The 59,515-nt window shown below is 42.1% G+C and overlaps 5 protein-coding genes across 6 annotated transcripts; 2 read left to right on the top strand and 3 right to left on the bottom strand.

The window, feature by feature from the left end:
* Nucleotides 1-7,469: 7,469 nt before the first annotated feature.
* gtf2e1 (general transcription factor IIE, polypeptide 1, alpha) lies at nucleotides 7,470-15,865 on the bottom strand. 2 transcript variants are annotated; one of them, XM_080037690.1, is made up of 6 exons: nucleotides 15,726-15,865; nucleotides 14,754-15,049; nucleotides 14,299-14,456; nucleotides 10,826-11,021; nucleotides 9,942-10,174; nucleotides 7,470-8,525 (listed from the first exon to the last, which is right to left on the bottom strand). In XM_080037690.1, the coding sequence occupies exons 2-6, from the start codon at nucleotides 15,041-15,043 to the stop codon at nucleotides 8,101-8,103; spliced, it is 1,302 nt and encodes a 433-aa protein (XP_079893816.1). In that variant the 5' UTR covers nucleotides 15,044-15,049; nucleotides 15,726-15,865; the 3' UTR covers nucleotides 7,470-8,100. The 2 variants fall into 2 exon arrangements, with proteins under 2 accessions (XP_079893816.1, XP_079893815.1); XM_080037689.1 differs by having other exon boundaries at nucleotides 14,754-15,046.
* A 172-nt stretch (nucleotides 15,866-16,037) lies between these two features.
* rabl3 (RAB, member of RAS oncogene family-like 3) lies at nucleotides 16,038-19,984 on the top strand. The gene is made up of 8 exons (XM_080038572.1): nucleotides 16,038-16,112; nucleotides 16,638-16,729; nucleotides 17,400-17,529; nucleotides 17,833-17,947; nucleotides 18,106-18,256; nucleotides 18,832-18,903; nucleotides 19,277-19,315; nucleotides 19,483-19,984. Exons 1-8 carry the CDS (start codon nucleotides 16,067-16,069, stop codon nucleotides 19,537-19,539), a joined length of 702 nt encoding a protein of 233 aa, XP_079894698.1. The 5' UTR covers nucleotides 16,038-16,066; the 3' UTR covers nucleotides 19,540-19,984.
* LOC307258900 (granzyme B-like) lies at nucleotides 19,984-27,833 on the bottom strand. Its single transcript, XM_080038571.1, has 5 exons — nucleotides 27,760-27,833; nucleotides 27,391-27,538; nucleotides 20,855-20,993; nucleotides 20,300-20,560; nucleotides 19,984-20,141 (listed from the first exon to the last, which is right to left on the bottom strand). Exons 1-5 carry the CDS (start codon nucleotides 27,809-27,811, stop codon nucleotides 19,989-19,991), a joined length of 753 nt encoding a protein of 250 aa, XP_079894697.1. The 5' UTR covers nucleotides 27,812-27,833; the 3' UTR covers nucleotides 19,984-19,988.
* A 1,668-nt stretch (nucleotides 27,834-29,501) lies between these two features.
* On the bottom strand, nucleotides 29,502-34,614 carry LOC307258953 (UDP-glucuronosyltransferase-like). The gene is made up of 5 exons (XM_080038645.1): nucleotides 33,719-34,614; nucleotides 32,829-32,960; nucleotides 32,463-32,550; nucleotides 32,100-32,319; nucleotides 29,502-31,028 (listed from the first exon to the last, which is right to left on the bottom strand). Exons 1-5 carry the CDS (start codon nucleotides 34,577-34,579, stop codon nucleotides 30,746-30,748), a joined length of 1,584 nt encoding a protein of 527 aa, XP_079894771.1. The 5' UTR covers nucleotides 34,580-34,614; the 3' UTR covers nucleotides 29,502-30,745.
* A 6,687-nt stretch (nucleotides 34,615-41,301) lies between these two features.
* On the top strand, nucleotides 41,302-58,697 carry nxph2a (neurexophilin 2a; the record flags this gene model as incomplete). Its single annotated transcript, XM_080037503.1, has 2 exons — nucleotides 41,302-41,346; nucleotides 57,945-58,697. 2 exons carry the CDS (start codon nucleotides 41,302-41,304, stop codon nucleotides 58,695-58,697), a joined length of 798 nt encoding a protein of 265 aa, XP_079893629.1.
* Between the last annotated feature and the right edge of the window lie 818 nt (nucleotides 58,698-59,515).

The raw sequence follows: 59,515 nt of genomic DNA, 5'->3' as shown, positions 1-59,515 counted from the left end.
GGTGATTTGGGAAAATCAATTATGTAAATATCAATTATATTGGCATGTTGTATGTGGATACATACTATACACTATTCAATATATTGTAGGCCTATAATTCAAATAAAAGGTTTCTGTTGTCATCCGTCTTCATGAGGAGGAGTTGTTTGTCAAAACAACAACAAAGCATTAAGCTCCTGTTTCAATGAGATGGTATGGTCAATTATCTTTGTTTGTCCTCTACACTGATGATAAGGAGGAGAGTGCATTTTCATTCAGATACTAACAACACATAAATCCAGTCCAATTATCAGGACAAAGACTGGCCCCTGCTGGGCCCGCAGGGACTAATGTTTGTAAATTCAAACGCTCCTCATTTAATGGGCATGTCTGGTCAACCTTGATACAAGAGGGAAGCAGGTACGCTGAAAATAAAAGGTCTGCTTTTATGGACACAGGATGTGATTTTTAATTCTGCTTGCAAAACGAGCTGTGGACAGTGCTAGCAATACTATTTAGGTGATGACACATGAAATGTTTTAACTTATAGATGTCATGAAACTTTGCCTGTTTTATGTTAAAACATAAACGTCATACAATTTAGTTTGTATTAAACATTTTCAGAAACTTTTGAATAAATATACTAATTTGCCAATATCTAACTAATTATATGCAAATGTGCATCTCTTTAAAAAAACAAAAATCGAAATGTTGGATAAAGCCAGAGTTTAAATCTTTTTGTTCATTTTCACGACATATTAGAGTCCAACGTAGACTATTATGTACACGAGTGTTGAAAAAAAAAACAATGTTGAGATAATGGCCGTTAAAGATGTTTGTATACTCTGAACTCTGAGCGATGAGAGCGAGCTTAGTGATAGTTCTCAGTTCCCCATGGAGGATGGAATGATCAAAGGTCCTGGAAGGTCATCATGCTATTGGTCTTTCTGCCAATAGTCCACTCAGATCAACTCTCAGGGGTCTCAGCTTTTTCATCACTGCTCATCGATTACGCTCCTCCATACTCCTCTCAGCCTGCAAGGACTTCTGGGATATCATCAGAGTGGTAAAGTAACCATATTATTTAACCTATTGGTTGGAGTAGCAGTATATGTATCCGTTGTCCTGTTGACACCTCTACGTGTACACACTGAAAGCTTGGTGGCGGCCTTTGACTTTGTCTTGTTTTAATGTGTCTCTGAGTGTGTTTTTGTACAATGTTCTGTATATCTGCACTATTTTTCACAAGATAATCCTTTTCCCAAGTGGTCAGAGTTCTTTGTGTTCAGTCAGATGAGCCTTATATGTAGTTGTTGCACATTTTTCCTATATAGAGTACGTGCCAGGGGCTGACCCCATACAACACATTTTGTGGAATATTTTGCTACTGTTTAGATTTATGAATGGCAGTAAATTCGTATGTATGCTATCACTGCCATAAGCTCACCCCTCATATTCACTTACAAACAGAGACTAAATAAAAAGGTTTTGAAGCCTGGAAAAAAAGAAGGAAGATTCATCTAACACTTAAAGCTATAGTGGGTAACTTCTGTTGCCTCCATGACGAATTCTGAGATATTACAATAACGCTGTCGGTGCATCTACATGACTTAAGCCTTTGGTGTTCGCGCATTTCATTCCTTCTGCTGCACGTCCAGGTTTTTCTGGGGGTAATTGGAATCAACAACTGAAACATTTCTTTGGTGCTTCTTGGGATTTTTCTGAGGCCCTGTGCCAGTGTCGACACCATTTTGTAAACGCTGTCTGAGAAATACAGAGAGAGTTTTGTTGAGCCTGTAGGCCTAAATACATTTGTGTCAACTCATTTGGCGATGGCGTGAATGTTACCAACATTAATTCATATGATAAGGTTATACGCACTATAGATTTAACTGTTGCTATACCACGGTACAGTGAAGCTATGATGTAGTTGCATTAGAAATACATGATGCCTGTTAATACCATGTGTACAAAGGCCCATAGTGTGAGCCAATCCGAGGCCAAAGTAGACACACCTCCATGCATTACTGTCATTTTGCTGGTTATAGATGAGTGTGGGGACTCTCATAAATAAATAAGGCGAATAATGGTTATTCTTCTCAAAATGGATGTGAAATGCTTCCACAAAAGGTTAACAGCTGTTTGTCATGGTGACTGGGACAGGAGCCCACATTACCGACAGCAGCGGGACAACCACTCAGTCCCAGTCTCGCTTTCGACGTAAACCACAATCTGTTGCCAGTGTTGAGTGCTTTGAGTGCTATAGTTAGGTTGTTTTTCTTATTATTCCATTTTCTCTTTACTCACTATGCCATGCAGATCCAACAGTCCTGTAAGTGTTCTAATAAAGTGGTCCCTAGAAATCTATAGTGTTTAAAAGATCATTCATTTTGCACATTTTGAAACTAGGCTACTCATTTGATCCTTCTTTAAATTGCGGGCCCTCCCAACACATTAAGATGAATGCAATGTTAGATGGCTTAGCTTTCTTACGAGCGCCCAGATTTCACAGTGGGCGTTTTAAAGGGGAATTGCGGGCGGAATGACAGACAGACAAACAAGAGTCGATCATTAAATCGTTAATCTTCTGGCTTTATTGGATGAAGAGTGACAGAGACATCTCGCGGCAATCAATCCTTATGTAATCTCCCCGGGCCAACCTTGTGGAGCTTCAGTCCTTACAATTTACTTTTGTGAGTCTCTCTACCCACACGTACTCACACGCAAAAATACAAACGAAAAAACAAAACAGCTGTACACACAGCACCCTTCCAAATCCCGCCGTTCACTCCCTGTATGTCAACCTTCATTCCCTTTCTGTTCAATTATTCTCTTTCTTTAACACACTTATGAGCTCTCACATTAATGAATATGTGTGCAGTTATACATTCATATCAATACGGTAAGGAAAAGCATAATAGTAAAAAGAGGGCTGACTATGTGAGCTAACTCCTTTTAGAGGTCCCCATATATTTTTATTTTGTTGCTTTGTGGATTCCCTACTGAGTTCTGCTCGCCCTCCCTGTAACCCGGCCTATATCTCCTCACACTAAAGCTTGCCTTGGCAGATCAATGGCACAGTGTGAGGTTAGATTTTTAATTGAGCTGTCCTGAAGGGTGGGAGGGTGTTTTAATGAGCCCAGGTCCTGTTTTCATCCTGACCTTTGAGGCTATGCCCTACAGGTGTTCATCCTCTCTAGCCTAAAAAGGGAATGTATGTATGCTTGTAGGGCTACCCCAGAGGTGTCCCACCTCACAGAGCTCCTCTGTAGAGCTTGACATTTTCACCTCAATCAAATATGCCCAGTAGATTTTCTTCGTAGCCATTACACAGGATCTGGTGCCTCCATCACTGGTGCTATCGTCCGCAAGGTAAACAGTTCTGTCAAAATGTGTGTGTTAAATGATGTTTACCAAGCACAGCAGCCACACTGAGCATCCACGGTTTCTGGTGCACCAAATGCAAGCTAAGCCATCTTTTAATGTCAAGTCTCACTTGTTGTCTTGTTGCTTGGTGCTACACCTAAGCATGCTATGCGTGTCGGTGTTATATAGGAACAAGAAGCCTAACAAAATGACAAAGAAGGCCTATTGGTCAGCCCAGAAAAGAGGAGGCATCATCTGATTGCGAAATAATAGCTAACAAAACCCATTTAAGGAACAACACATATGTAGTAGGGGTGGGAAAGATTTTCCGATTAATCGCGATTCTCCCTCGAACGATTCCGAATCGATTTATAAAAAAATAAATAAAAAAAATTACTTGTATTTAATAGTATAAAAGTGGCGACAAAAGGGCAGAGAGCAGCAAACCCATATGACCTGCACTGGCTTTGTGTCTGTTTACGTTTTTGTATGAGAGCTGAATTCCAAGCCATACTTTTTGCACAATGTGTTGAAATGACATAGAAAATAATAGAATAGAAATCCTATAGAAACATGATTCACAAGAGTAGAAAGAACATTAAACTGAATCGGTGTAGTTTTTACATACTCCCATATTGTGTTGAAAGCTGCATTGATTATTGCACTGGTCATAGAAAGTCATATTTGTGACAAGAAAAGCTTTTTCTCTAATACAATATTAGAGAAGGTAATTCATCTGTTGATTGTATTTAATGATCATCACAAAAGTAGGAAGTGGTTAGCAAACTCTGAGTAGCAAACTCAGATGTGTATATAAATATATTTTTGAAAATCACACATAGGTATGTACGTAAAAAAAAATTGCATCGAGATGCATTGAGAATCGATTTTGAATCGAATCGTTGACCTCGGAATCGGAATCGAATCGTGAAGTGCCAAGAGATTCCCACCCCTAATATGTAGATCAGTGGTGAAATTCAAAGGTAAAAAGCAAAGGTATAACATAACCAAAGTGATGGCATAATACCACACACACACACACCACATACTGTATATATATATAATTATTTAGATTGATATATGTATAGAGGGAGAGAGAGAGGACATAGAGAGAGAGAGTGATCGATAGATAGAGATAACCAGCCTATGAAGCTAAAGAGTTCACCAGCAGGTGTTCCTACAGTGGCACTCTCCTTGAAGCTGCTTTTAATTAGTCTGTGGCCTCTAGAGCTTTTGCCTACACAGCACACACTACTTACACAGCAGACATGGAGCAACATTAGCATTCATTTGGAATCACTGCTGCTGCACTCAGGTCACCCGCAGTAAAGGGGGGAGCAAGCACTCAAACATTTCCATACATTTGTCTTCATTATAAAACCATTTGCAACACATTTGTTCCAGTAGCCGTGTTGCTGTCTATGGTTTTGAACCCACAATGGTTGTAGGTGTGCTCAAGTGGACTGTTGCTAAACGTTTTAGAAATATATATATATTTTTTTAAATGGCTTTGTGTGATTCATATATGCTCAGCCTGTACGGGAAATGTATTATAATCTGCTAGGCATTTTTTAAGGAACATTTCCATTGCACTAAGATTTGAATCAAATCTTCAGCACAGTGTTTCATGGCAGGAATAATACCAGCAGTGTTAATCGTGCTATTAGTATTCAAACCCTAACCATAAGCCTAATGGGAGGCTTAAGTGTGCATTAAAAAAATTATTATTTTTAGATTATTTTGTTTTAGATAACTCATCAATCTGAATAGACCTACTTCTTCAGAAAAATTATCACTGAACTTTAATAGGGACAGGATCTAAGCATAAGTCATATCTGTGGCGACTTCTAAGGCCTTAAAGGTACAGTGTGTAGAATGTATTGGCATTATTCAGAACAGACCTGGTAGAAATGGAATATAATATTCACAAGTATGCTCTAATTAGTGAATAATTTTGTGGAAATAAAAGTTGTTACCTTAGAATGAGCCTTGTATATCTACATAGGAGCGGGGTGCGCCGCCATGTTGCACCACCATGTTTCTACAGTTGCACCGAATGGACAAACTAATTGGCCTTGCACATTTTTATATATTGTGGGTGTTCGCCGGAAATGCACCCGTTGGAAGACGAAGAAGAAGTGCTATAGAATAAATAACTAAAATACATCTTCTGCTCTTCTGATATTGTGAAAAGCCTTGAGGCAATGGTGGATGATGCCATCTTTAGTAAAAACTAGCTTCTTTTCCTTGAAGGCCACCGTAGCTTCTGTACAATTCTCAGAAGGAGATTGTTGCAATCTAGAATCTCACCTCTATATGCTACAAAATACTTGGATATTACACACTGTACCTTTAAGTACCATATCACAGACTGTTCCATCCCCTCACAGCCAGGCACCGGTGCAGACTTGATTTGATAGCGGTAAGCACATCAGGCACGTCATAGTTCCTGTGACTGATGTTAGCATGTCCACAAAGCCAGAGGGCTGACATTCAGGTTCACGAAAAGCCATTTAATGGACACTCGATTAGCTTTCCTCTAGTGAAAACCCATTTGCCAAAATGTGAACTTTACAGACAAGATACTGTTGATCTAATGAAAATGTTTTTTTTCTTTAAAACTGCTGTCCTCATTCATGAACCATTTTTGGATTAATGAGTGAGTGACTTGAGTGCAATCCTCAGGACAAACTCCAAAATATTAAAAGCTTTGAGACGAGCGAAGTGGCAACACACGGAACACAATGAAAGCAGCATGTAGCTAGTCTACAGCTTTTAGATTTGTGTCTCATTCGAGATTTCTAAATGTTGGGAACATTGCTAAGAGTATTCTTATTCTCCAATGGATCACACTTTGATTTTAGAACAACTGAAGGGAAATCTCTCTGTCACGTGAAAATGTAAAGGGATGTTAAGGTAAAAGTAGAATAAATAAGTCAAATATTTCTTTTCATCTGGTAAATATTGTTGAAAAGGCAAGCAGATGAAGGAAAAATCTCCAGCCGTTTCCACCATGACCAATTTTACCATGACCCCCCCCCCCCATCAGGAGTAGGTGACACAGAGCCGTGGGTTATTGTGGTTACATCAAAGCAGTCATTATACCTTATATGTTGTGTTGGAGCACATCTGGAGGAGTACTGGCTTGGTTTTTACCACGTCGGAAGTGCCTCAATACATAACTGTCACCTGGACGACGTGACGTGACATGACAAGACAAGTCTGGAAAGGTACGACCATGGAAAGGAATGTGTGAAATACGTCAGGTTTTTTTCTTACCATGGGTTTTTTTCTCCTCCATTTCTCTTGGATTTTAGCATTTACACATCTATTTTCATAGTAAGCTGCACCATCCTTGATCAGCGCGTAAACTAATACACTCACAAATCTTACTGGAAAGCCAAGAGGGTCTATGCATTAGTAGCAATGCATGGCAATTTATGCAACATTCATAACACATTTTAATTAATCCACCTCCAATCCACTGAACTGGGAAATATGCGTGAGTTACAGGCGCAGCTCTATCAAGGTGGAATTTTTTCAAATTTGATTTGATTAAATATAACTTTTATTCTATTATATAAGAAAGCTTTCGTAAAAGCATTTGACTTGGAAGACAGTTATAGCACAACAAAGCCAAGTGGGTATAAAACAATCTTTCACAGTACTACACATAAGTGGATTTGATGATAGACTGTAATGAGAGCATCAGATCGGCTCGACTCGTGCATTAGAGTGAGTACCGTGGCCTGTTAGAAGGAGGCATTATATTAAACCGATATGTCATGGATTGTAAAAAAGAAAACAAATATTAAAAAATGAATTTTCATGAAGTTAATACAATTACGATGAGCGAAAAAAACAATAGAACAAAAAAACTGAATCTAATATTTATATACACCCATTTTTCAACTGTCAGTGAGACATACTTCATTCAATTATAGTTTTGGGGTATGATCTATTATAGGTAAGATTGAGCGCACTCTCCCCAGAGTCTGTCTTATTTATCATTGAGAAGACGAGATGTCACAGTGCCCCCTTTCTTTTATGTTGGGAATGTCTTGTGAGTGTAAATGTTTTCATTCACTCCACATGAATCATACGTCCATGCAAACAGCTGTACTGCAGTATCTTTTTATTAGAGATTGTTCAGAAAAAAAAAACATTTTGTTGTTGCGGTAAACCATACACAGTTGAATCACATCTTAGCGTTCCTCTTGTATTCAACATCTGCCTGAGTTGATCCGTCAAATCCATTCCCATCTTGTATCAGAAAAACACTCTTTTTTTTTAGTTGTCGTTTACACAGGCCGCAGCTTCAGTTCTCTCTCAGTGTCACTCACACTGCTTACACTTGAAGATCAATGTAGTTATACACATCAGTGGAAATAAAACATATGCTTGTGGGTAGACGGCTGTATTTCAATAAAACTAGAGTGTATGTGCTCAGTCATATGCATGGGAGGTGCGACTGGATTAACCAAAGCTAACACCTAACTGGTGTTTCACTGAAATGAAAACAGTAACAGGAAACCCATTGGCACTCTGTAAACAAACTGCAGTGGGCTATCTCCCTTCTGGTTTGGTGACTGAAAATGTAAAAAAATAAAACACTGTAGGCCAGAATACTACAGGCGTGATCACTAAGGCAACACTGTCAAAATCATTTCCTTGGTTGTAATAAATTCTTTCATTGTGTGTGTGTGTATATATATGTTTGTGAACATATTGCGCACCTTAAATGTAACTGGTGTTTCAGAAATACATGTCCTGGAAGAGGCTGCGTCCCATTTCGATGTAGGCCTCCTTCTCCTGCGCGGACATCTTCTCCACCAGCTCTGGCCTCTGGCTGACCTCTCGGTATGTGAACGAGCGGCCTCCCACCATCACCGTCGGCTCGTCACCCACCTCCTCAAACTCGTCATCGTCCTCCTCCTCCTCCTCATTGGCCCGGTGCAGGGCGGGGGGAGGGGCCGAGGGAGCGTCGTCCTCCGATTCGCTGGTGTCGCTGTCAGAGTCGCTGGCGTTGGCTTTGGATTTGCGGGTGGAGGCTTTAGCTCCTCCCCCTCCCGCCGTCGCCCTCTTCTCATGGATGAGCAGCGCGCGCATCACTTCCTCGTTCTCGTCAGCCTGATCAGCCTGACCAGCTGCTGCATCCTGGGCCCCGGATAAGTCTCCACCTTTAGAACAACAGTCACTTATTTACATTGGATTTTAATTTTTTTCTTCTGACATAATTGCTTTTAGAAACTTCTTCTGGAACACTAGCTTGTGCTGCTCAAAACCTCCTACAATTCACTTTTTAAATGTTTGTGAAACAGTCCTAATTTTTCCTCTGATGATCAATAATCACCTGCAACAGCTAATGAGACCATTAATAAAAAAGAATGCTATTTTTATATAATTATTATTAATGCCTCTGCACGGGCACGATCTCCCGGGAAGGCAGGCAAGCCAGAACATCCTGTGGATATGAACAGTACTAAATCAAAGTTAAATCTGCTTGACCATCGTCACATTGGCATCATTAATCTCACATAGTCACCTATAAATATATAACCTCATCACAATGCATCCTGCGGTCTCTCTCTGTCTTTAACTCGCTCCCTAAACTAATGCACATGCTGCCGGTGTTGCAAAAATACTGCTGCTTTTGTCCAAAGGTGCCGTAGAATCAACAAAAACTGAATGTTCCTACTGAATGTAGCCACTTTAAGAACATTTACAAACAGTTTTAAGTAGTTTAAAATTGTGCCTGGAACAATGCCTACGATTGTCTAGGCTCCAATCTCAAAACAGAAAACCACAGAGACAGGACGTTTCGAAGGCGTAATTCATGCAATTTCCGCAGGAATGAATGTTATTAATATGCAATCCTTGCTCGCTCATGCACTAATCAAGCCTCTAATTATTTCATTTAGCAATTATGGTTCAATGGGCGTCGGGCCAGGCCTGATTGCTGACTGCCCTTGAGTGTGAAAACAATGTCAGAATAAGATTCAGAGCTTAGTGAAGGCTAATGATAACCTTTAGGTGACCTGCAATAGCCTGTTTTGTATATGGAGAAAACAGGGATTCAAATCTGTGGACATACATTATAGAGATATGGTGGATGAGGGTTGACTCCCGTCTGTCCCAACCACCATCTTACCATTTACTGAAAAACCAGATCAGGAAATAGCATGCATGATAAAGGACAATCAAATCAGCATCTTTGTGTGGGAGGGAAGAGTTGCTTTCAATGTCTTGTGATTCTTGAAATGGAAAAAGCAACTGCACCAATGGGCATCATTTTGGTTCAGCATAAATCCAGCATTTTCACAAGTACAAATTATTATCATTTAAATTTATGGAGGACATTTATAGTTTTCTGATACGCTTTCTATCTAATGAAAATGAAAAGTAATACTTTGGAAGCCGAGACGGTGGTAGGTGTATGCAAAAGTGTACAATTCTTCATATTCCAATTTTACAAAATTAGATTGTCCTCCCTTAACAATGTGCCCACCAAACTATCATTTTTCCCCATCAGAATTGTGTGAAAGATATAATATATGTTGTCTAGAGTGCTTAAACGAGAAGAAAAGCTGACTTACTGTTCTTGAGACTGTCAGGCTCACTGTAAGCCCCCTGCACGGTGCTGTGAGTCAACCAGACGGGCCTCTCCTTGGGCGCCTTGCCCTCACTGGCCTGCTTCTGCTGCTCCTCCTGCTCTCCCATGTTGATCACCACGTTCTGCGTGTACAGGTCGGCGTAGGACGAGCCTTTGTTGGACCAGGCCTCACGGTGCGGGCCTGAGTTCATTCCGGCTGCTAAGTTGCGTTCACGGCTGGTGGAAAAAAAAAAATCAGAAGATATAATTTGTAAGAGGATCCTCCTCAACAGCAGATATGATATACGTCTAAATTCAGTGTGTAATACAATCAAACTACAATCAGATCTGGAAAATGGTTGTTGACAAAACATTTTTTTTGTTAAAATCAGCGAATATCTCTTCACTAACCGCTACCTGGCTGGTTGAATAAAACAAACAGTGTTTATACACAGCCAAGGCTCTGTAAACGGGCATATTGCTAGCTACAGTGGGCCTACTTTATTTATATATGATCATACTTTTTTTTTTAAGATATTTTTTGGGGCATTTTTATGCTTTATTGACAGTTCAGAGAGACAGAGGTGAAATGGGGCAGAGAGGGGAGTGACATGCAGAGAACGACCGCGGGCGGGAATCGAACCCGGGTCTGCTGCTGGGCCCGGACGGGGACGCCCTACCAACTGAGCTAAGGGCGCCCCCACTGACTCCACTTTCAATAGAATAGAAATACATTGGGGCACAAACAGCTATGATGAATAATATCACCGAGGCTATTGTTGCTATAAACTGAGGAGAATCCACTAGCTGCAGAATTGTGTGACTCTAAATAGAATGATGTAATAGTAGTGACTAAGGGGTTGAGTGGTGCATTTGTCTGAGACTGACCTCTGTTTGAGAGACGGAATCTCACAAGGCTCCGGCTCCAGCAGGTCATGGGACAAGTTGACGTCCTCGGTCTCCCGTAGCAACACATAGATGGGTTCGATCTGCTCGTTGAAGCGGGCCACTTGCGTCCTGGCGTCGGGGCACACCGACTCGTCCTCCTCTACCTCCGTCTGGCAAAAGGTGCATCGAAATGTGCCTGTGGGGTTAACAAAAGGACTTTACTCCAGCTGTTTGAGTGGAGAGTTGAGGGGGGGGTGTTCAGATACAGTAAAAAAAAACAAAAAAAAAAACAGACACTTTTACTGTTGTGAAAAGTAAATGGCAGTGCAATGACATGCAGCATAGGCTTATATAGTATAGACTCCTGAGTAGCCTTAGTTAATAGTTGTTCATGGAATCTCAGCCCAATAAACTATGACACGGATTGAACTTTGTTTAATAGTATAAAACATTAATCATATGTGTTATAAAGCACTGACAGGGCTGGAAAACATCTCTTAGTTGGTCTTTGAGAAAATGCACTTCTTTGTCTTGTTGCGCACTCCTCGATCACGACGAGTAAGGGAAGGGCAAGTGAGGCCATCTGCTCACCGGCTGACTTCAGTCTCAATGAAGGGAACTGTTCCAACATTACACAGACCTCATGTCTGCCTCCTGTCTATGTGTGTGTGTGTGTGTGTGTGTGTGTGTGTGTGTGTGTGTGTGTGTGTGTGTGTGTGTGTGTGTGTAGGGGGGACAGATCGAGCCTACACTGTTAAGCAAACGCATTCCATCATTTATGAATAAAGCAAATTAAAAAAAAAATTAAAAGGTTCCTGATGTTGGACTGAACGTTGATAACAAAAAAGCAATCATTGATCACTTTGAAGCAAGTCTTAGCAATCTAATCTTTTTCAGTAACACCGTCAGCACTAAAAGCATCAGGCATGCAGTGCAAACCAACTGTGATTGTTGCTCCACATCACAATAAATAAAAGAACGTAAACACAATTACTCTACCTCTGAATGAGGGCATTGCAGTAGTCTCCTGTTCAGTAATGAGAGAGGTAATATGTTCCACCATTAATAAGCTGATACTTCTATTCTTACAAGTCTGAAACCAACCTCAGAAAGCACCAGCTGTGCTTTTGTGGTAAAATAAAGTAACAAACAGTCAGCTACTTTTCAGCCAAAAGCTTTTGGTCCAACACATCAGGTTAATGTGACTTCCAAAGACAGGAGGGTACATTGACATAGAAAAGTGTGAAAATTCAGAGCTGGAGGGTTTCCCGCTCTGCTTTGTGGGTCAGAATGAACTGGAACACCATAATGTGGTTCCCCATCATTTTGAGGACAAACTAAGTGTAGCTGGCCCTGAAGAGGCAGACTACCATTATATGATTGAGAGCTCCAGGTTTTTCTTTTTGTAGGCCTCTGTCAGCATACAGGGTTACTGCCCCAACAGCAAGATTTAATTACGGTACTATTCTATTCTCCGTCTTCTGCTATAAAACCAGGCTTTAGCTAAATGGCTGTAGTGTATAATGGTTTAACATCTATTGGTTTTGGTTTATTAAAAACATATCTGATAAGATGTTTATTTGCAGCTAAAGCAGTGCTTTATTCAGCTGACGGCATATCACATTGAATTCTGCTTCTTTTTTGTTGCTGCAGCTTAATCTTAGCCTACCAGCACACTTTTTTTTTTGTCTTTTATGATAGTAAAAAAATCAAATTGAAAAAATACTTTCCACCCAGATGCAGAGCATATTTCACACAAATTCTACTTCAATGACATAATTCAAAAATTGTATGCAGTAATATGGTAAGAAAAAAGAACTCAAGCTTTCAGATTCCCAAACAACACTGAAAATCTTATCTTTGCTGACCTCCAGTGGTTTGAATGTTCATCTTGATAGGTAGCTAAGTAGAGATGGACTCAATAAACAATTGACATCATTGTTGGGTGTGGTTACACCGGTACACACACTCAACAGAGCACATTTCTGACTACACACATTACACACATATGGGTGATTCAGCAAACACTGCTCTTCAGCTTTAAGTCACTCTTATGAACACTTGGTCAAAGGCAAGCAAGATTATATTTTGAACGCGTCTGAATGAACACCGTTAAATGGGAGAGCTCTCCTTAAAGTATTTAACACGCACAATACTATTTATAATATTTAATTATTTCAATGATGAATGCCATAGCAGTTTACCTGAATCTGTATACTTTGAGTGTAAATTACCATTCGCAAATGATGTTCCACAAGCCTTTAAACTTCAAACCACATTTTCTATGACGAGATGTATACTGCATGCTGCTAAAGATGTGAATGCTTACACTGTAGCCTTGCAGAGTTCAGTGGACCTACCACAATATCTTTTAACTGAGTAAGCAATGCTGACCCGATTGAGCTGGTCATACCTTGGTTGGGTCAATCAACTAATGATTTCAAAACCAAGTGTGAGTATATATACCCTAATGCCATGTTTATTTAGATTCATCTTCCGAGCAAGGTTCTGGAGATAGGCCAGAACAAATTGAGGCAGGATGAAAATCAGAAAATCAGATTTTAAAGCAAGTTACTTTCGACCTTTTGTTTTGAGAAAGTAATAAATGTGAATGTAATTTTCAGCCTGGGAGGCACTCGATTGTACCTAAGACAACAGAAAATCTAAGAAATGTACACTGAACTGACAAAAGGTTTGCCTCCCTTATCCAGACCATAATGGTGCTCCATTTAAACTTAGTGAGTTTAAATACTGAGATCTATATCGAAGAGTTGCAAGAAACCACAACCTGCATGACAAAGAACACAAAATGCTAGGTCTTGAGCAACCATTCTCCTCTGGTTTCTAAAGCCCAGTTCAGACCAAAGATTCGCCTTGCAACAAGACGCAACTGCAACTGCTCGCAACGAGCTGGCCTGGACGTTCTAAAACTGGACCTTGCGATTTGACATGTTGAATCTTCTGCGACTCCTTGCAACGCGCTGTAACGAGCAGTTCACACTGCTGCGATTTCTCCCCCGCGACGTTCTAAAACTGTTTTGTCGCAAGCAGTTGCAAGGCGAATCTTTGGTCTGAACTGGGCTTAACAAACACCTGTATCTTAGGGCACCCTCACACTGGGCCATCTGTACCGTGCCCAAGTACGTTTGCCCCCCTGAGGCTAGATCGTTTGACCAGTGTGAGTGCTTATACTTCATCTTGATGTGATGTTGGTGTCAGAATACTTGCCAGGTCTAGAGAACACATTTCAATGCATTTTGACTCATCTCCAATCTTCCTAGAACAGACAGCTGCACAGTGCAATCACTGGCCTGTGCCTCCTTTATTAGAGAATGTTTTTTCAAGACAGCCTCGGCATATTATATCAAACCATATTGTAACTAGGATACTTTCTCATATTCAACCATATCAAAGAACAAAACAGCCAATGTGTTCCACAACTGTAGATAATTCCTATTTTTCTTAATGTTTACCTGTCATGGGTTCAAACAGCTGGTTGGCCTCTAGATCGGTGAAGGTGGAAAAGCAGCAGGGGCACCGGAAGGAGGCACGGTTAGTGGAGTCTCGCTCATCCGTCTCAATGCGCCGCCGCATGTGATCCAGTTTATATTTGACCACATTGACCAGTACCCTAAAACAACAGGATGGTAAAGATGTATAGTATGCACTATGTTGACATGGAAATGTCTGGGCAGAAAAGCAAAGATCGTATTACTTCCCAAACTGTTCAAGCTAAACTTATTCAAGAGAAGCATCGCTGATACGAGACCTTCACAATGAATGCCAATACGTAGAGGGTGAGTGCCTGGTGTCATTCACCTACGTACCATCCCTTTAAACTAACTGGAACATTACAATTCTACCTGGAAAGCTATTGTGTGTTAATGTGTAGACGCCGTCAGATGGAAACCAAAAATAAAATAACCACCTGTAGTTGATGAAGTAGTAGTTGTGTCGCGTTGTCTTGCCATCGGGGGCCGTCTCCACTCTCATGCGGCACTTGACACACTTGTCTGCCTTCAGGGTGTTGAGCACTGAGCGCAGCTGTTTGCGGTCAAACTTGAGCAGCTCCAGCATGTCCTCCTCGCGTACACATTTGTTGCGGATCAGCACATCCAGGGCCAGGGCATGTTCCACTCCATAGAAACCCCTCACGACCTGCTTGGCCAGCCGCTTCAGTGCTGGAGGCACCTCAGTCAGGAGCTCCGGTTCTATCATTTTCTGCTGGGAAGACAGACATTTTGTGTCAGCAGGCAGTCGACTTGAGGGGGGGAAATGGGCAGGGGAGGAGAGCCAGACATTTTGAATTATGAATATAAAGTAGGTAGGTAACAGTAACTACTTAAAGCTTTGGACGGCAATTAGGTTGTTTTTCTCAGATAATTAAATGAAAGAGCTGTTGAGCAGAATGAAAACACACAGAGGAGGGACTATTATATTTGATTTATTGTGTTGCTTAAACGCAATCCTTCTGCTAAAGTGGTGAAGAACTTTTAAATGACCACAAGTGCTGTTGCTTTGTGCACACATATTATAGGCTACCAAGCAAGTTGTGGTTATTAAATAATTGACGACACTGCAAGCTGGCTGATGTGGCAGTAGGATAGAGGAGACTTAACCAGCTAAGTGTGAGCTAACTCGTCTCGAACAAAAACGAAAGTGGTTATGCAGCACGTTGAAGCTACAACTACAGGTGTTGACATAGATATCTACTAGTAACGTTATATTCGCTTTGCCAGTTAGCCATTATGTTAAGTTGTATTTGATTTTGGCTTACCAATGTAACATAACTTGACATTACAGTCAACATCTAACTGTAGTTTGGTCTGGCTGTGCGAGACTACAGTCAACATGAAGTTAGTTTAGCAGAACATCATTAGCCGCCTAAAGCCAACCTTACCCGATACACTGTATATTCCACCAATACGCTGCTGCCAACTCTTCTTTAACTCATTTCGGAGTACCAAAAGTACTAAACCACACACTTCTGAGTCTTTGAGCTGCTAGGTTAGCTAACGCGCTTTGTGAAAGTTGGAGAAGAAGACCCCGGAAAGAAAACTAAAGCCTCAACAAAGGCTTCCTGCGGTTTTGCACTTGATGACCAACAGAAGCGAAGATATTTTGATTGATGTCCTTTCTGACAAATGGCTTTGCTTCCTGTCTGACCCAATCAGATAGGCCCATATTATGTGTAGGCGGGATTTATATTGTTTTCTTCCGGGACGCCGCTGTCACCGAAAAATGGCTTCTCTTGACAGGGTGAAAGTATTAGTATTAGGAGATTCTGGTAAGTAAAGAACAAAGCTGTCTGCTCATATGTAAAGATATTTCTATATTCGTTTATTCTGGGCAAATATCACACGGTTTCCAACCCTAACAGTTAAGCAAGGGTCTCCAAACTCGTTTAAAAGTCTGGTGCAATGACTGACGCAGCATCGTTGATATACATGTTTGACTGCCTAAGTAACATCAAAAGTTGATATTTTACTCTAACATGTTTGCCGAATTAAACAGTGGCACCTAGCAGCGCGTTTAGGACATTTACCGATATTCTACTGGATACATGGTTTGATAGAAATGAGGGATATGTTAAACTGGCATGTTTTTTGAATTACGTCTTGTTAGGATACATATTTGTAACATATTAATTGTCTTGCGATCACAGTTGCCTTATAGTATTGTCAAGACTGAAAGACACTTTTTATGATTAATAATCACTGAGTGTTTTCTTGTGCCTGGGAGTCGATGCATGAGTTTGGATTGATCCCATGTAAATTGTCAGTCATTCACACACATTTCTTGTCCTTTGCAGGGGTGGGTAAGTCTTCCTTGGTCCACCTACTATGTCAGAACCAAGTTTTAGGAAATCCATCATGGACTGTTGGTTGCTCTCTGGATGTACGGGTAAGCAGTTTGAACACCTCCTAATTTAGAAAATGTCATTGAGATAACATAAGCCTTTTAAAATGATCCTCACATAAACTGTGTTCTTTATGCAGCAATTTTTTTAAATAAAAAAACCTGTGAAGGCTTAAATGTTGGAAGTGGAACCATTAATGGTCCCAGAAATTAGGTTTGATATATCAAATGTATGTAATAGCAACACCACAATGCAGATATTCTCTAGAAGTCAAGGTCACACTTTCAAAAACTTAACTCAGTATAAGTATTTGCATCAACATGTACATGAAAAAATAAAATAACTCACTTTTGCTAAATGGCCGATTTGAAAAAATGCATATTTTATTAGTGGATTACAGTTATTGAAGACTTATATTGTTTCAGCTGGTAAAAAAAGGGGCAGCACATTCTAATAACTTTATATATTGCTACACATTTAAATATAGTTGTTTGTATTTTGTATTGTTAATCTGCATCTGAAGTACAACATTTGCCTCAGAGTTGTAGTGGAGTATGAAGTTTCAGAAATAAAAATGGAAAATCTTAAGTAAAATAAATACTTCGGATTTGGGGTCAAGCACGGTAATTGAGTAAATGTATACTGTGTAGCAATCGCATGTTACAGATGATTAAAAAATAAGTGAAGGGGTCAAAATAAATTCTTCAACTACAGGTCCAAGACTATAAGGAGGGAACCCCGGAGGAGAAAACCTACTACATTGAACTCTGGGATGTCGGAGGATCTCTCGGCAGTGCTAGCAGTATCAAAACCACCAGAGCGGTTTTCTACAACTCAGTTAACGGTAAAGACATTGTTATACTATTATTTTAATTTTTTTAAAGATATTCTTTTGGCATTTTTATGCTTTATTGATAGTGTAGAGACAGAGTTAAAATGGGGCAGAGAGGGGAGTGACATGCAGAGCACGACCGCGGGCTGGAATCGAACCCGGGTCCGCTGCTGGCCGAGGCCCATGGGGGGGACGCCCTACCAACTGAGCTAAGGGCGCCCCCTTGTTATACTATTATTGATAGAAATCTGAAATCATTAACTTGATATTAATTAGTTATGTCATTTTCTTCTTCTTTTTTTTTTGTTTGTTTAGGAATCATGTTGGTGCACGATTTAACAAACAAGAAGTCCTCTCAGAACCTCTACCGCTGGTCATTGGAAGCTTTAAACAGGGATTCTTCACCAACAGGAGTGATTGTCTCAAATGGGTAAGAGGACTATGTGACTTTGTATTGTTTGTTTTCACAGGGTGGAATATTTATTTTTAAAACACACTTTCACTGGTCTCATAAATGAAAGTTAAAGAGGCTACATATTGACTGACAATGTTTGCCACTCACTGACCCATATTCTATTCTCCCTGCAGTGACTACGATAGAGAGCAGTTTGCTGAGAACCTGGTGCCTTTGCTGCTGATAGGCACAAAGTTTGACCAGATCCCAGAGAACAAGCGCAGTGAAGTCCTCAACCGGACAGCCTTCCTGTCTGAAGACTTCAACGCAGAGGAGATCAATCTCGTAAGTCGACTTTTTCCTTCCAAAAAGATCTTAACCCCCTTTTACAACGTGGAATGGATAAGGATATTTTCTTTAAATCCATTGCTTTTATGAATGGCGTGGTTGACTTCATAACCCTTATATGACAAACTTTCAAAGTTTCCATTTCATACAATATTTGAGGATATGAGACACAATTTAGGTTATTTGAATGGCTGTTCTTTAATACCTGCTTGTGACATAGTTGTCATGTAACAGCTTATTGGTGTAGCGAAACATTTGAAATGTCTTTTTGGGTTGATCACACACCCAGCAATAAAATCTAATCTCTGTGTTGTGATCAAAAAGAATATCAAAGAGATGTGTAGGATTTGACTTTGGTGACACCTAATGGTGGCATTAAAAAAATACATTGTGAAAGTCAGCATCCCATTCTTTTTTTTACCAGGAGCTTTTTTTTCTTACAAACAAAAGTGTATGCCATTAGAACAATTTGAAAGACGCTTTAATCACGTACACACACACACACACACACACACACACACACACACACACACACACTGAGCTTGTGGCTGACGCTGTTTTTGTTTACCCAGGACTGCACCAACTCGAGATACCTCGCTGCAGGCACGTCCAATGCAGTGAAACTCAGCAGGTTCTTTGACAAGGTGAGAAACCGTTCATGTCATGTGACCTTCTGTGGTTTTTTTGTTTCTGTAGAGACTGTCTTTATTATTGACACACTCCTGCGTGGATCTCTAATAATGTTTACTATGTAGACAAAAAGACAAATCATCATTTAGCCTTCTCCAATATATTAAGTATTTAATAATTGCAACTATTTTACGACATAGTGAATGTATGGATACCTAAACATTAGTTATAACATTATGTCATTTTCTGTATTATTGGGCATTCAGAATGTATCATAGAAAATGTGTTACTTTACTTTACTACAAAGTTCCCTCTTTCAGTAAACATATGGTATGCGAGTATTTGTAACTAATAATACTTCAACCTCTCAACCTCCTCTATTAACAGGTCATAGAGAAGAGATATTTCACAAGAGATCCAAGCCAGGTGAGTTTTGCATTTTTCTAGTCTCCATTTCTGTTTATAAAAATAGGATTAGCAAACAACAATAATGTAATTATTTTTGAGGATTTATTCTGTTGAGGAATAAGATGTTGTTTAAAGTAAACTGTTACTTTTATTTTTAAAGTACATTTATTTCACTTTCTTTTCAGATGGCGGGCTTCACAGACAGGAAACGGTTCAACTTCAAAAGTTTGCACTATGACTGAGAGTCAGTGGTCTGTGGTGATGTTGGTAAACCATCACTGGCAAACTTTCTATATCCCCACCGCCCACTGTGTTCTCTTCTTCTTTATGCAAAGCCTTCTGAAAAAGTTTTCAACTGCTATTATATGAAGACTTAAACTTGTGCTGCAAAAAAAATAATTCTATTATATAAAGATAAATATGCACATAGTTGACAACCTACACAGACATTTTGCAAAACGAACTTGAAGTACTTCAGAAATCAAGAGTCATGCTTTGGCAACATGGTGTGAATGGACAAATGTTATAAATGTGAGATTTTGTGTAAAATGACAACATTTCAACAAGTTTTTAATCCTTTATTTTTTAAATTCCAAACCAGGACCAAGTCATTCCCCGAATGACATGTTAATGAATAAGCAACACAGGATACTATTCTTGGCCTCTCAATAGTGGCTCATGCAACATTCCCCTATCCCTGCATCACTGTTTTCATCCAGGGGAGAAAGAAATTTACTTTGGTGAAGACGTGGGGATACTTGGGATTATTACAATCACCTTCGTAGGTGTAAGCTGTTATACCCTGAGGCTTGCTGTTGCAGACAAGCGGTCCGCCGGAATCACCCTAGGAAAAATGCAACACAGAGATGATGATTGAGTAGTTTGTATAAAAAATAATAATAATAAATAAAAATACTTGTTTTTTCATGAATAAAGAAATACTGTTTTGTCTATATTGGCAGAATGATTGATATTTTTTTCTATTTCAAATTGTTTGATTACCTGGCAAACCCCGCCTGTCTTTTTGTTAAAGGTGGTGCATAGCATGTGATCGCTGACAAAGTATTCTTTCCATATTGCTTTGCATTCAAAGCTGAATTGCATCTTCTCCGTGGTCTCCATCAGTACATTCGAGGAAGGCTTATTGGCTCCAGTTCTGCCCCAGCCAGCAACTGAACACTTAACATTAGCTGGGATTTTCCCATCTTTCTTGGGAAGCCCAATGGGCTTCACCTTCTTATTCAGTGTGGCATTTGTCTTTAACTGTAACAGAGAACAAAGGAAATCGTAGCACAGTGTTACATTTGTTTTTTTGTAGTGTATTTCATGAAACACTTGGCACATCTGTCTGACACTTCACTGTGTGTTTGGGTCCTCTTTAATTTAGCTAAAGCACTTCAACCCCACATCCTGCCTCTATTCACTGCAAAGGTGTTACATCACCTTGTGCAGCTTTAGCTCTTCACAAGAAATGGTGAAAGAAAAGTAACTGAGATGTTGGAATCAACTACATAGTTCTGTTTTATTAATGACGTGAACCAAGCAGCTTTAGCTCACCTTGAGTAACATAATGTCATAATCGTGTTGTCCAGTGAATCTCGGATGTGGAAAGTACTTTTCCACTTTGATCTGTTGCTGACTCTTCTCTTGCTTCCTTATGTCATGTGCTCCGAGTACCACTGTCATTTCTTGAGGACTGACAAATAAGGAAACGGAAATTATATTCTTGACAAATACACTTAACAGTTTACAATGGTCTGATGAGAAAGTCATGTATCACTACATTGACTTTGAAATCAAAATACATCAACATTTGTATATAGGATTCCTACATAGAAAGTGCCAATCATTATCCAACAAGCAAATGTAATTGTTTTTTTTCTGAACACCAAGCTATGAAAAACATTCATGCATGTTATACGACATGGCATTACATTTAAAAAAGAAAGGAAAAGATTGATACGATAATTAACAACAAATCATTAAAATAATCAGTCATTTTAATTGGAACAAAATAATTATCTAGCTGCACATTATAATCAGTTATCTTGATACTGTGGGATTCTACGATGATGCCTTATGAACGTAAGTTATGAACATAACTATGGATCTATGAGACCGACCGATGACCGTCACTACGGTCTAACCGTGAATGATACCCTCCATTCTACCTATCTTTCGAGACCATAATATCAACAGAGTCGTATGACCGACCTTTAGAGGCGGGCTCGGAGTGCATAAAGCATCCGGGGGAGCACGCCTCTTCCTCCTGCCTGGAACGCCTCAGCCAGTTCCGAGCGACAAGAGATAGTGACGGTCATCGGTCGGTCTCATAGATCCATAGTTATGTTCATAACTTACGATCTATTTCGACCTCCCTCAGACCGTCACTACGGTCTAACCGTGGATGAGTCATATCAACAATGTCGCGAGGAAGAAAATTCCTCGTCATCAGTCCGCTCGGTGGCAGACCTGAGAATAGTGGAGCCCATGGTTGCGGACGCAACATTGACCCTATAAAATCTGGTGAAAGTGCATGGAGTGCTCCATGAAGCAGCCGCACATATATCACCTAGGGCAACTCCTTTTAAAGCTGCCCATGACGTGGCCATACTTCGTGTAGAGTGAGCCACAAGGCCACCAGGCATCGGGAGTCCCTGCGTGGTGTAAGCCTGGGCAATCGTCTCCACCAGCCAGTGGGAAAGACGCTGTTTAGACACTGGGTGGCCCAACTGTCTATCAGCATAACACACAAACAGCTTAGTATGTGACTGCCTCAGTTGCTGAGTACGGCTGACATAAGCCCTCAATGCTCTTACTGGACACAATGTATGAAGAGCAACTCTTCCTTGGCACGCTGGATCAGGGTGAAATGCCTCCAGCTCGATCGCTTGATTAACTGTATCTGGCCTTACCACTTTAGGCAGGAAGCAAGGGTTTGGCCAAAGAGACACCCCTGCGTTCTCGGGCTTCCACCTTAAGCACTCGTCACTAACAGACAGTGCGTGTAGCTCACTCACCCTTTTAGCTGAACATATGGCCAAAAGAAATGCAGTTTTTTGTGCCAAGAACTTTAAACCCGACTGCTCTAGCGGTTCGTATGGGGCAATAGCCAAAGACCTCAACACCAAAGGGAGGTCCCAGGATGGGGCTCTCAAGCTCCTGCTTGGCCGCAGGCGGTTAGCGCCCTTGAGGAACTGAGACACCATGGGGTGCTTTCCCACAGAAAGACCTCCCACTGTCTCGTGAAATACAGAAATAGCGGCAGCATAGACCCTCAGGGTGCTTGCTGCCCTCCCCAGGTCCAGTAGGGACTGCAGGAAGAGGAGCACCAAAGCCACCGGACAGGTGACCGGGTCCAACTCCCTATTTTGGCACCATGACGAAAAGAAATTCCATCTTTGTTGGTAATTGGCTCGTGTAGAAGGTGCCCTGGCATTATTTATCGTCTCCAGGACGGCTTCACTCAAATCCTGAGAGATGGACTGAGGAGGGGCCAGGCCCATAACTGCATCACAGACGGGTTCGGGTGCCAGATTTGGCCCCGTGCCTGAGAAAGAAGGTCTGCCCTGCGGGGCAAGGGCAAGGGTTGACCGTAAACAAGACGGAGGAGGGCCGGGAACCAATGCCTCCCCGGCCAGTGTGGAGCCACTAACAGGACCCTGTAGCACCCCTGGGAAATCCTGTCTAGCACATGGGGTACCAATGGAAGCGGAGGGAAAGCGTATAGTAACCCTTCCGGCCACTCTTGAGACAGTGCATCCAGGCCTAAAGGGCTGCACGGCTGCCTCAGGGAGAACCACCTCTGGCAATGGGTTGTCTCCCTGGAAGCAAATAGATCCACCTGGAGCTTTCCAAAGTGAGTTGACAAGGTCACTACAACCTCTGGGTGTAGTCTCCATTCTCCCGGGAGAGGTCCGGACCTGGAGAGGAGGTCCGCCGCTATGTTCAAGACCCCTGGTATGTAAACCGCCTTGAGTGAGGCCAGGCGTGGGAAGGCCCACGTCAGAAGCCTCTGGGCCATCTTTAGGCAAGAGAGGGACCTTGTGCCGCCCTGATGGTTGATGTTGTACACCGTGGCAGTATTGTCTGTTCTTACAAGGACATGTCTGCCCTGTATGAAGGGAATAAGAGCCTTGAGGCCCAAATAAACTGCCCTTATCTCCAGCACATTGATATGTTCTGTGTCCCAAGGAGGCCCCCAGAGACCCCTCACCGCTCTGCCTTCCCAGACCGCCCCCCAGCCTGACTGGGAAGCATCCGTAGACACTATGGTCCGCCTCGAGGGGAGATTGCCCAAGGGGGCTCCTTGTGTGAGCAACCTGCTGTCCCGCCATGGGCGCAGGGCTCTGAGACATGAGTGTGTTATCCGGAGCTTTACATGCCTGTCCCTGTGTGGGTTTAGGTTGAAAGCATTTAGCCACCGCTGTAGAGGCCGCGCCTTGAGGAGACCCAATGGAATCACCACCACTGCTGCCGAAATCGACCCCAGTAGTCTCTGAAGGTGGATTAGTTCTAGGCGCTTGCCTAGGCGAAAGATGCGCAGGGCCCCCAGAATTTTTGCCACTCTCTGAGGGGTGAGTGATGCCCTCATCGTGAGGGAGTTCAGACATAGTCCTAAGAAGACTGTCTCCTGCCTTGGCATGAGATTGCTCTTCTTCAAGTTGACCTGGAAGCCAAGAGACTGAACGTGGGACAGGACTGTCCCTGTGTCCTGCACTACCTGCTGGCAAGACGGAGCGCAGACCAACCAATCGTCCAGGTACGGCATGATTTTTAAGCCTGCCCTCTGTAGGGGCATCAAGGCAGCTGCCACCACCCTGGTAAATACCCTGGGGGACAGGGAGAGGCCAAATGGGAGGACTTTGAACTCGTAAGCCTGTCCCCGAAAGGCGAAGCGTAGGAACTTCCAATGTTCCTGACAAATAGGGACGTGGAAATAAGCGTCCTTGAGATCGATAGTGGTGAACCACTCCTTTTCCTCTATTGCTTCCATGATGTGCCTTGTGTGCAGCATCTTGAAGGGTAAGGTTTTCATAAAGGCATTTAAGCCCCTGAGGTCCAGAATGGGGCGCAGCCCCCCGTCCTTCTTTGGAACCAGGAAATATATTGAATAAAAGCCAGTGTGCTGTTCGCTGGAACTTACTTTTGCAATTGCTCCTTTTTGTAGCAGTGTGGCGATTTCCTCGGCCAACACATCTGCCTGGACTGGGTCCTTCACGGATGTTATCCGGACCCTGGAAAAAGGTGGGGGCCGCCGCCGAAATTGGAGCCTGTAACCCCTGGCGACTGTTGCCAGTACCCAGGGGTCTGAAACTGTCTGCTCCCAGCTGTCCAGGCGTAGCTGGGAGTGAACCCCGGCGGCTGTCCCACCAATCCTATTCACGACCCTGCCGGGGCCTTTGGCCCCTCGGGGGACGTCTATTTTGGGGAGCCCCTCTTGATGTTGAGTGGGACTGAAACCCCCGCTGCAGTGGTCTTACTTTAGCACCGCTGTAGCCCTGGTTGCCCGGGCTCTGACGTCCGTTACGCACCCAAGGATCCTGACGGCCCTCAGCAGTCTGATATGGTTGCTGCCGGCCAATAGGTCGCTGCCTTGTCCTCCCAGGGTGAGTGAACGTGCGTTGCACACTCTCCCTGGCACGTGCAGTTTGTTCAGCCTTCTTCAGCACATTCTGGGAGTCTGAATGAAACATTGAGCCCGGCTCCACTGGCATATTGGTGAGCTCGCTCTTAATACTCGCTGGGAGGTTCGTTTGAGCCAGCCAGATCTGCCTGCGGGTCATCATGGCTGATGACATAGCCGCCCCCACATCCCGGGTGAGCTGGGAATGGGTGGATAAGGCCGCATCTACCAAGTTCCTGGTATCGCGGTCAGCTGCGCTAAGAGTCTTCCTGATAGCTGCCAGTAGGATAGCCAAAGCATTTCCTGAACAAGCTGCACGAGCAGCTGCATTGTAGGTCCTGCAGACCAAGCGGTCCGTCTTGTCGCACTCCTTTCGTGGACATCGTGGGTCAACTGTGACCTTCTCTGGGCTGAGAGAGGTTAAGGCTGCCATCTCCTTCTCCACCGGAGGCATACCCCCCAGTCCCGTCTCCGACGGGTATTGTGCCTTAGCCACCCTCCTGCAGCCTGTATTAAACTGAGGTGCTTGGCTAGGAGTACTCCAAGCTCCTTTCAGCATCTTGCAGTAGTCTTCTGCTGCTGGAATAGCCACTGAAGGACGGGGTTGTGGAATGCCAGCCCAGACCCCCTCTGTCTGACTTGGGACTTCCACTGGGGTGTCAAGTCCCAGGATCTTGGCAGCACTCAGGACCCTTGAGAACACACTATCTTGACCCGGCTCTTCTGAACACTCATCTGCAGAAGCAGATCCCTCTGGATGGGATGAGCTGAGGCCGTGTGGCTCTGCAGCAATCTCCTGTTGTCCCTCTTCTGCGAAAAGGGAACCCCGGGCATAGAGGGATATAGAGTCCGGGTGGTTGGCTTCTGGCTCCTGGTACGATGACATATGTGCGGAGGATGTTGGACCAGAGGTGTGAGTCTCAGAGATAGCTTCACTCTGAGAGCGAGTTTCAATTCTGCCCACCCTGTCTGTCAGGCCACGAATGGCAGACAAAATTTGCAGCTGTATATCCTCCCGTCCTGCCGCCGCCACTGGGGTGGGGCCTGGACCTTCTGGCTGCAGAGCCCCTCTTGAGGCTCGTCTTTTGCTACGGCCATGGGAATGCTCACGTTGGCGTTTGCGTGATTGGCTGCTCTTAGAGTGGCGGTCCTGTATCCTACCATCGGTGGGAGAAGGAGCACCTGCCGCAGCACCGGGGGGGGGTTCTCCTAACCAAGCCCTCCGAGACCTCTCGTCCAGCGGTAGGTCCAGTGCAGCTGGGCATGGGGACTCCACATCCTCCAAGAGGTGAGCCCTGCCCAAGCATGGGGGACACTCTCTGTGACCATCACGGGGGTCCATGGTCGCTCCACAGGAACGGCATGTCTGGGGGGCCATAGTGCCCAATTTCACCCCAAATGTGTACGCGGACGTACACTGGGGGACAACTAAAGGAACCCGACCGTCTGCGCACAGAGGTTAAGGGAAGCTTTAAGTTGATCAGCAGCCTCCTAGCTTAGCTGATTTTTCTCTTTATTCTTTTCTTCCTTTAATGAATCAAATTCACCCACAATGTGTACGCGGACGTACACTGGGGGACAACTAAAGGAACCCGACCTTCTGCGCACAGAGGTTAAGGGAAGCTTTAAGTTGATCAACAGCCTCTTAAATTCACCCACAATGTGTACGCGGACGTACACTGGGGGACAACTAAAGGAACCCGACCTTCTGCGTACAGAGGTTAAGGGAACCTTTAAGTCGATTAACAGCCTCTTAGTTAAGCTGCTTTTTTCTTTCTCTTCTCTTCTTTTCTTTCTTTTCTTTTCTTCTTCTCCTCTATTTTCTTTTTCTTTCTTATTTTTCCCTACAATGGGGAATAAATAAAGAAACCCGTTTTCAGGGAAATTAAGTTGACCATCAAAATCAAAATCAACTCTGAAATAGTACGAATCACCACTCTTGGGACGTACGAGGAAAATATATAAATAAAGCACTTCTAACGCCGGCAGGCAAGGCTTTGTTTATTGCTACTTATTCTTAGTATTTAACAAAAAGTGTATTTCGCCCCAACACTGCTTTTTCCTTGCAGGCTAAGGGGAGAAGCAACAGGTGTTAACAATCAACAACAATCAAACACCATGCGCTACAAAACTACTGGAGACCTTTCGGTGCGCCAATAGTTACAACCTGTAATCACAGGGAAACCAGTTTAACAATCCTCAGGGACACAAGGCACCTGCACAATAATGTGACGGATTACCAGCTTCCTACATTTTCAAACACAACTTACCGGTCTCTCAGATGAGGCGAGAAAGGCAAAGAGGAAGAGGCGTGCTCCCCCGGATGCTTTATGCACTCCGAGCCCGCCTCTAAAGGTCGGTCATACGACTCTGTTGATATTATGGTCTCGAAAGATAGGTAGAATGGAGGGTATCATTCACGGTTAGACCGTAGTGACGGTCTGAGGGAGGTCGAAATAGATCTCACTTTTTGCAGTGTGCTGCAGTTAGAACAAAATCCTCCCGGATCAGTATCCCGCCACATGAATGGTGTCCACTAAACTGCAGTGATGCCATGTAGGGTCTGGAATGAGGCTTTGCAACCTTTCCACCCACAATGCCACTCTCAGAGGCCCCTTACATGACGAGAGAAGGTCAATTAATACACAAATTGCAAAATCAGCCAAATTATTATTATGGAATGAAAAACATTAGACACTTTATTTTCAGCCTCATCTGTCACTATTTAAAAGGCTTCTTAAAAACACATTCATGATCCTTAAACTGCTGTTATTATTAGTGTTACCTGTAGTCACTCCCCTGTCAACATCTTAAAAATAATTCCATTCGATCTTACCAGTGAAGGAGAGCAGCTGAAGGAAGAATAGAATGCAGTACATTTGGATCATGCTTGTCGTTCAGAAGTAAAAGCTGAACAGTGGCTGTCAGTGCTCCTGTTTACCACCTTTGGTATTTTGACTTCTGACTCCCACAACGGAAACTTGGTGGGCAGGGTTCAGAATCATTGTTGCACAGCTTACTGCAGTATGAGTGAGACCCTCCTTCTAAAACCACACCAAACAGTCAGCTTGTCATTCTTGTTGGGGCAAAGACATTCTTAATAAATCAAATGATAAATCATCAATAATCTTAATGTGCATCACTTTACTAAATGCATATAGGCCTCCTGGTACCTGGTACCTGTCACCTGTCGTTTTATGTTTTTTTTATTTAATTTTTTTATAAATATTTGTAAAGTTCTATAAACGGGAGTTTAGGTTTGATTTACTTGTATCGTCTAATTATTGCATGAAAATCTGTTCTCATGCTTGATTCTCTCTGGTAAATTTCCGGCTGCATTTACTATAAAGAAAGTGAATTCAGGTGAGTGGGCGATTGTAAAACTGTGTATAAAGGCCACATTGACCACACTGGATGTAGGCTTTTCAAACCTAACACATTGAAGGTTTTTTCTTTTTTCCTATCTCACTCTCAAAAAGACACACCTACATCATGCACTGTAAACATTTAAAAGTAAGGCAACTGTCTTTACTAGACTTTTGAGTTTTTGGGCCAACTGAAACTCTTACTGCTTACATTTTAGCATGATGTCAGTATGATACATGTGGATAGATAAGAGGTCCAATTTATGTTAGTTCTTAATTTTTTATGTAATCTTTAAACCTTCAGCACAGGCAGCACAATCTTTCTTTATAAACTCATGGTTTGAATATAAAGAAAACAAATCAAACCCACATTTCAATTAAATTACCGTAATTTCAACTCGTGAGACACAGGTAAGGACGAGAAAGAGCAGCAATGGCGCACTGGTATGCCTTATACAGCATATGCCACTACTAACCACCAGAGGGAGCTATATGCATTTTGTGCCAAAAAAAGGACCTTCCACATTTCCCACAAATTTTTTTTATATTTTCAGATTTGCAATGTAATGCTAGTATTTATGTTCATGCAAACTTAGTGTGGGGCTGTTAACCATGCAGTCAGACAGAGAAAAATGCAGTACACAAGGAGGTCAAACTCAAAGTTTTCCCGCAGCACTGCACATTATATGGTTGTAATAATGGAAGCAATTATGTTGGTACTATGAACCGATCTGTCACAGTTTCTGTATTGTGTAATTTAAGGAGATCTTAGTTCTGAGCTTGGCCGATGCAAAAGTGATTGCGGAACAGGTGTTTATCTAGTTGGACAGGGTCAACGGCAGTCCTCACCTTTTTTGTTTCCCCTGATGTCTGTCAGTTTTAATGTATTGAGGTGCAGACAGTGCAGACAATGCGCTCCCAGAAGTCATTTGAAAAGATGCTGAAACTACCTCTGATGTTTCCAGTATTATGTTGGAGAAAGCTTGGTCATGATTAATTACACGTCTTCAGTTGCCATTGTTAAAGGTTTTATGGGGCCATATTGATAATGAAGATGGCCTCATCAGATTACCCCTGATATCATTTGTGGGTGATGGGTAAAACATTTTCCAGAAACATGAATGTACAAACACATAAAATGGTAAACATTAAAAATAAATAAAAAATAGTATCAACAAATGTGTACCGAAACAAGTGAGAAATGTAGCTTAACTTTTAATCACCACAGTGTGTTCAGTTACCACGTGGACCGGTTGTACAATGCAAATTCTTTACAGTGGTTTACATTCATTAACAGCTTCCTTTATAACAGGAAGGTGTCTCAATACTTCTTGAGCTTTAAGTTTTCCAACAGCGTGACCCCAAATCCCTGCAAGGCAGACAGAGAGAGGTAAGCTGCACAGTAAGACGTGCAGCTTCTGTTGTGTGGGCCTACCACAGGTTGTGAAATATACCACTACTATACAGGCGGGTGATGACTTCAGTAGTATAGGAAGTTAGAGGGAAGCAATATTCAAACTGAGACCACTGCAGCACTTATGTTAACCTCTTATATCTCAGTACTCAGCTCATCTTTTACCGTGCATTATCCACAATAACTAAGAATAACACTAAAAGATGTCAAAGTTGAAAGTGACAATTTAATTGAATGTTCTGTTTGCGAAGGCTGAATAAAAACATTCTTCTAAGGCGAGATAATCAGTTGTTAGATGATGCATCTGCAGAGGAAGCTAACTGCGGCCTGAAAGTCTCAAATAAATATTTGACCCACAGGTCACTGGTTCAACGTCAACGTGAACTGCCATCTGTTTCCTCAATAACATCCTCTGGTGGCCGCCAGACACTTTCATGAGAGCAAGAAATGAATCAGTTCTTAGTTAATCGCTGTTAAACTAGCGGAGAAAGACAATTGAGCAAAACAATAGAAGATTTATGCTATTATGCTTTGAATATCAGATGTCTAAACTACGTCAGTTACCTAGTTGGATAAAGAATGTTTAGCTGAGTTGAAATCCTTCAAAGTGAGGGGAGTGCCCAAGGTGTGTTCAAGGATGTCTCTAAGCCTGTTATAAAACATTTAACAAATCCATGACAAAGTTGGAAGGAAAGAAATTGTATTTGTTTTCCAGAGGATGGCGTCAGCATCGTGTTAACAATGGCACTTAGCTGACTTGATTTCACACACACACACACACACACACACACACACACACACACACACACACACACACACACACACACACACACACACACACACACACACACACACACACACACACCACACACACACTGACACACATATATTTGACATACAGACATTGAAACAATAAATGCTGTATATACACACAGTACATGAGTTTGAATTTCAGTGTTTCAACCTTCATTCATTGTTCCCTTCATTAAATAATTTTGTTAAAAAAAAACCTAACGAGTGTCTGGCTGTTTGCATTAGAAACACTACTGTTTCTTTCTCTTCACAGTGTCCTTTCTGCAACACTTGCGTGCACAGAACAAGCAGCATTTGAGCGTCACCCACATGACAGTAAGGACAATGATGAGCAACAAGCCGATGACATCCAGGCAATGGTACTGAATCCAGTTCAGTTCATGGGCAGACACCCTCAGGTGCGGGGCTCCCTTGTGTCTCATGACAAACTCAGTCCAGAAAAGAGCCAGATCCAAAGGCGGAACAGGACGGTCCAGGTGAAGCTCAGACAGTGTCACCATCTTCTCTTTGTAACTGTGGAGAGGTGGTATATGGGGACATTGGGAAAAAAGTTAACAGTGTGATCTCCACTTCCAATCCCCACAATACCTACAGTAGGCCCTGATAAATACAAATAATTGCTCTATGACTGCTTACACTATAAACATGTACTTTAGATGTGGGGGATTTATGTGAGGGTAAACTACAAGTAAAAAGGCAGCCTGTCTTCGAACAATATCATCAAACATAATATTGGTAACCCTTTCAATAACAGTTAAAGTTATTAAATTGACCCTGAATGACTTAACACTACGAACACATGTTCTGTATATAAAGGAATATACAGGAAATACAACAGATGTTAGTTTGAACTTTAAAATGATTTAAGGGTAAAAGTGCAGGAGACAAAACTTTTAACTTTTACAGTTTTTACCAGTTATTATTTTCTATCTATGGAATAATTGTCTACATTGTGGAGGAACATTCACTACAGACAGTGAATACAACCGTGCAAAAACATTTATTTTCAAACAATTATTAAAAAAAAATGTTATGTTTAATGTGTTTTTTGAAGAAAAACACGCACAAAGTTTGCAATGTTAATTGAAAAGGTTTTCCAAAGTTTTTTTTAAAAATAATCTATCTTTTTCTCTTTCTTCTAAGCCCTTTACAGCCATATAGGTTTTTCCTAAGTCATGCTGATTAGCACTCTGCTCAGGTTGACGTTGGGTGAAGCGCTGTGGTAATCACATGAGGTCACCAAAGGCCATAAACTCATAAGAATGATGAAGGTGTAATCTGCCTCGTTGTAAAAGGTGCTACCCTGTGGTGTGTGTTTTTGGGCACTAAAACCACTTAATGTTTTTGGAATGAGACACTGCTTTGTTCTGCTGTCTAGATAAGAGGTCTGGTCAGTGAAAGCACACGCGAGAACACCTGTGTGGACACACAAATACTAACAAAATACGACATAGTCCCACATGTGCCTACAAACACATTTAATATAAAGTACATTTGTCAAATAAGTCATTGTTTTCTCCGTAATAATTACGATTCCCACATACAACTCAGTGACTATTCTCTTTGATCAAAATCTAGCCTTACCTCTTGTCCTGGATCATCCTGTTAAGTGCAGCCAACACTTTTTCACTGGTAACATCATGAATAGTGAGATGCTCTGCGACGCCGCGGGCCACCATGCGATGTACATTGTCCCCTTGGTCCCCAAACAGTGGGAACATCAACATGGGCACAGCATTACAGATGCCCTCGTAGATACCGTGTGTCCCCCCGTGAGTCATGAAGACTTTAGCATTGGGATGAGCTGAGGAGCACAAGGAGGAGCAGACACTATTACAGGGTACACACCATTGCAGCTACATGTGTTAGAATCTACGTGGATTAGTTTGAATGGTAGGGTTTTTTTACGAGAACACTTTATCCACTTGTGAAAAAAAAAAAACCTACCCAAGAGGTCATTCTGAGGTAACCATTTCATGAGTTTGACGTTCTTGGGCAAATCCTTAGGTACGACTCCAGTGTATCTCCACACAACCTGAATAATAAATAAAAAAATACCTTTTCACTTTTAACATTTGATGTGCAAACTATTGAAGCAATGGACTGAGTGTTTGGCATGTTTAAAGCGAGGCATGGGGACAAAGTCTGGCTGATGTGTAAATGTTTACAATGCTTGAGTTGTTAGAAGTTAGTGTAGATTGCAAGATTAAATAAAAAGCAGTCTAACAAAAGAAATCAATTATTTACATAGGTTGATGAAGGCTATTGGATTTAACTTCAGCAGAGTGATATAAACAGTTAAGGGTACGTTACCCTTTGGGGAATTTGCCGGAAGGCATCAAAGAACTCTTTGGCCTTCTCCTCGGGCATGTTGGAAACCATTGAGCCCATGGTAAAGACAATAAAGCCGTCGTCTCCTGAGTCATCCGCAAACTCCTTCAAGTCCTGCAGTGAGGTTGGAAAAGACACAAAATGACTTTAAGCTGGGGGAAATAAATCCCTTTGTAGTAGGGATGTATGCTCATAATAAAAGGACAGAATGTACAATGACCAGGGTACAGAAATGATATCACTTCCATTTGAAAACACATTGTAGCGAATTCATTTGATCACGATTGTATTCAGCATAGAGGCATAGAGGTGCCTCCCTTCGTTTCCTAGAATGCACTGGTTGTAGTCCAGGAATCTTATTTTCCTGGCTCAGATTCCACACACTGAAACTCTCAGAGAAGGAGAGAAAACCCTGCTCTTTCGTAATGTTCTGAGGCAGTCCTTGGTCAGAGCAGTCAAAACTATCTGTAGAACATTTTTCAGCACCAGTGTTTTGCTCCAGAAACATATTCATCTGAATATTCAGTTGTGGAAGCACTTATATCATTACTGGAATTCTTAGATGTTTGTTGTACAACAAATATTTTACAGATCCCCACAAAATGCATAACCTCAGGAATTCAAATGAACACAAGAAAATATCCTGCATGTCCACACGCAGACACAACTGTTAAATGACCTGAAACGTTCACACATTTTCTGTTAATGCAAGTTTACAAAACTGCGGCAGTCATAAATGTTGATGCAATCTCGGCAGTTGGCACCCATTGACATTGTGTTTACTTTAGCCTGACTCAATACAAAGCAAGTATGAGGCCCCTTTAAGTGAACCCATATGTTCCTCACTGGACATACATTCTTTGAATACTCACCGCTGGCAGAGGTGCTGAATTGGCACAATTGATCCCTCCAATAAAAGCCACGTTTGGCATGACGGGCAGGGGCCATTCAAAAGTAAAGTCATATCTGAGAAGCCAGATGGCCCCGTGACTAATAAGATCTTTGTAGGTCGTGATGCCTTCTATATGCCTGCTGACCAGCTCGTCAAAGTGGACATACATTATTTTGCACAGGTAGGACTCCACGAATGACATCGCCATGTTTTTGACCCTCTGTGGGAAGGTCATGATGTTTGAATTACCGGAGAAGGACACAGGGACATATGAGGGAGGAGTGGGGCACTGGTTAGCCTTTAAATCCAGCCCACATGGGAGCCCACGCAGGAAATAAACAGCAGGGATGGAGAAAAGCTGAGCCAGCATGGAGCCGCAGGGGAGGAAAGGGTCTGTGAGCACCACATCAAAGCCCTCTGCCCTCAGCTTAGCCATGATGGGCCGGTTGTCCAGCAGGGCCTCGCAGCCCCTCACCTGCATAGAGGTGAATCCAACCAAACGCTGCACATTCACGAACAGATCTGAGAACTGTGGCTGCGTGCTGAACAGTCCTTCTCTCAGCTGGTTGAAGTTTTCGTCCAGCTCTGCTTTGGTAAAGGGCACCTTGTAGATCTCGGTCTTGAAGTTCTCCTTGCCGCCGATCAACAGGCTGTTATCAGGCACCAGTACTAGGACCTCGTGGCCCACTCGGCTGAGCTCCTTCACCAGTATCTTCATGCTGAGCCAGTGACTCCCATCCACTGGCATAACCAGCACCTTCCCCCCCTGAACGGGCCCCAGACTGAGGCAACACAGCCAGGCCCCCAGCCCCAGTGTAGGAAACCACACCCCGATCTTCATTCTGCAACCTCTCTGTGTGTGCTGCTGCTGCTGCTGCAAGCTGCTGGCTCCTCGTAGAAGGAGCTATAGTGGAAGCTGTTGTCAAGAGGCGGCTTTATGAGCCTGCATGTGCGAGGGAGGGAGTGTGTGTGTGTGTGTAGGGTTGAAAATTCCGGCAGGAAGTTCAGGCTGGGTTTTGCAGGCGGGCTGTTGTATAACCACTGGAAAGACAGAGGGAGTGGAGATTCCCAGTGGGATTTGCAGGGAAGTCTTGTATGCAGAGTTTGGCTCCAGTTAATCATTCTCTTATGCGACTTTGTACAGTTTTTTCCTTCACTTCACGTCTATCCTGTCATGAATCATTCATTTACTTTCACCATGTTTACAGTATGTGTAAACTAGGTATAGTGTTATAGTATGTTTAACCGATTAAATATATTAACACAGAGTTAAGTTGGGTAATCAATTATTTTCTTTACCCCAATTATTAATCATGCTTTTTCCTATTTCTGTTTGGATTGTGATGTTCTTTGTCCAGCAGTGGAATCCAGCGGTCAGTAGGACTTGTCAAGTCATGGTGGCTTTGCCTGTTTGCAGCTTGCCATTGGTGCTAAAGTCCTCTCTGTTTACCTTGGCTGTTCCTTCTCTCCTCCCCTCCAAAAACATACACATGCGTGCCATTGCGGGTCATTGCAAATCTTTTCGTGAGAGTGCAGTCACACGCACACACAAACACACACGCATAATAACTATTGTAAAGAGACCGGTAGCGTGCAAAGCCTGTCGTAATAAGACACCAACACCCTCCTCTCTGGAGGGGGATGATAACATCAGACCAGCGATCTAATTTGTGGAATTCTACCCTGGGTTACAAACTTGCTTCACCTTAAGCCTACTCCTTATGCGTGCAGTGGTTGTTAAATTGAATAAGTTGTTAGCTCATTAAAATGTATTATTAATATAGTTAATAGAAAAAATCAGGGGGAAAGTAAGTTGAACTGTTTGGAAAGATAACAAAAACAACGCCACCATATTCTCTTATCCAAGAATGTGCTGTCTCTGCTTTTATATAGTTATATTTCTGAGGAATGTAAACTAAGTGTGGAATATTGCCGGGGCAACACAAACGCTTAAACACATTAGATAATGGTGTCTCAAGAATTACAGACACCATTACTCTTAAAGCTGGTAACATTATTAAAGCACATGGTTTATAACTGTCATTTTCACAACAACAACATGATGCACACGCTTGTTTTTTTTTTAGCATGCTTCTATTTAAACAGGTCCGGAGGTTTCTCTACTCTCCAGTGCAACTTGCATAGACTTGCATTTGCCATTAATCTCCAGCCCCAACCTGGCGTCCACTTTTTTCTTTTAGCAACTTAAAAAACAAGACCACGGCTGACCCAGATAATAAGACTATTGCACAATGTAGAACTACGAGGGAGGAGTGGAGAAGTCTGTACGAGTTGTCCTTTCAAAACTACCAGAAGCTCCAAGAATTCTTGACCTATAGTGTTATGCCCCTTGATTATTTGACTGTCTATTTTCAGCACCTCCAATCTTCTATGAAAACCTGAAAGCATTAACATTACAGCTTTTTTGAATGTATTTTTCATGTCTATGGTATGATTAATGACAACATGAGACCCTGGCAGGAGACTGAACCCAAGTTCAACTTCTAAACCTGGAAAACCCTTGCACTTTGCTGCATACTGTACTGCATACAAGTTGGCACAACAGACTCTACAATGGAAGTGATTGTATGTGCTTATAGGCTTAAACTGTAATTTCTAATTATTTTCTGCTTAGGGAAAATGCATGAAGGACAATGTACACGTCTCTCTCACTGGCATTAACGCCCCTGCATTAATCTGATAGACTGGGGACGCTTGTTGTTTTTGTTGTTGTTTTTCTGGCTTTATAGGTCCAAAGCTTTCAACTCATAAAAAGTGAAATTGCTACACGCTCACAGCTTGTCTGGACCGCACATTTAACTCCAATTTTTCCCCCTTTGTGCCCCCTAGTTTGCTCATACCATCTCTACAAAGAAACCCCAGGAGTAAGGGAGAAAATGGGTTTTGTGTTTAAGTTGATAGGTATTTTCTCTGGATGAATACAACGCGAAAGATGCCACTATCATGTTGAAACTTCCTCATCTGGATGACCTCATCTCTATAACCGATGCTGTAGATTGAGAAATGCTCTGCTTTGTTTTGCAGCTTGCTCTCTGATACTGTGTTTGTGAGCTCAGTTAACTCGCTAGTTGTTTTGTTTTTTTCTTTTCCCCCATCCAGCCTCATCCATTCTCGTGCTCTGTTGGTGTCATGGCAATCGCAAGTGATTTAATAGCACTCACAACCCAAAACAACACAAGTAGTTATGTGACCCCTGGATAGTTCCAGTAGACTTGGTTCAGAACTAGGAAAGGCAGTTAAAATATTTTTTTTACTTAACCTTTATCACCACAAGACATTGTGTAATAAAAATTTTTCGGCTTCAAAATAAACATATTCATCATGTGTAGCTCAAAGAAAGGGCTGGCATAACAATGAAACAAGGCTCATTATGAATGAAAATCTATCCTGTCCATAAAAGAATAGAATCCAGCGTGTAGCAGGTATGTCAACATGCTGCCAAGCTGATGCAATGTCCTATTTAGGAAAAAAAGGAAGGGGCTGCAATGTGTTATTCGTCAGTGTGCAGCAAAGCCGTTGACTGTCAGTTATATCCACCGCCACAACCGAGTAAAATACCTCATATTTTGAGCATTTTATGACGGACATGTTTTAATTTGCATGCAGCATACATTTTAATTAAAATGTTCAAACAAGGGAAACATCTGACTCCCCAACGGCTTTGAAGGCACACACAAAGGGGTCTTCTTTGAGACGCTCTTGTGCTAATGAAGTTTTGATGTTGCTTTAAAGTAATTGTACTGCTCAACCAGATGATGGTGCTAAAGCAAAACAAAATAAACATTTGATATAAGTTATTGTTTTACTGTAGTGAGTGTGTCATAGAACACTGTATGGAAATGTTCTTTCTTCAGAAACATGTATTGCTGTCATACAAACAGACCAATGTTTAAGATCCTGTCCTTGTTTTTCCCCCAATTTCAGAGGGGGAAGTCAAGTGGATGTGTTTTACCAGTTAGCTGATAGCAGAAACTGACTTTGTCCTGAAATCAAGAAAGGTGGAGGTGAAGAGATATTTGATTTAAGAATGATTAGCTAACAGGCTCTGTGCTGTTATCACGTAATGCTCAGTGGACCACCCTGATATATTTGTGTAAAGGTCACCAGTAGACATGCAACGCGAGAATGAATCAGTTGCATTGTCCTTTTAAGTGACTGCATTATATTGATCTTTACAGGGGTGAAATCCAGCTCGTAAAAGGTAACAACAGCCTAATATCAGTGTTCAGAGTTCAGGGGAGTGGAGTTGTTTTTTCCATATGGTGTCAGTCTTAAATCACTATGACAATATATCATTCATGGCAAGGCTGATGGGATAGTGTTTGCTGTTCATAGAAGGTGTGGTTTGTACATGGACGCTTTGTATAAATCAAAGCTGATAAGTATGACTGTGTAAATAGCGCACAGTGTGTACTCACTTTGTTTCTTTGTCCTCCTGCTTTTATTCAAACATGTCAGATTCAGTGTGGGTGTGTCTCTGATGGAGGGAGGGGAGGGGGGGGGGGGTTTGTCAGAACAGCACAGGTCAGAATCATTCTTCTAAAATGTTCTCATTTGGTGTGCCTGTAGGTAATTCAGCCTTCAATAAGAAGCCAACGGAGCACACGCTGTCATATGAAAAGGTCACGTCATACTACTAGGTGACTCATTATTTTACATTGACAAAGAATCAAGGTAGCTGCCACCTATATGAACATGAGAATGACTAGGCAGAGAGAGGGAGAGTGGGCAGAACATCACCCTACGCACCAACCAGAAGCCATGGATGTCCATACAAGTATATGTGCACTGCTCAAAACTCAAGAAGCGATTAGACATGGCAGCCCTCGGATCTGCACGAGCTAACTTGCAGGGCTGCAAAGTACATGCATGTACGGAAAACCTAGAGTCAACTCAAAGATACAAATGACATGCAGCTTATGTGGAAGAGCTTGCAGGACATCACTGACAACAAGACCATTCATCACGCCTGCTGTGACAACAACTCCTCCCTCCCAAATGCACTGAATAACTTTAAGCACAGTTTGAAACCAAGCAGGATAGTGAAGTGGGCATATCCCCCCTCCTATCAATGGCATTTATACCCAGGATAACACAGAGAGACCTCCCACCAGACAACGTGCTGCCATCTGGAAAAAGGTACCGGAGCATCTGGGGAAGATTCAGCAAGACTCAGCAACAGCTTCCTCCCCTCAGGCTGTCAACAACCGGCTGTCTCCAAGCTTAACATAACAAGCAAGGACCCATAACCCCCAACTAACTTCACTGGACCACAACCTGTCCTGGCTACTTGCACCTAACATACAGCATACATATATCCTGCATACATAAATGTCCTCAGGGACCCAAACACTGCTTTTACTGCTGCTACTCAACCACTTCACTATACATATAACTATTGTATAGTTGTCCTGCACTATACATACCTGCAGTATGTGTTTCTACCATGTCTTGTATTCTACAAACCTGTTTTTGCATATTACAATTTGAACCGTATCTGTAGTTTGAGTGCTTTCCTCACTCCCACTCGATGGTGCAATGTACATCATTCATTCTTTTGTTTTGCAACCGGGACCAGGAAAAACAGTTTGGTTTGTCTATCTACTGCACTGCACTGGATGACTATAAAATACATTTGATTTTATCGTATCCATTACGAATAATATTTTATCTCATGCTCTTGATATATGATGAAGGAATTACTGATTTGACCTGTGATGTAAAAACTGAAGAAAGTAACTGGAACTTGGGGAATAGACACTGTTAAGTATAGCATGGACTGGTCCTATGAACAGTCAAATCGGGATATAATAGATAAGATTCTGGTACTGAACATCTTAAGTAATTCCGCAAAAGTTAACATTTGAAATATTTTGGTAACGCTTCTCTCGACTTTCCACAGAAATGAATGTCAGCCGGGCACTGTAATAAACCAAGTCTATTGTGGCTTACAGGAGAAAAGAAATTGAAAGGAGATACCTTCACACTGACTTGATACGGCCTCGGTAGTGCAATCAGCAACACTTTGTTCTGAAGTGCTCTTCTCATGTTTCATTGTTTCACCTCGCCTGTATTGCCTCATTTCCTCTGACACACATCTTTAGTCACTGTGTCGCACAGCCATTGAAGCTTGAATATAGGGAGACGGGTTATATTGATTAGTAAGATCATTTAAACTGACATATTCAAACGGACGTTTTCAGTATGAACGAATGAATCATCCCAGCTCAATGGACGCGATACAAACTAACTGCAACTGCAGAGTTGGTCTGTGACCACATGGTGGTGCCAAAGTCATGTGGATCAGCACAATTCCAGACTACTTGTCCACGGTAGCAAACGCTGTTGCCTTTGCACAACGTTTGACCTTTTGCTATGTGGTCAGGACTGCTGCGTCAGCCAGTTCTCAAATGAACCATCTCAAAACGCCATTGTGTTTTGTTTCTTTACTGGCATGAATCAAAAAGCCCTGTGGATATGATTACGTTTGCAAGTTGGAGGTGCTTATTGTGTAATAAAAAAATAACAGAAAAGTGGTGTGTCAAAGTTTTGTCTGCTTTTTGCAGACATTCAAAGAACATCTCACAAGGTGCAGAGCAGTCATGGCTACTTTCCTTCTAATGTGAATCTAATAGGCCCATGTCCGATTCATCCATCCACTCATCCATAATTACTGTAACAAATACATCAGTGAAACCCAGCATTGTACTCGTGAGATTAACGTCTAAGGGTTAAATGTAGACGTGTTGCCGTACAAAACCCGGTGACATCAAAGCCTCTTACTCGTCTCCCAGACGGAGGGAGTAAGACTTCAAAGGCAGATCTTTGGTCTGGATCTGCGCCGATGCGCGCCGACCTCCACAGTCTCCAGACGCGCAGCAGAGGCTTTTTTGCGCACTGAATTCAAGTGGAGCTGAAGAGAGCGCACAGCACAGCGAGCTGACTGCTGTCTTGGCCGGCTGCAGTCCAAGTGACTGGGATACATGCTATACTTTTCCCGCGTACATCGCCATCGCATGTTTACTACTGCTCGGGACTAACTAGGGGAAAATAAAGCATTGAGTTTATTTCGGTTTGGCTTGATTTGCAAACTTAGAGGAGTGTTGTATCAACTGAGCCACTGAATGTAACGGTGTGTTATTTGTAGATACTTACAAGTTTCCCGACTGCTCAGGGGAAAGTCACTCAATATTCCGAGATACGGAGACGCGTGGGAGGATTTTAGGACTCTTTTTCCATACGTGGATTGAACAGAGATGATTTCGACCGCCTTACCCAACTAAGAGAGGTAATTCCATAAGAAAAACGGTATGGAAAAGTTTTTTTTTTCGTTTTCCAAAAAAGGGAGTCAAATGTTATGTCTTTGAGAACCTCTTAAATTTAACAAAGTTTTTTTTGGAGATTTAACATCGTAAATACTTTGACTTTTTCTCGCAGGTGACAACAGCAATGCTTCAACGGCGCGTCTGTCTGTCCCTCTCCAAATCGTCCAGAGAGGATTTAAGCGTCGCTCATTTCGAATAAGTCGAGAAGTCAGTGAAGATGAGAGCTCTGCAAACATTCCTGTTTCTTTTCCTCCTGCACCAGGTGAGTTGTAAAAGGACTGAACGAGACCGAATATGTAGAAATATGCGTGTAGAAATATGTGTCTGTGTGTGTGTTCAATACGGCTGCAAAGAGAAAGTAGAGATTTACATGAGACAGTAGCCTAAGTGGCTGTAACGTGCTCTCTGTTTTTTTATGATAGTCTTGTTGTCCCCTTTACAAGGCATTCGTTTGTCTTGTTTTAGATTGGCCTATTTATATGTATATGTTAATATGTTAGGTTGTATTTAAAATATGTTGTAATTTCATCATCCTGCATCATATAACTCATGCAATATTTGTAAGATGTATTACTCACACACATAATGGCAAATTACAATTCATTTAATTACACAGTCAACACGAAATCCTTATTAAGTCTAACAAGGGTTAAGCTTTTTGGTTATTTGAACTTACAGGCCACTTCTATCCAAATATATACACACACACACACACACACACACACACACACACACACACACACACACACACACACACACACACACACACACACACACACACACACACACACATACATATATATATATTACAGCATTTATTAAATTAAAGGATACATACCAATATATTTGTATGGGTGATCTATGCAGCCTATATAAAGCATATATTATAGCCTAAATAGCCCAGTTTATTGGATTATTTCAATAGCCATAATGTGTAATAACATATGCACTTAATTCACCTTTTAGTGTCGGAAATATCTCACTGATGCACTGTGAATTTTCTTAGGAAACATATAGGTATAGAATGTACTGCATTGTTCATTTGTACAATTTTACAGAACATTTAACATCATATTCCTAGTCAATGTCACTATAATGCTCATTATTATATTATAATGGACAATGTCGCAGTACTTGTAATTGAAAAGTGGAGTGAATGTAGTGTACAAAATCAGTCTACCATTCACTCACTATAAACCAGTAAATTGATGCTTGCAGTTGATCATTCATTCCATCGTGGTGACTTTTTATATATTTTATGCCTTGGTATTCTGCTTCTGTCACTTTATTTGTGGTCGGCAATCATTTGAATTTAGCTTGCTTTAATATGATTTGACCCTTGTGTTGAATCCCTTGACTCCCATGAAGCGTCTTTGCCGTATAAGCACAATTGTGATCAGCTTTAAAAAAAAAAAAAAAAAAGAGAGAACAATAGGAGAAAATTGCAGAAGCTAAATGTTTTTCAAAGCCTGCAATGTTCCCCCATGACTTATACAATGTGATGAAATCAAAAGTCCCTGTGAATATGCGGATAATTATTTAGTATTTACCATAGATTGATTGTCTTAAGCTTCTGGACATAATCTTACTGCAGTCCAAATTTGTTTTTTTATTGCAAGCATAAGCTCCCCAAAGAAATATCATAAGCTTTAGGGATATATAAAAGGTCTATTCCCACTTTTTCCCCCTTTCCTAGCAGCCGCTGATGTCCTCCATAGGCATTTGAATAAAGTGTGGGTTTTATCCTGATCATCCTTGCTTAAATGGACTCTCGCTGTGATCAGTCCTTAACGGGAAATGTCATTTGATTGAAGAAGTTCTTCACATCTGTGCTATCCTCAAAGAGTGGGCTTCTTTAAAGATAGCCTTGAACTGTGCAGATGCAGCGCCAAAGTGCTGTCTGCTCGGTGCTGCTGTTGTAATCAGCCCTGTGTGCCTATTGGGAGCCACTGCCTGCAGCCAGAGGGGGACAGGCTGCCTCCCCAGAGAGACTCTCTTCATATGCCTCAGTGGCTTCCCTATCCCAGCAGACCCACCACAGTCTGACTGAGGACGCATTGGCCCTTATCAATATCAATATTCCCCCACCTTCCCGTGGATGAAAAAATACCTTATTTTATTTTTTACCAGGTCCGACTCATTGAAAGTGCGAAAAATGCACCAAAGTGTCTCGAGTTGCAAACAATCTTTCTTAGTATGTCTACTTGATACTAGGATAGGTGGAGAAGACCGTAAGGATGAGATAGGGGTTGACATGCGATAAAGTTACAGCAGGGCTATAGTTCAACCCACGGCACAGGGTTGTTGGTACAACCGAGCAACCAGGACACCCTTTAATACCGAAAGATACCTTTTGATTGTTTGAAGTTAAGTCTCTAGTCTTGAGGCCGAACCCCTTCCAAAAACAAGAAACCAAAAAACACTATATTCTTACTCTGGCCATCTTCATACACACTCACACACACACACAGAAAAACAGCCAGAACATGAATCAAACGGCCGTAACCCCAGCCCCTAGCATCTGTGCCATACCCCAGGGACAAATAAGAGGGTCAAAGCCATCCTGGGAGAATCCATTCTTCCTCATGACATCTGCTGCAGTTATCCTCTGTGCAATGACAGCACAACAATGTAGATGAAGATAAAACATACTTGAGAGCCCTGCACTCTCTCTCCCCCCCCCCCCCCTCTCCTCTCTGCCTGGTCCCATCCTGCCTTCTATGGAAAGTATGGATTAAGTGTGAGAAGACGTTGACAAAGTCTATTACGCCTTTGTATCTTTTTTTCGCCCGGGTAGGAGCTCTTTGGTAATATTATGTCACGACAAAGCATTTACTGTAAGTGGCCCCCATGCCAAGAGGATCAGAGGTGGTGTTCCGACGCAAAGCTAACTACTAGCTCTTCTGTCAGCGCAGAAAAAAAAAAACACAGCCCAGGGTCGGGACTGAGCGCGGCCAGAGCGAGCATCTTGATAGACGGGTGTGACGCATTAAAGAGACAACGCTTAGCCCGGTTCCTGGTAAGCTGAACACGTCTTGTCTTCTGGAAAACGCCATACACGCTTGGAGTTCATCCCCGCAACTCTTGATGTGCACTGATTTGAGGGATTACAAGTCATTTCTCAAGGGGGTCTTGTGTGTTCATTTCAACACTTTAACCATTCATTTATTTACATCAAGTCACTTGAATATGTATCTGTTCATCCATCAATTGAAGAAATGGGAAATCAGTACAACGAGAGACGTCGATTTGGTTCAGTTTTAGATGCTAATAGTTTTGGCTAATAAAAAAAAGCCTTTTTCCGCACTTGCATGTCTTCTGTGCAGTGCTGGAGTGAGACAGTGAGAGCTCCATTCAAAGTCAAAGAGGGGTTCTGGCAAGGACAACAGTTTTATCCCCGTCTTCATAACAAAACACAAATTCTACATGAATTCCCTCTCTGAGGGCTCTTTAACCCTTTCCCCCTTCCCCATGCTCAATTAGCTTTGCTTTTATTATTTATTTATTGTATATTTAAAGGCAACTTAACACTGGGAAGTGTAATAAAATGTACAGTGGGGGGGATTAGGAGCAGCTCTTTAATCTCACGCTTCTGATAATACTGCATGGGCTGATTGATTAGTTTTTCAGGAAGCTTATGTCAGAAAAACCTAATCCGTCTTTGGATTGTGCCAGCCTTGTAAGGTTTTGCGCGCTGCCACTTTATCATGGCGGCGAATTACAGAGCTGCTGGGCTGTGATAAGGTCCTCGTCTCTTTTACAGACCTCACCGCCCAAAACCCCTGTACAGCATCCCCCCCCTCCCCTCCGCTCTCCTCCCCACCCTCCCCTCTCCCTTTGGACAATACGAAAAAAATTGTGTTTATATTCTTCACATCCCTGCTCTGCCTGGTCCTCACATCAACCTCTTCCACTATTTGCCTTGTAAGGAAGAGAGAGAGAGAGAGCGAGATAGAGAGAGAGAGAGAGGCAGAGAGAGAGCAAAAGAGAGTGGAACTTAAGTCTTCAAAAAGCCACCAGAGAAATTGGGTGGGGAGCGAGAGAAAAAATGAGAGAGGAAAATGGCAGGCAGGCCAGTTTTGAAAAAAAAATCTGTGGAAGTGATTAAACATGGATTGAGAGAGTGAAGGGGGCCTTGTATGCATGTGCTGCCTCCCAGGAATCATTTTGGAGCTTACATGGTGCCGATGTGTATCTATGCTCATATTGGGGTCACAATCTCTCTAGCCAGAAGGCTTGACTAGATAATCCCTCATAAACAATACTGTCCGTGGCATTTGCAGTCCTCGGCCCGTACATCGTCTCAGACCTCTGAAGAAAAGGTCGTCAATTCTGCAACTTAAAGCCCTCGTAACGCTGCTCGCAGACACTACAGGTTGTATTGACCGCGCCGGGCCGTGCCACCTAATCCTTTTGGCAACCATCAATCATAATTGTGCACGTAATGGCAATAAATCCATGATAAAGGTCCTGAGAATGAAGAGAAAGAAGTGTGAAATGATTGATAGGTGTGACACGATTGCCCTTTTGGGTTGACGGGAACCATCATTTGGCTGTGGGATGACACCATTACAAGACTTAAGTCAAACAATTATGAGCAGCCCGATTACTTCCGCCTCCAGTCTCTCTCGTTTTCGGAAGATTCAAGATACATTTAATTGTAACTAAAACCTAAATATCATTCCCCCCCAGCACTTAACTACCAGAGAAAATGGACTAACAATTTAAGAATAGGTCTTAACAGATAGTAAAATAATAATGCAAACACATAATGCAAAAACATAAAACATGACAGTGGAACGGCAGCCCCAGCACAGAATGTCAAAGTGCTATGAAAAGTGCAATAGTCAGATAGCAACCACAGTGTGTAAAATAAGTGAAGTTCTGGGAAGCTCTCTTAAGAGCAAGTCACACCCAGTCGGTGTGGCGGCTCTGGTGCAGGAAACATTATGTTTAATATGATGTCAGGTTTTCCCTGATCTTGGTCCACAGCTATGAATTTTTATGGGCGGCGTGCAGCCCCGAGGCACTGTCAGATGTAGAGGCCCCCCTCTACCTTATAGCATTGTCATTACCGCTGTGCAGGGTCAGAAACATCCAGCACTCTCTGAAGCACTGCACAGCCACTCCGCTTATCAGCTATTTTAACCATCTGCATCGCTTTTCACTGCAACAAAACAAAAGGCGGGGATCGGTTAAAGCTATAGTGCGTACCTTTTGAAGCACTATGGCGTAAGAAATGAATGTCGGATAGGATGAAGCAATCGGCAAACAGGTTGACACAAAGTTGATTACGCCTATCAGCTCCACAAAACTCTCTCTGTATTTCTCAGTATGGCAGCGTTTACAAACGGGTGTCACCCCCTGACACTGATGCAGCGTGTTGCAATTTCTCAGAATTTCTCATGGGGTCTAGAGAAGTTACGCGCTATAGCTTTTATTGTCTATAGGGCGGGCATTTTGTCTAAATCGTGTGCGGAGGATGTAATATCATCTTGGGAATCATAGTATCACTTTTTGCTTTTGTTAAATCAAACGTTTCAGTAGTCGTCTTTTGGCTGTACCGTTCTCCATTCATGTCAGCATTAGCGTGATAAGCTACGTCGTCCCATCTAGTAAGCAGCACCTTAGCACAGCTCCTGCCTTTGAATGCTTTTGTATTTCCCCAACACTCTGACATATAAAGTTTTTAATTACCACCTGGTTTGGTTTCTTTGGAGAAGGCAATCACGCTCCATGTCAGCGCTGTGGGAAATGATTGACCCCTTTAATTAAAACGTGTGTTGCTTTCCTGTACAAGGCAAGGTGTGACAGCTTTAGAATAAGCACAATAAATCTCCTTTCTGATTATTTTCAGCTTTGCATTTCCTCGCCTGCCTGCGGGCTTTGAGGCCTTTTCTTTTCAGCATGTCATTTCCAGCCCCTAACAAAGCACTGTCAGCTCCCCTCTGTCTTTGTATACTCCTTGTGAAGTACCTGTCTTCAGAGCTACGAGGAGAAAAAAAAAAAAATGGAAGCAGCAACGTCTCTCCTACTTTTGTTTCTTCTTCAAAGGGCGCTGTTTCTGTGAAATCAGTCGAGGCGCAATCTGCTGCGAGAACAGAAACATTTGCTCTGTCAAATTTAGTGGCGGCACGCTTGAGCAAATCAAGCAGGAAATATTTCTGAATTAAACGCCGGTATCGTTTGCTGCACGGATTTGGAAGGAGAAGGAAAACTGAAGTTGTCACACGCACGCAAGAATCCGCACACACACACACCCACACACATGCACGCACGCACGCACACACACACACACACACACACACACCTCATACACACACACACACACACACACACTAAGATTACGTCTTCCAGAAATTAAAGTGACAAACAAATAATATCAAAATCCTGAATTATTTATTTCAGAAGAACATAGAAACATGTCTCTTGAAGTATAAGCCTCAAGTATTTACATTTTATTAATTTTTTACAAAGTATAGAAGGTGTTGTTCCAAACTGGTCAAGAAGAGAATGATAATTACACGGAGTCCATGGTGCTTCTTGGTGTGTTATCAGACATACGGGGAGGTGTGCTCATGCTGCAGGTGTCAGAAGCCAGCGCAGGAGTTGGTGCTTTGACCATGTAAGGGGATTATGAAAGTGATGATGCGTTGAAAGGTAGCGCCTGCCTCAAAGTGAAGGGCTCAGGGCTCTGCCGCTGTCAAACGTGGCAGGCGCTAAGATAACACAAGTATCCAGATTACCTGCAGGCTCTGCTCCCGTGCCGAAACACCTTCCCTTTCTGCTTGTCTTCTTCTCTCATCGTGGGATCTTTGCTAACGTTCTCTGAGCTCTCTGACATCGCAGCTTCATTTAAATTTTCCCACCAACATCCCTCTTTCACCCCCACCCTCTTTCGCAAAACCCCCTACGGGCCATGCCTTATAGATGCAGAAGGAAATAAAATCCCATCAAATCAAATGTATTTTACAAAGGAGGCAGTGGCACGTGTTTTTAAAATTGGGACTCATAATGCGATTTTGGATTTTTTTTTTATTGGTTTTCATGCAGTCATGTAATCTTTGAAATGAAAGCCTTGAACACAAAAGCCTCTGTCACTTTAATTAATATGCGCAGCTATAAATTAAACTCCGAAGCAAATTAGCCCCCACTTGACCTTATGCTGCTTACATGTTAATGCATGTCCCAATAATAGTATCATAAATAATAACATACCACTCACATTGTCCATTCTGCCACACAGTGAGTACTTTTGAAATGTTTTGGGTACACTTAACTGATACTTTTGCATTCAGAACGTCATAGAATATTTTTACCATTCGCCACATCCCTCAATGGCTGTAGGTCTCCAAATCATTTCATCACTCTGCAGAAATCACTTGACTTTGAGTTTCGGATGACATTTTCAGCATCTCATAGGCACAATGCTGTTTGAGTGGCCCTTTCCATCCTGATAGGGATACACAGTGGGGAGGGGGTGGGGGGACCATTTGAGTTGTCAAATATTTTAGAATACATTTTTTTGAAGTTGCCAAAGTTTAGCTCTATCAACAACAGCTTCATTATAAAAACGCTGATCGGTATCAGCATTCAAAAAGTATTTTAGCTGAACAGAAGAATGAGGTTTAAAAAAAACAAAAATCAGAAATATGACACAACCGGCTCATGAGCTTGTCGCAGTTACTCTATTAATAACAGCTGCAATCACCTTTCCCTTCCTGCTGCCTGAAAGGGAGTAGGGGCAATCTGGACTTAATAATGAAACAATAAGACAAGAACAGGAGTGCTGGGTGATATTGACACTGCTTTGCTGCTTCATGCTGTAGATCTTTAAAAAAAATACCTTCCAGTATTATCCAGATATATACAGCTCTGGAAAAAAATTAGGAGAGACCACTCCAAATGTTCAGTGTCTCTCGTTTGACTAGGCATATGTTTGAGTAAAATTAACATTTTGGTTTCATTCCATAAACTACTGACAATATTTCTACCAAATTCCCATTACAAATATTGTCATTAAGAGCATTTCCATTAAGTAATGTAGAGATGAAGATTTAAGAAAAAATCCTGACTGGTCTCTATACTTTTTTTCCAGAGCTCTATATATGTATGTATCTATTTCATTTGTGAAGTTTATCAGGGGACATTGGAGTATGTCCCCCCCAAAAAGTTTAAGTGAGGCGTAGTTTGATCACTGTCAGTTGTTGGGAGGTGAGAGGAAGAGAAGCTTGTTTTTTGACTAACCAAAACTGACGCTATAAACCTGACTAATAACTCACATGGTTTGATTTATATGCTAGCCACAAGAGGGTTACGTTATGTGCTATAATGAATGCTAATCATGGGACCGAAGAAGCCCCGAGTGACATCATGAGCAGTCAGATAACATTTTGCCATGAAATGTGGGGACGAAAAAAGACTCATCACATGGTTTAGTTTATTATGAAAACATGCGTTCGAACTTTATGAGCTCAATGGGAACTTGTTTGTTGTATTTGTGTCAGAATAGAAAAGTATTTGATATATACTCAGAGAATGTCCAGTGAGCTTCATATTTACCATTTCCTGAAGAGGATAGTATTTACAAGTAGGTGCATTTGCTCTCTGTCAATGCATTTTTTTTATTGTACTTTCACTTTTGAGGTGAAGTCAGTGTTGGAGGAACAGCTGTGGAGCTGGTAGAGATAATGTGTCTTGCTTGGGGACATTCTGCAGGAGGAAGCACAAAGAAGAAAAATTACCTATAGCGTTTGAATGATGGACTCTTTGGGTGTTGCTAAATGGTGTGGACCTTGGTGTTCCTTTGGTATTCATGTTATTCTCATGATGATTGACAAGGCACCCGAACGCTCCTGCACTGCTGTGGTGCAGTATAAAAAAATCTCTCAATATCGAATCAGCGTGGAGAATGTAAAGAATAAAAGCATAACAGAACTCACCCGGTGCGCCGGCTCATTGTTTCTTCCTCGGTCTGCCATTAGATCATTTTTGATCACAGTTTGCGCCGCACATTTAACATTGAGTGGAGTGCATTTGGAGTGCATTTAATGTGCAGCAATTATTACCTCTAATAATAATCCCCTTCCCACCTCTCTGCCCGAGCTTGCGTCGTGATGTCGCCAGCACACTTGTAGTAACATATTATTTTATTTTCATGACAACTACAGTATGTGAGGCAGGTTTTGTGGTCAGGTTTTTGTCTTGCTTCTGTCAACAGTAACAGACAGATATCCTACGGAGATGCAGACATGGAGACTCTGCTGTGATTAAAGAAATGATAACCCCAGCATCACTTTCCACAGCCTGTCATTCCCACTCCTCTCACCATCAACAGTGCAGTTGGTCTGGTGTTAACATACAGAGGTGTTGACTGGAGATGAGCCTTTGAAGGTCAGCATGACCATTATACGGCCACATAAATACATTTTATTTGGTATATTTGATGTATTGTCTCAAACCATGTAATAAGAACAGAAAAACATCTCACCCTTTTAAAGCTAGAGTTCGTAAATGTCTTCATATAAATGAATGTGGGTTACATTCAAACCATTGCCGAACGAGTTGACACAAAGTTGATAGCCCATCAGCTCCACAAAACCCTGACACTGGCGCAATGGCTGAAATCCCATGAAGCACCGCCGCCAACAACATATTTCAGTTGAAGATTCCACTGCTAAGAAAAAAACCTGTACATAGAGCAGAAATAATTAAAATCCATGTGCGATCTCCGAAGGTTTACCTCGTGAAGATGCGCCGACAGTGTTGTTGTAATTGCTCAGAATTCCTCATGGGGGCACTCCTACATTTGAGGCTACAAATGTAGGAGTGCATTGAATACTGGCTTCTCTCTATTCAATCACCACAAATATGTAGATGATGAATTCAGCTTACACACTCACATTCAATATTGGTCAGAGCCCCCGACGTCTTAAGTGGGAGTGTTAAAGACATTAGAGGCTTGTGGTCCGTCTCATTCTCACAGAGGTCAGGTGCTAATGGCCTAAAGGATTATACCGGCGGCGGCGGTGGGCAGATATGCTACATGCACACACAGACACTAACCGTAGCCTTCTGTGATTGGTAAGGTGCCCCCCGGTGTAGATTTGCTGCTGCGAGTCCACCACAGCGCTGAAGCACCTGCCATGTGTTTCCCTGGACGGCCTCTGATTAAAAGTGATGGCTCTGGAGCGTGAGGCTGCTCCAGCCATCAGAGCAGCAATCTATTCTTCAGCGGGCGTGTAGACTCTCCCTCTGGGCCGCCTGCGAGCGCCTCCGGGGCCTTCTCTCTCCTGGAACTGGCTGTGGGTGTGTGAATCATTACAAATGATATGCCCCGGAACGTCAGGAGGAGGAAGAAGAAGGACGTGGGGCAAAGGGGATTGTAGAAGCTATAGGCTGAGAAAGGTTTTAATGTGAGTGAAAGCCGCCTGTCATGTCGGATGCTTGGAAGCAAGAGGCTGCAGTCAATCTGGCAAACACTCTGCAGTTTAATTGGTGAAAACTTAGGAAGATTCTAAGGGACCCCCGAAAAATATTACAACATTAGACAATTTTTAATTTACCTATCGTCATTCATCAATAGTTGACATTAAAAGGAATGTAATATTTACTATGTACTGCCTAAAATAATGGTTCATTTTTCTTTTTTTCTGGCATAAATGACCCATCTTTAGCGTGAGTACACACCCTCTATTTACAGAACAACTGCCCAGTGAAAGAAACCTATTGATTTAGCGCCACCATCAAGCAGTTTCATTTTCTTTTTGTAGTCCATTTACACTTAAACACCTAATTTTCTAGTTAGTATATTTAATTAAAAAAATATCCTGCTTATTAAATTTTTTTGTTTGTTACATCATTTTATAATTGATACTATTGGTCTTAATGTTTCAATTTTTTCAATTTAAAAGGTGATTTTTGAGGTTTGCATTTATGTTGAGAAATTTCAGTTAATTTTACTATTAAAATGTCATTTACACAATAAAAAATGGCCTTTCGCACATTTTATTTCTAGAATACTAGTCGTGTGTCTGGTGGTGGGGCCCAATATCTTTTCAAGTGGCCCAACATCCCTGGTGTCGCCCCTGTTATGGCCGCCCTAATATGGCAGGTGTTGTGTTGCAATAGTGATAGGAAAGACTAACTGACGGCGGTGGCAAAGCCGGTGTAATTTCCAATGGACGTCCAGATTTTTACTACGTGGAAGCGCATCAAGTTAATGAAGCTGCAGACACAGAAAATTAGCAGAGAAATGAATTGCACCACCAAAGTGAGGTCAATTTGCACAGATAAATCCATGAAGAACAGTGGAGTGCATCATTGGAAGTGCTCTGCTTGCACTGATGAGCAGGTTAATTGCCCATTTTGTTTATTGTGAGGAAGATGCCTGAAACCAATTTTCCCCAGACACATATCCCGACCTTATGTGCTGGAAAAAAATAAACTATATGGCAAACTCAAAAACACATTATTTTGATATGCAGAGGCTCCCATACAGGACCAAATAAATAAATACAAATTATACAGGAAAGCAGATCTGACCATGAGTGGAGGAGGAGGGGGGAAGAGGGGGGGGGGGGCACACTGTCAAGCTTTTTGCCCGGCTGATAGAGATTCCATTGTCGGCATCAAAACAACAGCGTATAGCCTTGCCCCGCGGCCCAGAACCCATCACAGTCGAGTACAATGTCGCCCCGCAAAATGCATTTTAACGGCATCTCTTCAGATGATCCAGAAGCCAGATGTCACTGGCTTCTTAATAACTTTCTAGAGGCTAGTTCTGGTCACTGTGGCAATTACCTTTATGTCAGGCCTCTAAAAGATATGTCTACCCACGGGACAAGCAAGGCAGCCAGCTCCATAATGCTCATTACAGATGAATGTCGGGGCTGATTCATCCGGACTCAGTGTGGGGGGCTCGCTGCTGCTCAGACCACTGTCAGTATTTAAGTAGCCCTTAATACCTCTGGATAGTATTGATTGACACAACACTACAGTACAAGTGGCTTAAGGATGGAGTCTTTACTAAGGATCATTGAACTAATAGTGTGTACACCTTTTATTCAACATTTAATTTACTACTAAAGTCTTGGAGATACAAAAAGAGCAGCAAGAACAAGGACCATTTTAAAGGGTGAAAATAAACTTTTCACACAGACACGTTAAACAAGAAGAGAAAAGTATTTTAAAGCAGGTACCATTTAATATCTATGAAATAGCTCACTTCAAAGGCTTGTTTGTGAAAAAGACTTGTGAGGGAAGCTCTCTCTGCAGTAACAACGTTTTGCGGTATATCACAATACCAAGGTGCACAGACAGAGAGTTTAACTCAGCTGTGGATGCACTTTTGACTCGAGTTAGAGAATGTGACAGGAGGATCGAGTGCAATAATTGCTTGTGAAGTAAGATAAAAGGCTGGGGATGTATAAGTAATTTGCCCAACTCTGCCTCCAGTATAAATAACTTGGTTTTTTCTCCTCTGATAGGAGAGGCAGTGACAGCTTAGACTGAGTGTGTGTGCGTACTTGAAGGATGCTGTGGAGGATGAACTTTCCAAACCGTCACGCCGACATACTTGTTAATGAGACAAACTTAGTTGTACGTTATAGACAATTTATCTGTAATGATATTTGATCTGTTGAAAAAAAAGAAATCTAATATAATGGTTGACAAAAACAATAATTTCTGATATGGATCCTTTATAGTTGGTTATTAAAGAGTTGTGACCAAGATAGTTGTTGAGCTGGAAAGTTAGAAAATAATAATTTCTGGAAAAATAATGTTAATGAGACTGTTTTTAAATGACCTCAAAAGCAGTTTCTTGTAACTTATCAGTATAATGCGCTGATGACTCCTGCTTCTTACACATTTGTATATAATATCTAGTTTTGTAATGTTTTGTGTGAATATATTTGGCATTTAAAATGTAATTTAATGATTTTTAACAACTGCTAACCAAAAACTATGATTCTTGAACTCTCAGTCCTTATTTGCTCAATTGCCCAGGACTTTGACTTTCAGCCAATTATGCATCTGAGTTCAACTGAAGGTTTTAAATTGTGAATAGATTACTTTTAGACTGGCTTCAAAATAAAACATACGATGTCCACTCCACACATACACAAAATTGAATTTTGAAAACGAACAAAAAAATTGGAAAGCAATGTTTCCAGAGATTACTGTCGTAGGCATGACATTTAAAGACAGTGACTGCAATGAACTATTAACTGGAAATATCAGCCATAAGATGCTTCAGTATACGAAATATTAACACCTTTTTTTCTTACTTATATTCTCCTATTTTCTTTATGCTGGTGGATATCCGTTACAACAGCTGACATCATTTAAAGTCCATTGACCTTTATGTTGACTGCTGTATCACTAAGCCTACTCTTTTATAAGGCAGAAGTAGCTTTGACTGCTGTGGCATTGGAGGTGTTGTTATGTCTGAGCTCGGGGCTGTGACGTTCATGCACCTCTCTTTGTTTTTGTTCATCAGGACGTACAGGAAAAGGAAGACACTAAACCACACAGACAGATATCCGCGTGGCTTTGCTAACCAGTCACTTTGCCGGGTGTGTGTTTAAAAAGAGCTCTGGCGTTTTTTACAGCTCCATAAAGTCGAAGCAGTTATTATCATAATAATGCCTTGTTTCAAGTCGCCCCGAAATGCCTCTAGCAGCACAGCAGCAAAGATTAAGAAATCTTAATTAAGCTTTTGTAGATTCTCCTTCATCAGACCTTGCCTCTTTCTCTTTTTTTCTCTCTCACCACAGCGCATTGTCGTACAGAAAACCTCTGATTCCTTTAGTCTGTTTTAAAGACACACCACTTCCACCTAAATGAACGAGGTGTGAGGGTGTGTGTCTGTGTGTGTGTGTGTGTCAATGTGTGTGTGTGTACTTGGAGACCACGAGAGAGACGGAAACCAAAGCCTATGTGTCAGGGGCAAGAGCTTTTAAGTTCCCAGTGCTTCATCTCTCTCTCGGGGCATTTAAGTATTAGATATCCCTCTGCTGATCCCCTTGTTGTCACAGCAATTTCCCCAGTCGCTCGTCATACTTAAACTCCTCTCTCATTTCCATTAGAATCATCCTATACAAAGCGCACCTGAGATTTACACTAAAAAAGACTAAAAATTTGGTTTCACCTCTGCAGCTTCACAGCATGACACACAAACGTGTAACGGTTAACACCTTCCCCGACTGCTGCTTGGAAGATGAGTGCCTCGTCTGCTTTTGTTCGCAGAGGCGAGGAGACATTCCTGTTGGGAGCCCACAGATTTTAATGTTCAGCATGGCCTTGTTATTGTGATGTTGTAAGAGTCCAATCAAATTAACAGCAGAGCTCACTCGAGGTATTGCTAAGTGGCAGTATCAGTGAGGGAATACCGCCACTGCAATTGGTTTATTTATGGCTGCGGTGGCGGCTGTGATGAGCTACAGAGGGACATTATGACAGTGTTGCCTCATTCGTCCATGTTTACAGGGAGCAACTGTCTTAATTAAGAATTGTTAGAGGGCTGATGGATGGGCCCAGCACATGTCCATGTCCATGGGAGACACATTGATTTCACGTTATATATTCCGATAGCCGAGCCATTATGTCCTACGTTACGACATTAGGGTGTTACTACGGTCGGGGACGTAAGCAGCCTATAGTAAAGCAAAGTTCCAATTTGGAAGTTACAAAAGTTAAAGGTGGAGTCATCAATTTTAGAGAATGTTTGTTTTCAAAAGCACTTTTTGTCAAAATCAGTGAATATCTCCTCACAATCCGGTTCCTGTACTTACTGTGTGTTCACTGAAAATAAATCTGCCTAGGTTCTGTAAACGGCCATGTTGCTAGATATGGTGGGCACCCTTTGTTTACATACTAGTTTAGATAGCCAAGGCTGTGTAATAACACCAGATTTTTTTATTTTAGCGCACACACAGTAGGCTACTGAAAGGTAGTGGATAATGAGGAGATAATCACTGATTTTCACAATAAGCATTCACCAAAATCACTGACTCCGCCTTTAAGATGTGCGTAGCACTTGTACATGTCGAATGGAAAGGTTTAGGGATGCGAGTGTGACATCAAACAAATTGTGGCAGAAAGACCTAGTTTGTTGGCTTTGTACACATGTGTCTCAGTTAGGCTCACAGCAAAATTATAATTAGTCTGGAAGTAGTGCGCGGCAGCTCACAGTGAGAATTCCAACAGCCGTTGCTCAGTGCTTCCAACATCTGCTTCTCTCAGTGATCCCTACAACCGGGCCTGGGGAAAGCCGGCACTACTAATTACTAATAAAACTAGCTAAGCTTATTGCCGTGAATTATTCAAGCTTTATCTGAAGTGGACCAGGAATCGCTCCTGAAGCTAAAAGGCTTTGAGGTACAAGGAGGGATCACAGTTCATTGCTGCTACTGGATTAGCACTTAGCACACATACTTTGCCGCGCTGCTGTGGAAAGCCTGTCCTATTGTAGGGAACCATTACAAGCTAAAGTGCATATGCAAGGGGCACCTAAGAATAGCACCGCCGATGTGAGACCAGCTCAGATGTTGAGTCCAGGGGATTTTCATTGTCATGTAATGTGTCGTCCTAAAATATTAGAGCCCAGTCGGAGCTCATCAGTGTAGCGTATCCAAGAGGATTGCTTTGTGTATTTCTTCTTTTTTCCTCTTTGGGGCTACAAGTGTCTGTGAATAAATTGCATTACATAAAACACGTTTGTGTACTTTTTGCACTCTTTGCTTTTAGTTGAACTAATGTTGCATTTTGCACAGGGATTCATGAAAGTCATGTTTTAACTACTGGAACTACAACAGCACATGGTTCTAGAGTCATACTTCCAAAACAATTTCTTTAACTCAAAGTCCTGTGAGCAACCTCATCCCCTTTCTCTTTCTTCCTTATTGCTGTGAAACAATAGCCAGCCATTGCCATTCACACTCTGCAATGCACAGGCTTGTCAGCATCCTCACACTCAAAAGGTTCCCTCACATAGAATAAAAAAAGGAACAAGTGAATGGTAGTTAACGCAACATGCCACATGCTTAGATCAGTGTTTTTAACCAGTTCCATGCTTGAATCATTTTAAAGTCTTGTTGGCCAATTTGATTGAAGCCCAACGTTACAAAACCTGTTAAGATTCATAAAAAAAATATAGAAAAAAAATCTTGTTGCAAAATTCAGGACACTTTGGGAAATAGTAATTTGATTTTTGTGAGTTAAGTCAGAAACTCAATGATGCTTTCCTGTCACGTTACATACAAAGCTAACCAGCAACTGGTTTACATAGCTACAACATGCCTGTTTACAGAGCTTAGACTGTGTATTAACACCAGCTAAACAGTAGTATTTGGCATGAATCAGTTGTCCTGAACCTTTTGTATTTTCAATAAAATTACATATTTCCAAGGACAGTGGACTACTTCAACTTGTCTGATTACAGCTCAATACAGTATTGTCTCTCTCCATCTTTATTGCTGTCTCTTTATTCTCAGTGCTGCTGTGGCATTTTTAAAGTGCTGTCACCAGAGATAAGTTGTTAATCAGTTTTAAAACACTTGGATACGCTGATTAGGTCTGATCTGTAAAATGTATCATTTAAACCTCATTGGCATAGGTGCTATTCTGTACTATTTCTGAACAAACTAGAGACAGTACATTTAAAACTAGAGACAGTACATTTAAAAGTAAAGAGTATTTCCTTAAAAAGACAAACCAGACACGGGAGATCAACCAATCAAAAATGTGCTTATAGGATGGATAATTATTATGTCACGTTAATCAGCATCAAAGTATGGCAACATTACACGTCACTAAATCGTGTTTTTTTCCCGTCTACCTTTGCTCCGATCTCTTCAGGTCACATGCAGAAAAGTGCAGCACGGAGCGACCACCGAGCTCATCCAGTGGGCAGACGGTGAGAATGAACAGAAGATCTCTCCCACGGGGGCCAATCCACGGATCCTCAACCCCCTGCGCCTGTTTGCCAGGGGCTCCCCCGGGTTCAAGAGCAACATGAGGGAAATTACATATTTACAGAACATGGAGGACTTCTGGGACTGGTTATCTAACCAGACAGATGTTCAGGGCGGTGCACAGGCCAGAACTAAACGCAGGCCCATCGTCAAAACCGGCAAGTTCAAAAAGATGTTCGGCTGGGGCGACTTCCACTCCAACATCAAGACTGTCAAGCTCAACCTGATGATCACGGGCAAGATCGTGGACCACGGGAACGGCACCTTCAGCGTCTACTTCCGCCACAACTCCACGGGCCTGGGCAACGTGTCGGTCAGCCTGGTGCCGCCCTCCAAGGTGGTGGAGTTTGAGGTGGCCCAGCAGTCCACGCTGGAGAGCAAAGACACCACGTCCTTCAACTGTCGCATCGAGTACGAGAAGACGGACCGCAACAAGAAGACGGCCCTGTGCAGCTACGACCCGGCCACGGTCTGCTATCAGGAGCAGACGCAGAGCCACGTGTCCTGGCTGTGCTCCAAACCCTTCAAAGTCATATGCATCTACATAGCCTTTTACAGCGTGGACTATAAACTGGTGCAGAAGGTATGCCCCGACTACAACTACCATAGTGACGCGCCCTACTCCTCCACAGGATGATCTATAGCTGTTGTTAGTTCTACGTTACCAACCTTTTGTTTGATCCTCCAAACGTTAACCTCTAAGCTCCTTGTCCCCGAAATACCTAAATACCAACGTGAGACGTTGCAGGGAGTGCAACTTATAATGGGACACACTCTGGAGGGATTTTATTGCATTGTTAATAAAAAAACACTTTTGTATATACTGCAGACTGTAGTATCTATCACTTGAGATAGTTAGGTGTCCAGGGACTGGGTCTTAGGGGTTGACTTGGGATTCAGAGCTATCTAGCTATCCACCCTGGGTGATTCCCTCCCCCCCCCCCATTACCACAGCACATGTTCTCCGTAGTCTACTGGTATAATTAGCATGTTGTCCAGATGTTTTTCTTCAAGGCTAGCCTTTCTCCATAGGCAAGCAGTCTCCCTGCTGGAAGTGCATATCACTGGCTCCCTTTGCGTGCCAGTGCAGCGTCGATGCTAACACCGTCCAACCATTTCCCTCACCTCATTTAAACAGTTATGGGATGAACTATGACAAGACTTTGAGTCGTGCTAATAATTACAGTACCGAGACATACGAGTTGTTATTCAACGAGGCATAACATGAGATATTTCACTTTTGAAACATTGTGACATTTTCACTGATTAGTCCAAATGATCTGTCCAATGCCTCCCAAGTAGAGGAGCTAACATCCATTTGTTCAGAACACAGGCAGGACAGTGACTATTATTTCAGATTAGTCTGATCAATGGGTATTTTCCCCCCCCCCCCGAGTGGCTCTGAATAATTAATATGGCTGTTCAATCTATTATTTCTTATCTTTCTCTTATGTG

Source organism: Ammodytes marinus (genome assembly GCF_949987685.1).
Source record: "Ammodytes marinus genome assembly, chromosome: 12".
Lineage (NCBI taxonomy): Eukaryota > Metazoa > Chordata > Actinopteri > Uranoscopiformes > Ammodytidae > Ammodytes > Ammodytes marinus.
The sequence above is the reverse complement of the archived record's forward strand: the minus strand, read 5'-3'. Positions and strand labels throughout refer to the sequence as shown.

What these genes read in the sequence shown, in the direction of transcription:
- gtf2e1 (XM_080037690.1), bottom strand. Translation starts at nt 15,043, where the DNA reads ATGATAGAACCGGAGCTCCTGACTGAGGTGCCTCCAGCACTGAAGCGG. An exon ending in ATTCCGTCTCTCAAACAGAG is followed by an intron (nt 10,175 to 10,825) that starts GTCAGTCTCAGA and finishes TTTTTCCACCAG; the next exon opens with CCGTGAACGCAACTTAGCAG. An exon ending in GCCTGACAGTCTCAAGAACA is followed by an intron (nt 8,526 to 9,941) that starts GTAAGTCAGCTT and finishes GTTGTTCTAAAG; the next exon opens with GTGGAGACTTATCCGGGGCC.
- rabl3 (XM_080038572.1), top strand. Translation starts at nt 16,067, where the DNA reads ATGGCTTCTCTTGACAGGGTGAAAGTATTAGTATTAGGAGATTCTG. An exon ending in TTTCTACAACTCAGTTAACG is followed by an intron (nt 17,530 to 17,832) that starts GTAAAGACATTG and finishes TTGTTTGTTTAG; the next exon opens with GAATCATGTTGGTGCACGAT. An exon ending in TCACAAGAGATCCAAGCCAG is followed by an intron (nt 19,316 to 19,482) that starts GTGAGTTTTGCA and finishes CTTTCTTTTCAG; the next exon opens with ATGGCGGGCTTCACAGACAG.
- LOC307258900 (XM_080038571.1), bottom strand. Translation starts at nt 27,811, where the DNA reads ATGATCCAAATGTACTGCATTCTATTCTTCCTTCAGCTGCTCTCCTTC. An exon ending in ACTGCAGCACACTGCAAAAA is followed by an intron (nt 20,994 to 27,390) that starts GTGAGATCTATT and finishes CTTATTTGTCAG; the next exon opens with TCCTCAAGAAATGACAGTGG. An exon ending in AGACAGGCGGGGTTTGCCAG is followed by an intron (nt 20,142 to 20,299) that starts GTAATCAAACAA and finishes CATTTTTCCTAG; the next exon opens with GGTGATTCCGGCGGACCGCT.
- LOC307258953 (XM_080038645.1), bottom strand. Translation starts at nt 34,579, where the DNA reads ATGAAGATCGGGGTGTGGTTTCCTACACTGGGGCTGGGGGCCTGGCTG. An exon ending in TCCGGCAAATTCCCCAAAGG is followed by an intron (nt 32,551 to 32,828) that starts GTAACGTACCCT and finishes TTTATTATTCAG; the next exon opens with GTTGTGTGGAGATACACTGG. An exon ending in ACCTCAGAATGACCTCTTGG is followed by an intron (nt 32,320 to 32,462) that starts GTAGGTTTTTTT and finishes TGTGCTCCTCAG; the next exon opens with CTCATCCCAATGCTAAAGTC.